We start from the raw sequence: 72089 nt of genomic DNA, 5'->3' as shown, positions 1-72089 counted from the left end.
GCCCGTAAGGGCGAAATTTTTGCAATTTCCAAGAAAATGTGGAAATTTTCCTCCAAAATTGACCAATTTTACTCCATAATTGCCCAATTTTTTTGCCAATTTTACCAAAAAATTGGCCTTTTATTACAATTTCCTACCCTTACAGTGCAGTTCTGTGAAGTTTTGTAATTTCCTACCCTTACAGTGCACTAACTGAACTATGAAAAACCGACCCTTAAGGGCCGAACGTCTGGTAAGTCATTTACCTTAAGTGCCCCCCCGGGCTTAGCTCAAACTAATAGATTTCTCTTTTTGCTCCTCTACTTATGACCTTTTTTACACACTTTTACACTTACCTCATCCAAGTTGGATACAAGATTTATTTCGTTATATATTGAAGACTTGACATCTAGAGCCTCTTTATAATCAACAGGTTTGAATTTAGGCGAAATCTCTGATCGCATGGAATTGTATGAAGCCAATAAATTCTTTATTTCTTTGCACACTTTATTGATTTGTTTGCTCAACCTCGTTGCTATAGCTGAACCATCTAAAAGTAGAAAAACGGATTTTTATTGCACTTCATTACAACCAAATCGACACATCACACTTCACTTTATCATTTGAATTGAAAGTTCCTCATACACTACAACGTTTAAAGTATCAACGCGCCTAATTTGTAATTTTCTATGGTAACTCGAGATTTTTGAATAGAATGTTAATAGGTGTCACTAAAAACACTTACCTGCATATCGTTTCTTTAGAGTTAGCAACATTAGTCTTTCGGAGCACCTGCTGTACAGTGTGGATGCTGTTTCGTTCGACTTTTCTTGCAAAAAAGACAGATGTTGATTGCGAAATTGGCTCTCTGTGGTTTTCCATCTTTTAGCTATTTTATGAACCTTTTCAAACGATGTTAAGCTTCGCTCGAGTCTGAAAAGTAGAAGTGCAACATTTTACGTTAGAGGTCAAAAACTTTCTTTAAAAGCATCAGGGTCAGAAAGAAGACATAATTTGCTTCTATAATATACAGTTCCACAGTATGTGAAAGATTTTGAAGGATTAAAAAAATTTTCAATGATAAATAAAATGAAAGAATACATTTTATTATGATTTGTCTTAACCATTTACCTTTTAGCTTTACGTTGGTGCATTGCAGCGTCACATACTTTTTCGCTCATTAGAACTAAAGCAGACTCTTTGTAGAAATCTTTAAGTTTGAGGTAATAGGAGTGCTTCCAATCTGCAGGTGCTGAAGAAAACGGAAATTGAATGAATAAGAATTGAAGAGTAGTTTTCATGTTTCCGTTTAAGTAAGAATGATGGAAACACAGTGCAGTGCATCCTTTTTCATTAACCAGGTCCGACATGTTTTTTCAGAAACTAACAGAACTAATAAAACTAAGTCAACCTTTTAAATGGGATAAACTTTCACAAGGACTTTCGCGGATTTCGAATTTTAGTCATTAAATTACGGATTGGATGCTAGTAAAGATTTTGATAGTTACTTGACATTGCTGATTTATTTTTCTACTTCGCGGAAAACAGTCTTCCCAGATTTCCTTTAAGACCTAATTCGCGGACGATACTCAAACCCTCAAAAATCAAATTTCCACGAAAATTCCATAAGCTAAATTACAGAGGCGTCATTGTCTGTTGTGTTTGTTTTTGCTTTTTGTTATTGTCTTTGTTTTTGTTTTTGTCATTGTCTTTGTTTGTGTCACTGTCTTTTTGAGCTGTTAATTCGTCATGTCAAGTCTCCTTGATAGTTTAGTCAAATAGTCCCTGTAACTGAAGAGGAACAAAAAGATTACATACAAAATCTTTGAAAACTCTTTTTAATGAGACACCCAAAACATTTTTTATCTGTTGATAATTTTTCGAAGAACCACATTACCCCCCCCCTATTATTCACTCCCTTACATATACTGTTGACCTTTCGACAGTGGCGATAAAACCTAATGTAGATAGAAATTAATCAGCTGCGATGTGTGTGTCATCAAATATTGATTGTAGTAGCAGTAGTAGTAGTAGTAGTACATAGTAGGAACAGTGTAGTTACCTGCTTCTAGAGCTTTTCCGTTCTTGCTTACGATATTGTCTTCCTCTATTTTCCACGTTTTGATAATTTCCTCATTCACAACAACTAGAAACACAGAAAAAAGTCATAATCAGAAATAAGCAAAAAATAAAAGGCTTTACGATAATATAACCAAAAAGACATTGCAGTTATAGCTGTTTTTACAAAGATCTAGTACGATTAATAGAAGAAGCAAACGTTTTAATTCAAAACATTTATTTACCAGGTAGTTTTGAGCATATCGATTCAATCTCTGTGTTGCAAGAATTTACAGTTTCGGTTGCTTTGTGATGTAAAAACACAAGGTATTTTCCTGAAAGAACATAGTTTTATGTAAAAAAGTAGGTGATTCAAATTGATAATCGGGTCACGATAACAACTGGGCTACAAAGATTTTAGGATATAGAATTGATTTCAGTAAAGTACTTAGATTATTAAACTACTCCACAAATGAGCCTTAACAATATTTTTTATATTATAGAAGAAAACTTCCGTAAAATTGAGACGAAAAGAGACAGAAATCGAACAAATAGAATACTTGGATAACTTTTCCCCTATTTGTGTTAACATTTTAGGCCTTTTATCAGGAATTTTAGCCATAGTGGCTTTATTTGAGTACCGCTAAAATCATTATGTTTGAACATGTTTGAAAATACAAGTTAAGGCTGTACAATACTTTGGTATGGAAATGTTTCATTTTTGTTGATGATTTTCAAATAACACAACTTTGGTGGCAACACCAAAAATCATGTCGTATTGAAAACCCAAAATAACAGAAGCTAAGGTTTTAGAAAGTAACAAATACCGATGTTTCCCATTTTTTTAGAGCCAAAATGCATCAGTGCATCACTTAGCAAATCTGTGCGGTGGGCAGGGGTCATTTCCTTTGTTATTTTTGAAAATGATCGAAGGTAAGACCATAATCTCTCCATTAGTTCTCCATCCATCAGTCCGAATGTATCCAATCTCCTTATTGAATTTTTCACCTTATAATTAAGAAAAAGAATATGAAACGTATGAGTTGGGAACAATGACCTGATAATCGATTAATGGAGTAAATAAAAGAACTGGTAGATTTTAAATCACATTGTAGCTCTTTCTCAGTCACTTCAAGAAAGCCCATCTGTCATTCTAGATGCTGGGATATATTTTTAAAAAGTCTCAAAGTAAAGTGTTTTACATAATGTATTCATACAGACTTCTCCTTTCTCAAAGAACCTTATTTTTATAAGCTTTATAAAAAGCTTGAGGTATCTGTAAAAACGTGGGATATTTCTTTCAAAAAGCAAAGATTTGAAAGAAATGGGTGAGAGTCCACTTGTGACAAAGTCCAAAGTAAATTGAAAAAGGCCAAACTGAAAAAACTAAACTGTTTGAAATCATATAAAATCATTAGCATATTAATAACCTGGCAGTCTCCTTTATGACCATAAGAATGGAAAACTGGGATACCAAACTTGAAGTGTTGATACTTGTTAAATGTTTTCTTTTTCTAAAAATATAGTAAATAAAAAAAGTAGTGTAAAGTCTGTCTCGAAATAATGGAGATGGAATAATGCAGCTGGAGACAAAAATGGCTGTAACTTTTGATAGAGTTCGAATCAAGTTGCGATTAAGTGCTTGTTAAAATGATATTCGTGAGTGGAATATTATCAAGTAAAAAAATTGAGAAAAAAAAGGAAAAGGAAAATGAAAAATGAAGAAGAAAAAAATCAACTTTTTGTAGAAATGTGGTATAATTACCATTTTCACAGGAGTGATTCTTCAATCATAGATCATCATCACTGTCAAAAAAAAATTCAAAAATATTCATTCAATCAAAAGATATCAAAGAAAGTTTATTGCTGGTTGACTCTATAAAATAGTAAAAACTGGTAAAAAACGACAAAAAAACAGCCTTTTGTCGATCAACCAGTAATAAACTTTGTTTGATATTTTTTGATTGAATGAATACTTTTATAAAATTTTTTCACATTGATGATGATCTAAGATTGAAGAGTCACTCCTGTGAAAATGGTAAATATACCACATTTCTACAAAAAGTTGATTTTTTTCTTCTTCATTTTTCATTTTCATTTTCCTTTTTTTTCTCAATTTTTCTACTTGATAATATCCCACTCACGAATATCTTTTTAACGAGCACAAAATCGCAACTTGATTCGAATTCTATCAAAAGTTACAGCCATTTTTTTCTCCAGCTGCAAATTATTTCGAGACAGACTTTAGTGTCATTTCAGTACACAGTATCAATGCCTCTTGAAGGTTCTCCTTTTTTATCAACATTTTAAAAAAAGAACTGAATGGCTTTGATGGGATATTTTAGCTGTAGTACAGCAGCATACTACTCTAATAATATTATGTAAAGTAAAACCTGCAAATGGGACTTCAAAACGCAAGCAATGTCATATATAATGTGAATGTTTAAGTTCTTGTTTTCGGTTTCCTTCAGTATGCGTTCAAGTAAAAGTACAGCATAGCCAAGTCTGAAAACACAAAAGTGCAATTTTTTTCTCAATATAACAACGTACAACAACCCTATTTGAAGGGGGTTTCACAATTGACGAAGGAGCTAGATGGCAGAAGGTGCGCAAGTCGGAATTCGGGAATTTGCATAGTATCAAAATTTCTGAAATCTTCGACAAAAACAATGCATTTCAACGAAATTTCTGGTAAGAGAATCTTGGTTTCCGTTTTAGATGGTATGGCAGAAATTGGGAAAGAATCTGACGGAAAAGTAATGTATCTAATATCATGTACTTTCAGGAAAATTATATTTCAAAGATTTTAACTAACCACTGTTTGTCAGGCTGTTGTAAATAGATATTACCTTTCACCATGTTGCATGTTCAAAAAAAGTTTTGGGAATTCGTGCCGGCATGACATTCCAAATATTCCTGTGACACTGAGCTTCTTTGTCTTCCGCTTGGATCTTAAGTTGTTTCCAGCTTGAAAGTTACTACAATCCTAAGATTTAAAAAGAATGATTATGACATCTGCAGACGCATTAAATTAAATTAAATATTATATACTCCAGGGTATACAATTCATGTTTTAAGCTGCTGTCTATTGTTACAAATTTCCCTCTAAAAATTCAAAATTCTTTGTCCTCCTTTTGAAAATCTACCCCTCCTTTTATAAGATTTTTTCCCTATTCCCTATATTATTTTCCCCGATTTTTTGGAGGCTCTACCCCTACCTTTGTAAAGGAGGGGTTCACAGTATGTTGTTGTGAAAATTTGGCATCCTGTAATAAGATTTTAATCAGTAAAACTATTTTGAGAAATTCTGTTCATTTATCTTATTTTTATTATAATTTGTGTCAATCTATATACCTTTGTTTTCAACGAGTCATCATAACTTTCCATAAATGCTTTGACATCTTGATCCAAAATGAACAAGTTTTCAGACCGAATGGCAAGTCGTTTTGATTTTGATGCAGAAGCTTTAAGCACAAGGCCAAAATTGGCATCAAGGCAATAAAAGACACAACCATTATCCTAAAAATAACAAAAACATTGCAATTAGCTTGAACCTGAATTTTCACACTGCATCACTTCTAAGCCAATTAAAAGTATATATAAATTAAAATACCATCTACGGATTAGTTTTGTTCTTTGCTAAGTCTGAAACCTATTATTGACTTATTACCTTTGGACAGGATGCACACTTTCCTAAGCCATCATAATTTCCACATATTGTTTTCAGACTGGTTAGTTGCCGACGGAAATGTCTAAATTGGTCCAATGAATCAGTTTGCGACATGCGGTTTAGGTGCCTCCTCTGAAAAAGTCAATTGTATGTGGTATGTTAATTTGTTTTAACTGTCTAGAAGAGAGTCTACACCCTTTTCCATTTTTGTGCCAATCACAAATGCATACAAGCTTTAGTTTAAAATATTTTCACCAAGAAATGTAAAAAAGAGGGCTTTTTTTCTAAAACAAATATGAAAAAGAATTTACCAGATCAGAGTCTACCACACCACTTTTCCATGATAGGCCATCACAAAAAGATGTAAAAGATATTTTCCCTTCTAATTGCAATGATACAAACAGATGCAGCAAATTTATTGATAAAACTGTGTTTGGCTTCAAGGGTGTCACTGGCCATAAATCAAGGTGTATCAATGTATTGAACTCTTCTTGACATTTGCAAAAATATATAACACATTGGTAACTGGAACCTAGAGTACAATATTATGATAAAATATGCATAAAATATGGACAGTTTTCTGAAACATTAAAGAGAAAAAACAAATTGTTTTGGAGATAACTTCAAGCTTCAGAAAGTATAAAGCCCTAAAATTTGAATTTTGAAAAGACAAACCACTTTTTGGAAACTTTTTTACTTTTTTAATAAGCTCAATCTTCCCATGAGTGACTATTAGGACAAAAAATAACAAATCTAACAATCAACATATTCACACAATGAAGTCTTTTGGCTTTTTATCTACTCTTCTGTGCTTAACCCCAATTTTAAGACTCTGAATGCCAATTTAGACCAGACCAGTAGTAAAGCAAACGTTCAATAAATGTCATGCTTCAGTTTATTTAACAATATATATATTAACAATAATTTCAAAAAATCAATTTAATTATTTCAGTTACCCGTTGTAGCCATACGTTCAAAATGGAAACTTTGACCCCCATCATTTTAATAGTAACCCCCCTTTAAAAAATTTCATGAAAACCACCCACATAGCATTTTATTCCACAATTAGTAAGTAAGACAACACAACACAATATGTAAGGCAAATCCAAAATGTTGGCATCCCCTAATGAAAAGGCATGCTCATAAAAATCTATAAACCTGTTTCTGAGATGACAGTCAATATTCTTGAATAAGCTGATAAGCACTTTCGTGTATGCTCGCTTTGCAAAATGGACTTGACCTGAAATGACTCAATACTTCCATCAACCTAGAAAGTAAAATGAGCATGTATAAACTTTCTGTATTTGAAGTGAATAGAAAAATGGATAATTGAGACAAAAGCTTTACTTCCCTGTATAAAAAGCTTAGTAAAATAGAATAATTAGTTCAGAAATCAACAAAAATAAAAAGAGTGCTGTTACCTTCACCTCGACCAAGGAATGAAATAGAGTGTTCTGGTGAACTTTATTTGCACAATCGTGACAATAAAACGAGAGAGGTCCACATGATTTACACCATATAAAGCTTGAACTGAATTCTCCATTGCAAAAGCAGCAATATGTTGGGAGAGTGTCAAACTTCATTGAATAAAGGGAGCAATAGTCAATGTTATGCTTCTCCCAACATTTAAATTCTTTTTCTTTGCTCACACCATAACACTGCCTCTTAGTCTTAGGTATGATCAATTCCTCGTCAAAATTGTGGAAATTTCCAACTTCAATTTCTTCATCAGTATTAATAACATCAGGTGGCAATTTAGAAGTATCATTAGGCTTTTGGTGGGAGGAACGTTCTGGTGGACCTGTCAATTTGGTCTTTGTTTTCCCACATCCAATCCATTTTGATTTAATTTTTGATGCATTTCTTTTTCTTGAAAATTGCATACCTTTAAAACAATAACAATCTATATTATATTCATCAATTTAGACTTCAAACAAACTTTTTTGCTAATAATTTTCAAGTACACAGCAATCATTTTTGTGCATTTTTGTTTGTAAATTCAAATCATTCTATTTGGCATGTACAATTTCATTCATTGAGGGAGCAGATTTCTCTTTGAGGAAGAACACAAATTTTTAAAAAATAAAACCTATAATTATGGTTATTAAAAAAAATTGATTCCCATAGGAATTATTTCAATTATTTCAATTTTCAAGTTTATTGAAAATCTCTGATTCATGAGCATGCGCACTAGGCATTTAGTGACACAATAGAAATTTTCATGAAACTCATCTACTCATTTAATTTAACATTCAGCCTTTTCTTATTTTGGGAGGTAAACAATGCCATTGTTCTAACCTTCTAGAATGAGCTTTCGGGGACTGGCTAGGATCTATCAAGCCACTTTTTTTAGAGTTCAGTGTTTGTCTACCTCCTGATTCACCCCTGATTTTATACTTTCTGATAAAGTGTATTCAATGCAGTTCAATGTGCTCATTTGAGCTCATCTTAACAGGCAATTTCAAACAAAATGTAAACAAAATGATGAATGATGATGTATGTGTCATTAGAAATCTGCTGTGTTACATTATGTTTTGTAGAGATCCTACTACCATCTTGATTGATGTTTACAACACCAAGGTTTTTTAAGTTGATTTCAATGGTTACGAAAGAATTTCTATGAAGTAAACAAGAACAAAGCTGTGGTGTAGATGTCAATCAAAACAAAATGGTAGGACCCTGCCTAAAGGACTACCGTGAGATCGAGTAAACTTGCATCAATGGAGGGAAATTTGTGTAGCCATCAAATGCCTGACCAACCAAAACAGCAAAAATTTGAAACAAATTTTAGAAGTGTCCACCTGTCTGTCAGCGCACTCGACAGTCCAGTGTTTTTGTCTGGTGTCAAAAAGTATCTTTCCCTTATATACACCAGACGTGTCGGTGGGTGCTCAAGACCAGACGATCTCAATCGAACGGAATCGACGATGAAACCAATCGAACCGAATCGAACGCAATCAAATGATTGAAATTCGATTGTCGAACGCAACCGAATCTCAATCGACATCAAAATTCTGGGTAATATTTGATTGGTTCGATTGTTGTTTGACTGCATTCGATTATATCGTTCGATTGCATTTAACGTAAAGCAAAGAAGAGTGTTTGACGCCCTTTGATGTCCTGTCCGGATCAGCTACCTTAAGAGTTGTATTACGGAACTTAACTGTAAAATCTGTGGCACAGTAAGGCAGACTTCTGTAATCCTAACCTCTGAACCTCGATTGACATTATCCAGTTAGTGCCTTGACCAGACGATCTCAATCGAACGGAATCGACGATCGAACATCAATCGAACGCAATAGACCTTTTTTTCGACATATTATTCAACATGGCTGTCTCTTTAAAAAAAGGTCTATTGAACATCAATCGAATCTGAAATCTATCTATATTTTACGTATCAAAAGGTTCTAAGACCCATTATCCATACATAGTGGTAATATTCGATTGAGAATCAATTGCTTTCGACAATCGAATTTCAATCGGTTGATTGCGTTCGATTTGGTTTGATTGGTTCGATCGTCGATTCCTCATTCCATTCGATTGAGATCGTCTACGTCTGGTCAAGGCACTAACTTGATACTGTCAATCGAGGTTATACTTTCATAAGCAAGGGGTGACTTTCATCAACGCTAGACAGCAAATTTTTCTGGTATGGCAATTTTGTATATGAAAAGAAAACAACATATTACTTAACTTACAACTTAATTTACATTCTATCTACAATCTACATTCAATAAAAAGTTACAGACCAGCACACTGAACACATTGAACTTTGGACTTTCATAAGTCCGGTGTTGGGGCTGTGCAGTGGTAAAAAGTATTCTGACACACCCGACATCCACTTATTGTGTCCGGTGCGCCGGGCTGCAGAGCAGGGTCGTACTGTGCATGCAGTGCAATGCCGTGCTGCAGCTCCTTAATCTACCATTATAGAATCTCTTGCGGGTAAATAAAACAGCGTCGTTGGATATTAAAAATCATGCAAGATCATATAATTTCATTCAAGATGTTCGCTCGGTGGTGTAATCTTAAATTAATCCAATGATTATTCAATGTGAATGTGATATATTAAAAAACATGATTAACACAGTACAGCATAAATAGTGAGAACAGAAGATATCATCTTCCAAAAGTCCAAACAAAAGGGGTCACGTTCGTCACGTTGCTTCCATCATCCATCCAAATCCAAGCGAATATTTTTACCGCCATTAACGCTACAGCTACTGCTACCATTTTGAATATGGTTAAAGCGTTTTACGCGCATGCTCATTGCGTTGAAAAGAGTAACTGATGCCTATCAGTCGCGCTATGCTCTAGCGCACGAGAACAGCGAATCAACTTGATAAGCATCAGTCTGATTTGAGCGCATCGTATTGATGCGTATCAGTTACTACTTCCATTGACGGGTGAATACTCCATGTACATGATCAAAGTTGTCAGATTTAAATCATAAATGATCACATGAAATATTTATGGTGTAAATACAAAAAAATGTACCTGAAAATAGGATTTGACTTGATTCATGCTTAGGTGGCCAAGTCCTGGTAACATAACAGCCCAATCGTACAGGTCAGGATTATTCTCTATGATTCGACTAGCCAAACAATAGGGTGGTCCATCGCATCCAAGGTATCTATCTATCTATATATTTCATACTAAAAGGTCCTAGGACCCATTATCCGTACATTTGTTTGTTAAAAAAATGAAAAATGAATAAATAAATAAATGAAATGTTAAGAGCAATAAAATATTTTGGAATTTTAATTAATGCTTGAGATAACGAGAAAAGAATGAATAGTATAATTGGAAAACCAAGCATGCAGCCCTGTGTGCTGTGATAGTATGTCCATTCTCGATCACGACCTATTTGTAGATAATCTTGAAGGGTGTTAAGAACTGGTTCACCCACTTTTTGAGGGACTTTGTTTACGTTTGATTTCCCACCTAGATGAATGTATATTTCACCAGAAGAGGTAGTTTGTTTTCTTTCTTGAATTTCTTTCTCAACCTTCTTAACTTGTGAACTACATTCATCACATACTCTTTTTCTATTGAAGAACATTTTCTCACAATCCTAAAAAGATAATAAATACCTTAAGGGAAGAAATTTTCGCGGCAATTTAATTTCGCGGATGGCTGAAAAAGTTTATTTCGCGGGAATTTAATTTCGCGGTCAATAAAATTTAAGAAATTTCGCGGGAACTTAATTTCGCGGTTCATAAGATTTCCAATACAATTTCTTTAATTTTCCTATGGGTTTTAACAATTTTCAGAATAAATGTAGAATTTATTAAATTTCGCGGATTGACAATTTTGTAAAATTTCGCGGGAACTTAATTTGGCGGTTTTAGCCAAAAACCGCGAAAACCGCGAAACTTTCTCCCCGCGAAAATTTCTTCCCTTAAGGTAGTTGCTTTTTTATTTTCAAGAAGAAAATAGGAAAATTTATTATGTTCATTATCTCTATTTCATGATCTCTTTTTCATGATCCTAATTATCAATCTTTTAAATCAATAATATTAGCAAAAAAATGTGATTGGAATTCTTTTGTCCTTTTTAAACTTATAATTAAAAAATGTAAAATTAATGAAGTGTGTTTATAAGGCATACAAGTAAAACAAAACTTAAACCGAATAAGCTCTTCTTCTTGATCTTGACATTCAAAATACAAAAAAGAGAGAGATGGTAAATTCCTGAATATTTCGACTTCTTTAACGAGTCACTGTCAACAGTAAAATGATCATCATTTTAAATACTAGGAAACATGTTCAAAACATACAAGAGTAATTGGTAAATACAAACCTCATTAACACATTTTCTGTTTTGTAATTTAATCAATTCCTCAATCCTGCTCTCAACATTTTGCTGAGATTTGAAAATATTGATCATGGTTGATAGGTATTGTAGACGACATCGACGAAATACTTTTTCGGAATCTTCAATGATTTCTTCCATTTTCTTTTGTTCACCTTCTTTGGCCATTTTAGGCCATTTGATTGGCTTCAACTCTTCTCTCAATTGCAAGCCTTTGTCAGGAAGACTCAGGTGCAAAGTGGATGTGACAATGTCTGCAGATCCAGTTTTGTCTTTTGATACTTTGTAGCTTTTTTTCTGATATTCCCAAGATTATCAAAAAAATGTTTCTAAATCTCCTTTAGGGCAATCAACGGGTATTTTCCCATTATTGGTGAACCAATTATTGTATAAGGTGACACTTCCAGCTGGAGCAGATTTCCCATTAATTTTAGTTACTGTCTTGGAACCAGAAATGGCTGATTGAACCAAGTTACTAGAAAATGAAATGGGCATAACCCATTTGAGATTTAAGAGTCCATAAAAACTCTCAAGAAGACATGCAAACCTTGATTCTCCTGTATTGTTCATGTTCTCCTATGTTTTGTTGACCGATCCCTCAATGAAAGCTTTCAAAAGTGAACTTCTTGATTTCACATAGGGGTCAATTTCAATATGTGTAAGTTTATCAACTGATTTGAACAATTGTGAAATATTATTTCCGTCTTCATCAAGGTTTTGGTTGACGACTTTCGAGCCAATGGTTTTTAATAAATCGCACCAAACATGATCTGAAACACATCCCAATTCTTTGTTCGAGGATTTTAAAGACAAAATAACTTCTTTCAGTGTAGCTTCTAACGTCTTATGTCCATCCTCTTCTTCTGGTATATCATCTTCTCCTCCAACTGCACCTTCATAACTACAACTTCTTTCATCAGCAGCACCGCCATCTTCCAATCTTTTCAACTCTCCTCCATTTCTTATGCATATATCACAAACAAAATCTCCTCTTTCTGGGATAAGTATATGTAATCACATGATAACGAGTGCAATTTGAGAATAATTGCACGAGTGAGTTTTTCGTTATTAATTTTCCGAGTCCGAAAGGACGAAGAAAATTCGAAACAACAAAATCACGAGTGTAATTTTCGAATTGTACGAGTTATTATGTGATTACGAGCTAATCGCCCAATTTTATTCACTACTTTTTTTCCCTGTCAGGAAAGTAAATTACACTGGAAGTTTAACATTTTACTCTTCTCTTTATGTTTTTCTTTTATTGTTTGCTTAAAGATTTTATTTCTCACAAAATGAATTTCGAATGCAATTAAAACGTTCGATAAAAAAATGTAAGAAAAACATTAAATCAATTTTGTAAACATTGGCGCGTCATTGAAGAGTGTGATTAACGATTAATTGCTCTCTACAGGATACAATTAACGATTAATTGCTCTCTTTGAAAGCGCGCCAAAGAGGAAAAAATAACTCATCGTGCGATTAGTCCTTTAACTCGTAAATACTGTAGATAATCAACTTTAAATTTCTTCGAGGTACTTATTCTAAATACAGTAAAACTCTCTTTGGCTGTCCAGGAATGGTGCAGCTTGCACAAGCATTCGCGCGCCATTTTGAATGTTTGTTATTATCCGTAAGGCCCCGTTTACACATAAAGTACTTTTTCAATCGGCATATAGAAAGGGCTTTTACGCGTAATTCATACGCGTTATGCCCGCGTTTTCCCGCGGGAGAAGTGAAGGTTTTTCTAGGAATTATAGCTCGGTCCCCCGAGCAAATCAAGAGCTCAATCTTTCTTTCCCACCTAAATGGAATGGTAAGAATCTTATGAAGTACTTTCTAACGTGCGATTTTTTCTATTTTTGGAGAAAATCTAGGTATTTGCTTCATATTCCTAATTAGGAATTTTTTTTCTTCCTAATTAGGTATCAGATTCCTAATAAGGAATACTCGTAAAATTAAGAAAAATTTTCCTAATTTGGCTAAAGGTACTAACTGATCGACCTTGGAAATCAAAAATTCTTCCCAATCACCGACAAATTCTGCTATTTAGGAACCTTCATCTCAAGAAATTGTATAGATGAATTTGATGTTAACCATAGAATTCGTAAAGCAGGTAATGCTTTTGGTTCTTTGAGAAAATCGCTCTTCTCAAACCGCTCGATATCGTACCAGGCAAAGAGTTCTGCCTATCAATCGCCCATCCTTCCGATACTTCTAAACGGTGCTGAAACCTGGTGTCTCACAGAGAAGCTTTTTAGATCCCTAAGAAACTTTCACCACATTTGCATCAGAGCCATGTGTCGAGTAAACCGTACACAAGTATTTACCCACAGGATTAGCACCGAAAGCCTCCTACAACGTCTATCTCTCAAAAATATTGATCATTATGTCACCTCTCGCCAGCTTGCTTGGCTTGGGCATGTTGCGCGAATGCCTTTTAACAGACTGCCACGCAAGCTTCTCTCGTCTTGGGTTAATAATCGTCGTCCAAAAGGAGCCCCGGAATTTACATATGGCCGAGGCATTTATAAAGCTCCAAGAAAAGTTAATGTTAATATTGTTGATTGGTATGATATGGCACTGGATAGAATTGTCTGGAATGGTGTGCTAAATGGTGTAATTGGTGTATGATATGTTTAATATTTGAAATTGAAATTTCTTTTTAGCTACTATTTTATTTTACCAACATTTTTTAGCGTAGTGATTTCCTAGAATATTCTAATATTTTTAGTTTATTTTCTAGGCCAGTTCCCCTGATGGGATGGTTCATCTCTCTCTCTCTGATGAATTTCTGTACCCAACTGTATAACTCAATTCGATTGTATTCTTTGAGAGTTTTTTTGGTATTTTAAGCTGATTCTGATTCGTTGAATTGTTCCAAATATTATCTTGATGGAAATATTGATTCTTCAAACAAATTGCAATATGAGTTTGGTGGGTACATATAATTCGATTCCCAAATTTTTCCTTTTCATCACTTTCTTTTTCTTATTTTAAATGTAAATTAACTGATATTGACCATTACAATATATTTTCAATGTGAAAATTTTGTTCTTTTAATAATTCATTATTAAAGGTGACTGAATGTTTAAAATTGGTTTTACCAGGATTGAATCTCATGTGAAATTAAGAAATATTTACGGTGAATTTGTGAAATCATTTATAATCTCATCCCCTAAAACGTTAGATAAATTTGAAGCTACTCGAGTGAAACAATGAGCCGGAAAATGCGGGTCAGCAAAATAGACCGAATTTCGAGATTTTAACGAAAGTGATTTTCGAGGTGTATTTTTGAGTTACTTACCAATGTGAAGATAGTGAAATAAGTTTTTTTATAAAATACAACCTTCATTCTCTCTTTTAAAAGAAAAATCAAGTCTCTAGATGCCTTTTTGCGCTCAGAATTTGACTTCAAAGTTTGGTCCTAAAATTGCAGTTTTTCTAAAAGTGCAACGCTGTCAATGACTCTTCTGACCTAAATCCTTCTGAATTTTGTAGGCCTATTTAGGGGGAATCGAACCAAGGGTCGGGGCTAATTTCTAAAGCCTTTGAAAAAATACTAATTCATTTTGAATGTCAGAAAAAACAGATCTTTCAACTTTATCAGGCCACTGCGGCTCTTCAGAGCCTCAGAAAAAAAGCCCCGACCCATCATTAGGTCTGCAATTTTATCTCCTTTTTGAAAAGTACAAAGTTGCTATCCTCCTGAGGTCCAACCTTTTGCACTTTGTAATATACTGCTACTTCGTACCTTTTCTTTAAAAATTAGCAAAAACCCCCCGGAAATTCATCAAAAAACAATTTACAGACCAGACGAAAATTTTCTCGCCAAAATAATTTTGACGAAATATTTTTTGGAGGCGAGAGTCAGTCGGCAACGCAAAAATTTTATTATACGCTACCAATTTTTGATACGCTTTTCAATATTGATACGGCTTTGTACTTTTTTCGGCACCGGATCGAAAAGAAAGCCGTGGTAGAGGACGATGAAAACCGTATTCATATTAGCAGTAAAGTACCCTAATGGAAAATTTCAATGGCAATCAAGATTCTGGTCTACAGTGAACATTTCATTTTGACAGGATATTATTATGATTGATTTATAGCTGCTTTTGATTGTTAATTTACTTGAAAACATCTCTTTCTCTTCGTCTCCATTATATAATTGGAACATGTCTTGATTCCTGCGAAGAATTCACCTGGTAAGTTGAGAGTGAAACTATACTGGCTTTCCTCTCTAAAATGTGATCTTTTTTTATTCTTTCACTTATTGCCCTTCCAATTTAAAAACATTAAACTTCACCTTAATGCTCCAAAATGAAGAGGGGGTGAATGGGCTGCTCCAGTTTTAGTTCATTTTAGTCCCTTTATGTGAACGACATATAGACGGACTGACGGAATTTCCTTACTTAACTTTAGGCGGTCATCGAAAAAATGCTCTGATCTGTACGCGTCACACAACGGGTGTTGTCAAAAAAATTCCCGGTTTTTTTTAATCACGTCAGTAATTCGAGGGCGGGGGTAACGCGAACAAAACAATTATGGATGGCCGCCAGCAGAGTGATTGAGAAAAAAGCTATATACTTTAAATAAAAGAACAAATTATTTTTCCCGAATTTTTTTCCGCGTCTCCGCCTCGGAAAATCAGCAAATAATATGATGCGGGTGGATGACGCGAATAGAACAATTTTTCGATGGCCGCCTTACTTAGCCAGGCAGTTAGCAAAAAGTTTGCGTCATTCGTAAAAAAATGTTTGGTTGCCGTCACCCGATCGACGATGATTCTACTGAAAAATCAGAAAACATTTTTCCTGACCAGCTGAAACCCACCATCACCCCTCTGTTTTCTTTTTCAAGAGAAAAGCAAACACTTTCTCGCCAAAAAAAAAAAAAAAAAACTTTTTAATTCCATTGTTCCCGATTTCGAACTCTGATTTTCCATTGATAGGGAGGACGTTCGTCAGAAATTTTTGCGCAGATACAATTAGAAAATCAAAATATCACATTCAATCCATCATAACTTACCTTTTACAATCCCAAACTTGTTCACGTTCGAATCATAAACATCAAAACAAACCTGCAGAACTTTTGTGAAGTGAAAAAGAGGCTAAAGGGGGTAATGAAACACCCGTCCTTTTTAAAAGAAAATTCCACCGTCTCAGACTTTTTTGCTCAATAAACATATTTACCCGACCAACCCACCCACTTTTTGATGGATGGAATGATGGGAACCAAGGATTTTTTTACGAACAGCCTTGGGAATAATCAAGGACACTTGTATAGCGTAGCTGGACTGAGTACAACGGCTATTTCTCTTTCTCTTTTTAACACATGTCTGTCGGAGCGAATCTGCAAACCCTGCTCAGCGGTTGAGAATATTATTTTCAAATTAATTGCAAAAAATTAGTATTGCAAAGTTTATTAGTTTTCATAAGGGACTTTTTTGCAAGGTTTTATATTTGACTTTATCTTGAATGAAGATTTTTAAAATAAAATATAAGTTTGATTGATTTATAAGCCAATAACCTTGAAAAAAGGGTCCTTCGAAAAAGTTAAATTGTAAATTACGTAAATTATTTCAAGGTGTAACAAATATTTTAAACAACTCTTAGAAGGTTGAAGTTGAAAATGACGAAGAAAAAATGAGTAAAAAATAGCCTAAACTTTCACCAAAGTACCCAAATCTTATAATCGCTATAGCAAGATGTCGAACAAGGAACGGAATACATCATACTACAGCTGCTAAAAGAAAAATCTAAACATCATTCACGAGAAAGAAAAGTTTCTCTTTTTTAATGATTTGATTGTATAAAGGTGTGATAAAACTCATTATAAAGTAATTGTTCGATTGTTATTTTCTTGTTATTGCAATCATGTCAAAGAAATTTCATAAAATATTTTTTAGCAACAAACTTTCCGTGCAAAATCCATCTGTCTGACGATGGTTTTTCATTTTTAAGTACTTTTATTAAAAAGTATTTCTGATTGGTTGAAAAAACATGAGGAACGACCTCTTATTGGTCAAAGAAAGACGATATCTATTATTACGACGACACACATGGTTCAAAGAAAATAAATTTGTGCTCAGTCCAGCTACGCTATACAAGTGTCCTTGGAAAAATTGAGGAATTCCTGTTGCAAAATCTAAAAAAATCGCTAAATTATTAACCAATACTTAGGTATGGCCACTAAATCGGGGGAAATTTATGAAATCCGATACCTTTTGCCAAAACGTTGGCTGCAATTCAGTAAGAAATGTATTTTTGTGAATTTATCCACTAAAGGGGATTTTCTTTCCAATGGCCTTATCATTCACAAACTTGTTGTGTGTGCATGTTATTGGATAATAAAGAAGTGAATTTTAGGTATATAGTGGCTAAAATTTACGTAGGCATTTGTGTCAGCAATAGCCGAATGCCGACGCGAGTTAGAATGGCTGATCACACTCCAAAAACCTTAATTTTAGTAATTTAGGTGTGTGATAAGCAGTGTCAAACGTATTGCCCTCGCAATACTTTTTGACATGACATTGGTCAATATTTTCTGCCTTTGCCCTCATAAATAGTTAGTAAGTAAAGGGTTAGTAATAGCAGACAATTTGAGTGTAAATTATGAGAAAGTAATATTGACTAAATTCTTAATCATTTGTACACTAAATGTAGTTTAAATATTGAGAGTATTGCAAAGTAGACATAACTTGTTTTAAGTTAGTTAGTTTCAAGCTTATTGTTTCTAAAATATTGTATAAGTAATTACATCGATAATCATACTCTCAATCAGATGACTATCACATTTAAATCAATTAATTTGCAACATAATTAACCCTTTTCATTCTATATTTCAGCCCAATAACTAAAAAATCTAATGGATTGCATTAAAAATAAAACTACCTAAATAAATTACCTTAACCTACACTAAACTAACTTAAAAACTAAACTTAAACTAACCTAAATTTAATTACCTTAATTATATCAAGTTATTCTCTGGGACAAATTAGATTAGCCTTACACGGTGCAAGAATTTCGCTCAAAATCTCCGGTACTACAACGGTAGTAAAAATCTTTACGGTAACGGTAACAATGGATTTCCCGCTTCAGTTCTCTTGTATTTTTATTTTTGTTTGCCGTGAAAGTTTGATTTTTGAAAAGTTTTCACATGCAGAGCAATTTGTGGTTTGTAAAATTAGGGGGGACACCTTCCGAAAAACTGAAGCAGGGGGTTCATTAATTTTCCTGGAAAATGGGGGGGGGGTTAAGAGAATTTTAGAAAATTTAGTGTGAAAAGCTTGGGGGATGCCAGAAGGGGGGGGGATCAGACCCCTTTCTGCACTATGGCCACTTTAGTCTTAGTGTCTTGAAAGTTTCCCATGAATTTCTAGATTTAGAGAAGATAAAATACTCTTAACAACTTCTCATAATAAAATGATAAATTTCTTAAAGTGAACGATGAGACAGATCTGTATTTGATATTTTCTAATAAATTTCCTAATTAATTTTCATCTATAGACCTTAAAAATAGTATAGAAATGAATAATAACAACCACAGAAACCAGAAGATGGTAATTTGTGCATTTTGTGGTGAATTATTTCCAAAGGAAGAACATGCTTTGCATATAATGAAACATAAACCCAAAGATGATGGTACAGCAGGATGCCATATATGCGAGAAGAGTTTCCGTGGTAACTATGAACTGAATGTGCATGTAAGAGTTGTTCACGATGGTGATTTATTTAAATGTGAAGATTGTTCCAAAGAGTTTCAAGAGTAAAAATGGACTCACTTACCACAAGAAAGTTGTTCACAAAATCGGATTACTAGAGAAATGTACTGAATGTAAACTTTCATATCCAAGCAGGCAAAAGTTGATACTTATAAGTCTCTTATAATAGATGGTGCTAATCGATTGCAATCAATTAACTAAATATAATATTGTAATATTGATAATCGATACAATTGATTTTTTGATTAATTAATTATCTGTCGATTGTTATTCGGTTGCAAATTGATACTTTAATGGGATAAAATTTCGCGGATGAGGCTATCCGCAAAATTTCAGCATTTCGCGGGGGCTAACTTTCGCGGATGAGTCATTTTCAAATATTTTTCGGGAATTTATTTTCGCGGATGACTGAATTTTAAATCTACAATTCTAGTCTATTCTCACCCCAAAGACATTCTACCAGATTTTTTCTTTCACAGCTATATTCAGTTACACAGTCTTGGGGCTCTCAAGTCAACCAAATAAATATGAAAATATTGTGCATACTCCACCTCCAGAGCACAGAAGGTTCCCTTCTTATTCTAATTTTCAATTTTTTCACATAGACTCGACATATTCTCACTTTTAACTCTCTTGGCCTTGGGACTTTTCCAAAAGCCGATTAAAATAAAATATTTTTACATGCTCCACAAAATACTTCATTTACAAAATATCCACATTGATGTAACTCTGAAACATATTATATTCAACAAACTTCGAAACCTCAAAAACTCCAAAACTTTACATAATTTCGAACACTTTGAGGGTCCATCAATTTCATCCACTGATATTTTACAAATTACATAGCTGTTTTAGGATAACGATCGCAAATGTCCCGAAATATCACACCAACTTTATCCTACCGAGAGTAATCCTGGTTGGATACTGGATGATGTGATATTTTATAAAAGAAGAAGTTGTAAAAGACATTGGTCTGGAAGTTACAAAAGTTCTAGGAAAAACAGACTCTCTAAATCCAGTTGAAATTTTGAGAGCTCTACAAAAACAACTTATAAGAGGAAGAGCTTTAGAAATTCCTTCAGCTGACACTGCCATTCTAGGTTCTTTATTGGAAAAGGAAGACACAAACAAATTTCTTTGTCTGGAAGTGCAGTTTTATGGTGAGGTAAGGTTCATTTTTAAATTTCCTCAACATTCAATACCTAAAGAGTAACGGTACATGGTACTGATTATTTCACCACGATGGTTAGAAGAACTTTTATTCTTTATGTAGGGGTCCAAATTGGGTCCACCATAATTGTGCAACGTGAAAATTTTGGCAATTTTAAGGGTAGAAACTGCCATTTTAACCTACATTTTGATATAATTTAACCCGGGGGAGTGCAATAAAAATTTGATTACTGCAGTGACGTAGGAAAAAATCATGTACTGAAACCATGTACTGAAAAAAATCATGTACTGAAATCATGCCACCGGGGCACTGAGACAGGGGTGTCTCTAAGGGTTACAAAAACAAAAAGTCAAAATCAGTCTCTCTTTCTAAGGGTCGGTTCAAACTCGGGTCAAAGAAGAGTGAAAAGTCAAAAAAGTGGGAAAATTTGAGAAAATTTGAGAAATTCATTTAAAAATCGAATTTCTTTGGCCCATTATAGAATTTTTTTGTGAAAAAGTCTCTCTAAGGGTTGGGTTTGTCTACACTGAGTCTCTCTAAGGGTAAGGGTCCAGAGGTCTGGCACGCACATACCCGACACCCATCAATCCTAGTACCCCCCCCCCGGAGAATTTAAGAGATGAATTCAATAGAAAAATCCTTAACTTATTAACCAAACATTATTTTGCAAAAAAGTGAGGGGGCTACAAACACTTTTTTACTAATTTCCTGGTTCTTATTTTTAGCTTGCGGAAGATTTTGGAGGATCGCGAAAAGAATTTTTCAACCTTATCATGAAAGCCATCAAGCAGAATTACTTCACTGATGACGGTCTAAGAGAACAAACGGACTTCTATTTGATTGGCGTTATTTTTGGTACGTTACTATATACCAGCTTTTTTTGTTGTTTTTCTATCCCAAGCATAGTGTAATCTGATGTTGTTATTAAAATCGAAGGAGAGTGAGGGACTTAAGAGGGGAGAGTACCTTAAAAGGATAACTTTGTGCGTAAACTTTTAATGAATAATTATCCTTTAAGGTGATTAACTTTCACGATTTTGGTGAATTTGGGCCATTTTCGTGAATTTAAATCCCCGCAAAATCTTTGATTTCATGCTATTTGCTCTAATCCCCTATGTTAATGAAGAATTCATTCATATAAAAAGCGCCAAATTAGCGAAATTATACCCTTAATGGAGTTGGGACAATTCAGGCTGGCGGTCAATCAGGAATATCTTGAAACTTTGATAATAAATAATATTTCACTATTCTTTAATAAATCAGCACTCAGCATCCTTCAAAACGGTGATATTCCCAGCTTCATCAACGAGGACGGCTTAAAAGAAATTTTTACCTCCCCAAACCCAAAAGAAGGATACAAGGATATTAGAAAAGCATTTGAAGGATATTAGAAAAGCATTTGAAGAGTTCGGTTTGTTACAGGTTAGTGATTTCAAACTCTTTCATTTTAAACCATTGTGTCACCTTGATTGAAAAGTTATCTTGGTATACATTTCTCACAAATCCACAGGAGTAGGCCAATTAGAGTTTCCAGGCCAGGGGCCAGTATAACTTATATATATATATAGAATCACATTGAAGACACTCAAAAAATTACTAAATGAGGTGTATCGAAAACAAGATTGAGGAATTAAAAATTTCAAAATGGACTTTACAGCTGTCATGAGACCCCCCTATTAATTTATTAATTTTTGACAACGTTTCGGAAGTACCAAAGCAAAGTCTCTTATTTTGCTGTGAAAAGCCTGTTTTTAGCCTATTTTTGACCTATTTCAGTGTTTTCAAGAGTTGACATTCCAGCCCCCCCCGTCTTTTTCGACACCCCCCCTGTTTATTAAAGATTTTCGATATAAGGTTTACCGAGATATCAATTTTAAAAGGGTAAAACGATGTATGATTGAATTACATTGATTGATGATCAATACTTTTTGTAATCTTATGACGTCCTTAAACCTTCCAAAAAATTCCCTCTTTAAGATTGCATGAGCCCGTCCAGTGTTTCTGCATATATTTCGATCGAATACGGGCTTCTTAACACACAAGAAGCTTATCAATCTTCTAAAACCAGATTTTGCCAAGGCTGGACAAAATAAAAGATTGTTTCAGGACTCTGTGTATTCCAAATTCGTGAAGTACACTCGGGAAGTTGCCAGTAATTTTTTTTACACATCGCTACTTGTGAATGCTGACATACAACTTTTACTTGATACTTGCTAGACTTAATTTTATGAGTTAATAACATTTACACACGGGGCTCCCGTTCACTCACGAAATATGCAGTTTCAGAACTAAATTTTATGGGGGGTTGAGGATATATTGTCTATGGGTAACGTGAAATTGTTCATGTCTGAGGCGGGCAAATTGATGCTTGTCTAGGGGTCGGAAATCTTTGGGGTAAATTCTGAGAGGAGGCTTATTCTCCAATTCCTGCATACTTTTATTTCTGGAACAGCCTAATTAATGACCAACAGGTATTAATTTTAGGTCCTGAAAATTCACATTAAAGAATATCACCGATTTTTAAAACTGCATTGTAGAAACTACCTTAAGTGGATTAATTTTCGCGGTTTTCGTGATTTTTGGCTACCTTAAAGGAAGAAATTTTGGCGGAAAAAAATTTGGCGGAAATCCGCCAAATTAAGTTCCCACCAAAATTTCTTTTTTCCGCCATCCGCCAAATCAAATTCCCGCCAAATTAAACTTTTTGAAAATACGATCTCTTTAAAGGTGTTTTTGCTATTTTTTTCGCTGTTTTGACGCCATTTTAAGGTTAAAATTTTCAGCGACCGCCAAATTAAATTCCCACCAAATTAAGTTTTTTTGTCCATCCGGCAAATTAAATTCCCTCTGAAAAACTTTTTTGGCCATCCGCCAAATTAGATTCCCGCCAAAATTTCTTCCTTTAAGGTATTTTCCCGAAATTTAATCCTCCCACAATATTTTATTTCATGCTTTTGGTCAAATCCCCCAGGAAAAATAAATTCAAAAACAGGAATTTGCAAAATTAAATAATTAAATTCTCGATTCGCAAAATTAGGTCCATGCGAGAATAGACCTTTCCCGGCACCCTCAAAAAAATTACTTTCTGTAAACTGTAAATTTTGAACATGTTGTTTGTTTTAGTCTGAAAAAACATCCCTGAATATTTCAAGAGATTTCATCAACTAGATCAAAAGATATTTCACTTTCGTTTTCTATCAAGCGCCTCTTATTTTTGTAGATACCGTTAATCATGTTTTCATGAAAACACGTATTTTTAAACCTCTTTTATTAAAGAACGAGAAATTCTTTTGATTTGAAACTTTCACAAGTTACTCACTTTTGTATAAGCTACATGTTAAAGAAAAAATATTTGTGAATTTCACAATTTGAATTTTGAAATGACGTCATATTTTGATTACGTCATAGGTTTCGGAAAAGTCTATTAATCCACTTAACGTAGGTTAAAAATTGTTTCGTGCATCTTTCTCATATGTATAATAGGATGATTAAACTTAGTTTTAAACATTTTTTTGTAAGGTGGTAGGCGACGGGAAGGCAAAATCTCTCTTGGTCACATTTTGAAATTCACAACAGGAGCTGAGAACGAACCGATACTTGGCTTCTCAATCTGGCCGAGTATTATACTCCCTGACGTGGGTGACAACGGAAGCTACCTTCCCACGACCAGTACGTGTATCTTAATTTGCCAATTTCTAACCATCAGATAAAATTGCCAAACGAAGAAGATCTTTTTGGCTTTTATGATTATGCATTCAGTAATGAATATTTTGGTCAAAAGTGATCTGTTATACGAGCTTATTGATAGTTTTGTACGATGGCCATACTTTTCTTCTCAACTTTCTCTGTACTTTTCTTCCCAAAAAAACAAAATATAGTTGAGAAGTTGAGAAGAAAAGTATACCTCAGGGCGATCGTAGTTTGCTTTTGTTTACTTTACTTGTTTTACCATATTGATTTTTCGGGCATTATTATATCCCTTTTACCGAAATTCTTTATAGTTTTATGCTTTGTAGATATGCATTTTAAAGGTCTAAGTTTAACCTAGAAACTACTACCTTGTTACACTATTACTCATGTTATTAACGCGAATGGGCTTGCTTCGCATTACTTAAAACCCGCGTTACATAAATACCTGCGTACATTTATCCACATTAATTAGTGATCGTGTAAAAAAAGCTCCGTTTATTTCATCCCGACTTAATTTTACAAAATGACAATGCAATGACTCAGGTAGAATGTAATGCTTCTTTAAAAACAATCTTTCGCTCTTAATTACAAAACTTATGGAAAATATCTGAGGACCTCTGAAATTTTTGACTTTTAATAAAATCTTATAAAGCAAAACTGTGCCAATTTTCACATCTATAGACCCTCTAGTTCGGGATTTATGACTTTATTGTCAAAAGAGGTCAAAAATCCCTACTAAAATCCCGTAAAACCTCAATTTCTTAAAATGACCATAACTTTTGATAGAGCCATTGAATTTACTTCAAATTTTGACAGCTATTAGATATCAAAAACAAGTTTAAAAAATCATTTATGACGTCATCGTGTTTTGAAATATTAATTCACATTCAGCATAGCTTTTACGAGCCAGATTTAATTTTCCGTCTAAATATTCCGTCTAAATGTTTTCAGGCAAATATATGAAAGACTGACCTTATAGCTTTCTGAAAATCAAAACAGAATGGAAAAATCTTTATTGGTTCGGTCTGCTGAATGACATTTTAGTGAGATATACTTTCTCACAGTTCAGCGGCAGGTGTAAATCTTTTGATGACGTCATCACTTTTTGGATGACGTCATCGGGTTAATTATTTTTCCAAATAGTTCTAATAGTAATAGGGAACCTTAGTGCAAAGTTTCATGATCATACCTCTTCTAGATCAAAAATTATCGAGGGTGGTGTAAACCCCCCCCCCCCTGAGCCTGTCAAATTCAAAAAAGCCTGACATTAATAGGGATAGAATGACTAGTTATTTTTGGTGCTATAGTATAGTACGTATTTATCGTATTTATTGTAAATTTATTTTTATCTGTTAAAAAAGACAAACAATTTCAAACAAGCAAAATACTGTTGTATCTCTCAAAACAATAAGCGAATTAATTTTTGCAAGATTAAATTTTGCGATGTCGCAATTTTATGCCTCTTCGTGAAATATTAAAGGTGGTTCCCCACCAAAAACTTAAATTGCTCAATAGTTGTCCAAATAAAATGATTTTTGGTCATATTGAAGATTCGATGAAAAATGGGTATTTTAAAAAATATAATCAATTTCGTTAATTATTCAGAATTACGCATAATTAATTAGATATTTTAAGGGGCTCACTTTGCAGTAAATAACGGATGAAGAACGTTGGATCGATTTCAAAATTTGCAGATACATTTTACATATTTTTTTTCATGTTCCTTATACATTTCAAGCTTTTTGGAAACCTATTCGCCGAGATATGCAATCTTAAGTACAAAGTTATTAATTTTGCCAAATGTGCGAAAAATTTCCTGACAGTGACGTCAAATTTTATTCTATAGTAACATAATTTATAGGGAACATGCGTAACTTCAAAATAAACAAACCCGGAATTTTTCAATTCAATAGTAAAAACGACTCCCGAATCATTTACTGCGGCGTTTCAAAATATTTCATTGAGAAAATCACGCTTAAGGTTTTGTTTTCTTTGCTATTTGACCCAGAAAAGGGCAAAAAGGCTCAAAATAATTCACTTTACAGCTATATTCTGGTACCTGGCTATGCCTGGAGTGCTCAAAAGCTACCTTATTGGCGCGAAAATTAATACCGAGATTATGCGCAGTCAGCGAGTGCGCAAAAATTAATACCAAAAATTAATTTTTTTGGAAAGAAAGTGGCATTTATCTTTAAAAAAATTGCTTCATTTAACTTGTATGTCTAGAAAAAAGATATATAGGAGGCCTTTGTGCGCGAAAATTAATACCGATTGGCTGTGCTTTGAGAGATAGCAGCAGCATGAATGATGGACAAAATGGAAGTAGTGACGCAGACGCAGAAAACAGTGATAATCCTGATAACGATGCGTTATTAATAGGATGATGAAATGATTGTACAACCAACAATTAATGCTTATGATGATAACAACAAGTAAGAATATTTTTCATATTTCTTTTACTAAATTTACACTTTTTAGACTTTTTTTAAACTTTTTTACTGACCAGGTCCAGATTACTGTTGCTAACTCCAGAAATTTTTTTACGACCGACTCACTTTTTAGACCCAACGAGGACGCGAAACGAAGATATTTGTGATTGCCGCCTAAGAAACATGCTGAGGCTGAGAATGAGAAAGTAACATTTTTTACCTTGTTTCTTTTAAGAACCTTCAAATCAAAACAAATGTTTTTTTTCTTTGCATGAAAAATAGGCTGATTATGTCAAAAAGTTTAGAAACATGTAAGAAACAATAAAGGCTCAAAAGGCCGATTTCTTAAGAACATTGAGGCTGCTTGGTAAAGCTAGTTTCTTAAAAAAAACACATGTATGTTTCATTGGTTCGATTGATTGTCAATTACATTCGATTGATTGTCAATTACATTCAATTAATATTCGATTTCGTTTCATTACGATAACGTTCGATGAGTTTGATTGCAATTAAATTAAATTGGATCACCCCGTTAGAGCTTTTTAGCGTGGTCGGCCGAGCGCTAAAGTATCGTACAAAAGCGAATAAAATCTAAATCAATCGAACGTAATCAAAAATAATCAAATACAATCGAACATAATCGAAGCAATCGAACGGCAAATCCTAGGTAATATGCGATTGCGATTCGATCGCGTTCAATTGATTCGGCTTTCGATTCGTTCGATTGACACCGTCTGGCTATCCCCAAAAAATTTCGGGACATCCTGCTGTAGAGATATGAAAAATATGAAGGTCAGAACCACTGATAGACAAAAGATTGCTTAGTAACGAAAATTATAAACCTAAAAACATTCGAAAGAGTGTCAGTAAAAGGAATGTTTTTTTGCTCAATGTATTTTCATTTTTTCAAAACCTTTTTGGACCTACCTCTGGGTTCCCTGGTGGAGGTCCTTTAAATTAACCCATGTTCGTCCGTTTGTTCGTTCGTCTGTTACCAGCTTTTCTCGGGATTGGCTCATTACTTTTTTCTGTTTTTTGGCACAATGATGCAAAATGATGATTCCTAAAAAGTGACGGAGCCAGATTTTTGAAAAAATATGCCGGAAAAACGTGTTTTTCGGCATTTTTACGAGATTTTATCATTAGTTTTTTCTGATTTTTTGCTCAAAGGTGCGAATTAACAATGCCCGAAACATGGTCGAGAGAGAAAAAAAGCTGAAAACATGCCGGAAATTGCCGTTTTTCTGGATTTTCATTTGACTTTTTCTCTATAATTGTTTGTTTTTTCATTCAAAAACATTATTAATAGCAATGCCTGTGGGCATCAAGCATGTTTCAATTTTCAATAAAATTTATTTTTGAAGCCGGAGCTATTTTAAAATCGCCGGAACAACCTATTTTTGCCAGAAAGACAGTATTTCTTGAATTTCTCAAGCTGTACTTTATATCAATTTTTTTATAAAATTTTGCACACTGATGCATGAGAATACCTAAAATGTGATGGAGACCGATTTTTGAAAAACATTTTTTTCCGGGCCGAGAGCCCGATTTTTGAGAAAAAAATTTTTCCGGTTGAAAATGCCAGAAATCGCCGTTTTTGCAGATTTTCATTAGATTTTTCCTTGTATTTCTATCTTTTTTACACAAAAACATTATTGATACAATGCTCACCATCAAGCATGATTCAATTGTCATTAAAACTGATTTTTGCGAAAAGAACTTTCTATTTGTTTTTTTTCGTACAACCCTTCCCTCTCCCCACATCAACAATTAATGATGAATTTATTGCGTTATGCATTTTCGCTAAACCCTATAATTTCTGACTGATTTTTTTCATTTTTCTCCTCGCATTGCTATCTAACTTTCATCATCAGGTAGGTCCATTCAGCATTAAGCTTGTTCTTATCTTGTTGCACTTGTTGGCCCAGCGCAAGCGAACGGGCCTTTCAAGAGCGCTGTGGTGTGTGTTTGTTACCATTTGTTTACTAGACGGGATTTCAAAATATACTTCGCACATTTTACAGGCTAGCTAGTTAAAATCTTCGCTTAGCGGATAAGAACTAGTATTTTCGTGCGCACCTTCGTACGTTCTATCTTTTTAACTTCTTGCTTCTGAAATTTGGTTGGGAGAAATTGAATTTTGATCTTTGTAAAGTATACTCAAACGTTGGTCAAAATCTCTCTACTGTACTATGATATTTTCATGTGAAGTTCTGTGTGGTTTAGCCACCTCACAAATCTTGGTTGTTGGAACTTTAAAAAAGAAAAAAAGAAAAGAAGAAGCTCTCAGGAAAAACCTAACATATTTTGACAACTGTGACATTACAAAAGGTAAATTTAAAACTTAATTTTTACTTACTGGTAACTTTGTAAAAGTATAACTGCTTTGGTGTGGCAAGGAAACAATTTTTACCTAGATACACTGCCACCAAGTTTTCAGAGCATGTCATGGCTGCCCCCAAGGAAAAATTATAACATTAAAATCCTGCCCCTAAAATCTGTGAACCCACTCAAAAAAGCTTAAAAAGCCCGAAAAAGTGACAAAATAGGCCAATTTTCAGTGATGTTGCCCTTGAGACTTTAACAGTCGAGTACTATTGCAAATTAGGAGAAATGCGGGTATTTCGCTTAAATAGGATGAATTATCCTAAATAAGATAAAATCGATAGCTTAGTTAGGAGAAATAGAAGAAAAAGTTGATTTTCTGAACAAATTCAGAGATCCGCGTCTTTATTACTCTCTAAATCAATTGTGCTTATACAGAAGATCATTTTAAACCAAAAGTTAGCTTCTTATCAGCGCGGAGTGAAAAAATATAAGCATTTATCCTATTTTGGATAAAATGTACTAAATAAGAGAAATAGTATTTTTGTTTACTCTCTTTCCCGTAATAAAAGAGATAAAAAATTAAAAAGGTTTGAGTGGACGAAAAGTGTCGAAAGCGTTCAATCGTGTCTGTTACAATTACTGTTTAATACATCTTAATTTCTATATCTTCAAAACATGAGTCAAGTTTTTACTAAAAGAATTAGATGTTTAACATCTGAAGTGTTTCAAGAAGCCGATTTGGAAGATATTGTTCAGCACAACCGATTCAGGTTCAACAATAATCTCCGTAAAAAGCCCTTTTTAGGGTTTTATTCTACAGTCAATGGGTATCATCGCTTTCACGTGAGACCCTACTCATGCAGGATGACTTGTATGAGAGAACCAGAAAACAATTATGACCCAAAGGCGATCAAAATCCTGAAAGAAGATGGTACATGTGTTGGAAGGATGCCAGCGACATGCTGCCGCATTGTATCCAAGTACATCGATCTTGGCCATATAATTAAAACCAGTGTTTACTGGAAAAATGATAAATGGCAACATGGACCCTCCATTGATTTTGGTGATGGCCCTAAACTCGTTTCTTTTTATGCTTTCGAGTTCGAATCCGTCCAGAAGAGAAACGAACTCGCAGAAGAACTGATGAATAAATTAATTGCCGTTGAAGAAGCTCACGTCCCTTGAACAGTATAGCGTATATTATTGATGTTTTGTTTTGCACTTAGAATTATACGAAGTAATATAACACTTTGATTATTTTAGGAGAATCCATGTAAAAATTTATCTCCATCTAGTATGCAATGTATAGTCTGCGAGTAATAAACAATTTTTTCTTGACTACAAGATTTCTCTTAGTCCTATTTTTTTTCTTCTACATCTCCAGCTGAAACTTTGCTCGTTTGGAGGACAGGATATGACTTTTCTCGGACTATTTGCAAGCGTTTTACAGTGTACCCTTTCGAATTCGAATTCTCATCAACAGAATATCCATTTTTTTCGAATTACAAAGACTGATAATAAGAAGTTCGAATCAGGGAGAGTTTACGCAATTCTTTACAAAAAAGAAGTATAAAATATCAGTTACTTAATTTCAACTTCTCTTCTACAGAAAAAAGTAAAAAAAACAACATAGAAATAGAATGGAACAAGAAACATTAGAAGAAATCGAAGAAACACCTTTTGTTTATGATGAAAATCTCAAAAAGTATCTAATTCGCGACTCTAATAAGAAACACTCTACGAAAGAAGAAACCCTGGCCAATGGTAAAAAAAACAAGAAGAAGGGCTGAAGGATATATAACAAATCCGTCTAAGCGATCAGATGCCAGACATAAAAGGAAAAACGGTATTGATTTGTTTATGTAATACAATTTTTCATTTATTTACTCCGTTCTCCATAAACAAATTGACAATTGCCTATATACTGTATGAATCTAGCGACAATAGAACTTAAAATAGTTTTTAAAATGATAAAATATCCTGAGGTGGGTACTAGGGCAAAATGTAAATATATTGTGGTACACATTTTTTTTAATAAGCAACCGAGTTGCTGAGGGCTCAGGCCTCAAAATTGCCCAAAAAATAAGCAACTTGCTTAGCAATCCTGAGGCCTCAAATTCAAATTAGCAACTTTTTTCCTCGACAATAAAAAATATCTTTGACACAACTTTAAAAGAAAGCCTTGAAAATCTTTGAAAAATACCTCTACTGCCCATTCAAAATTGAAGAATTGTTGAAAAATGCAAAACTGTGCTTTTCAACCATTTTAAGCTTGAAAATTTTTAAGCAACCTTACAAGCAACTTTGGGCCTGGACTTCGAAAAATCCTTAGCAACTCTAGGCCTGACCCGAAAAATGGAGTTGCTTATAAAAAGAAAAAGTGTAGATCTTGATAGTTCTAGAAGTATAAAACAGCAAGATTTTATTTATTTTTTCTTAGGACTTCTTCTCTCAGCGTATCAATATACGTTGGTCACTGGTGGGAGAGTGTATATTGAATTTGAATACGAAGATGGCAGGAAAAAAAGCAAAGTTACAGAAAGATACAGCTCATCATTGGGTATGATGCACGATAAGAGAATGAAAGAAACCAATGAACAACTTCAGTCTTCCTCATCTACCATCACATCACCAAGGTCACTTGGCTCGCCTATGTCTCTGGGCTCTCCACTTTTTCTAGGTTCATCTCCTGAATCGACAGATCTACTTGACTTTTGTTCTCAAGTTACACCAGTACACGGAGAACAACCTACCCAAACAAGTACACCAAAGTCCATATTCGTTCAAACAAATGCATCAAATGCGATCGTTCGAACAAATGCACCAACGTCAACCATACAAACAAATACACCAAAGTCCATAATCGTTCGAACAAATGCACCAAATCCAATCGTTCGAACAAATGCACCAACGTCAACCATACAAACAAATACACCAAAGTCCATAGTCGTTCGAACAAATGCACCAAATCCGATCGTTCGAGCAAATTCATCAAAAAGAGTAGATAGCTTCAATAGTCATGATTAGCTGATATTGTAATTGCGAATCCAAACACGAAATATTTCTGTTAGACAGCCCTTCAAGAAAAGAGACCAGAAAGGTATCGTAGTGTTCAACATCGTTTTTTGGAAGTATTGATTGAAGATAGTTCACATTTGTGTACTTTTGGGATAGGCTTTCTCCAGTTTGTTGAATCCTTGGATTTAACACAATCTTCCCCAATGTTCTGAAACATTTTTTCCAAATTGATTCCTCAACAGTGTCAATATCCTTGGAAAATTCTGTTAGGGCTGAATTGAATGATGTAACAGCACTACTAAGCGATTTTGGTTCAGGGAGCCTGTCACTAGGTGAAATAATACGTTTTGTCTTTGCAATACATGCCTGACATAGAAATTGTTCTCTTTCACCAAGAAAAAGGTGGTCTCTGAGGAACTCGACAACTTCCACGTATACTTTTGACCGTACAATGTGCAGGACACTTTCATCTGGTGTGAAATCCTTCCAAATCTCGTGGAATAGGCAGCAACAATAAAATTTACTTTTCTTCGCCTCCTCAGTCACTGATTGTTCATCCGCCATGTTTAAAATTTCAATTTTGTATTTCCGTGAAAGTTTATGCCGAGTCAGCAGAATTTCGGAATCAATTTCGCTTAGCTCAGCGGAATTCCAAGTATTTTTCTGAACTACGCATGCGTACTACTTAAAAGTTGAATAACTTCTGAACGCACGCTGACTGGTGGATCAGACTTCACAAGCATACTATGCTGGCTCCAAATTTCTTAAATTTATGCAAAACTTGACGCGGATCTCTGAATTTGTTCAGAAAATCAACTTTTTCTTCTATTTCTCCTAACTAAGCTATCGATTTTATCTTATTTAGGATAATTCATCCTATTTAAGCGAAATACCTGCATTTCTCCTAATTTGCAATAGTACTCGACTGTTTAAAATTATCAAACCCAGGGGATGTCACGGAACGTTCCGGTGGAAGAATTCTCCGGATCGAGCTGCACCGGAACGTTCACGGTGCTTGGTGCATGATTTCCGCGATATAAATCCGATAGCGCTCGCTGTGCTAATCATGTAAAAAGTAACTATACGCACACGCGAATAATCCAAACGATGTTCCCATGTGTGATGCGGTCGTGGCTTCTTCATAACCTCGAAAGTCACATCTTGACTTGTTTCGTATTTTCCAGTCTCTGATTTGATATTTTTCTGATGTTCTGGTACTTTGTGAGTTATTTTCTATGTTTTTCAACTTGTTGAATGCTTGTTGAATGACTTACCGAAAGATCGCCACCGGTGGGATTCGAACCCACTAAATGCAAAGTTCTGTTGATCAGAAACCCAATGCCTTATCCACTGCGCCACGGAGTTTCTCACGGCTATTTATATTGTATAAACCACAGACCATATTATATTAAGCAGTCTAATCGACACCCGAATACGAAAAGGTTGCTATGGCAGAATTGGGGTACAAATGAACGTGGGGGTTGGAAATTTAATAATTTTTCAAAAATGTATAGTCCGTGGGGGTTGGAAAATTTTTGAAAAATTAATAAGCGTGGGGGCACGTTTATTAGGCACCTGAGAGTACACAGGTTCATGGTTGATCAAGACAAGAGCTGGTGTTTATTGTTTCTCACTCATTGTTTTTTCAGATTTGCAACCTATCAAACGTGGTACTTTCTACAAAGAAATCGATCCCTTCAACTATCTTGATTCCAGGTGAGTAGCAATGAGAAATACCTTACATCAGATGATCGGCCGCAGCGACACAAGCTGAGTTTTTTCTTTACAACTGTTTACCTAGCCTGGGAATCCAAGCTCATAATTTTAGAAAAAACAAAAAATACCTCACCTCAAAAAGTTCTAAAATTATAGAGCTTGGTGCAGGTAGATTAGTCTGACACAGAATGTTATAAACAGTCTGTGTTGACAGACTTTCTGAACTTTGGAAACCCAGGCAAACACACATAATCAACTTACCATAAAAACTCTTTCACAAGCTCTAAAGACTTTCAAAACTACTAAAAACCACATCAAAACATCAACCACATGTATTTATACTTCCAGTCAACAGCCATTTTGTTTCTAAATGAATGTATGTTTTCATTTTCATTTGTTTTCCTTTTTTCTGCAGAGTCAGCTTTTTCCATAAATTATGCGCGCGCATCGAAATTATCAAAATGCGCGCGAAAGTACTGCTAAGTAATACGCCAAAAGCTGGCCAATCAGGCCGAACCTGCATTGCAGGGAAAAATCTCCCTGCAGGCGAGTTACCTGCACCAAGCGTTAAACCAGCAGCAAAAATATCATAAACTAGACTGTGAAAAAAGTTTAACGCTTGGATTCCCAGGCTACTGTTTACCTTATACAAGTGTCCGTGCGGCAAACTTAAAAGTACATATGCGTTCGTTAGGTTTTGAATTCGAGACCTGATGATGTATCTCCATTTTCTAGTTTGCCGTGCAGACACTTATATAGCTAACAGCCATACAGAAAAATACTCAGCATGCGTCACTGCGGCCGATCAGCTGATGTAAGGTATTTTTCATTATGTAATTTCTGCTGGACTACATTATTATTCAACAGAACGTCCTTTTTGAAAAAATATCTATTTTGTGACTATGTTTTAATAATAGCAGAGTCTGTTTCCAATGCCCATAATAGTGACTTAAGATTTAATCAATCTTTTGCTCAAATACACAATACTATCAATTTTTTCGTGAAATACTGCCATACTGTTAGAAAAAAGCTTGGCCCTGGTACTAGCTCTTGGAGATCCCTTTTGAAATTTGGTATACCTTTGCATTATGTGATTATGTTAAAAGTCGCAAAGTTTCATGAGATTTAAAAAAAATCTAAGGGAATTATAAGCAAAAAACTGACAGGGTGATGTAAACCCCCCCTCCGATATAAATACTAAATTTTATTCAATTTATTACTCTTCCTTTATTTTTAGGATTCGACAACTAACGTGTTGGTATCACCTAACGTTTCGGTATCATCTACGATTAAGCCCTCGTCGTGGATTGTTTACCACCTATTCATTCAGCCAAAGCCATAGCCAAAGCCAAAGCCTTTTACTGTCTAATTTATTTAATTCATAATTTATTATAATTGTTTGGATATAAATTGAAATCTCTACGAAATTTCTGTTGCATTTTACATCCCTAATACACCGTTTAATAAGATGATATCTATCGAAGCTTATCGGATTTCGATCGGCAACTTTGATTCTACCAGGCAATTTAACCTTCGTTCTATATATAGAAAATTAAGTAACGGCTCCCCAAATAGTAATGAAATTTCCCCATTTCTAAAACCCCTCCCATTTTTAGCAGTTATTTTATTCTCTTCCATTATACTAGTTCAGTCGGGTGATATAGAAACTAATCCAGGCCCTGTTACGATTCACAAAGTAGTTAAAGCATCCACTCACCAAGGTAATGCAGCAGTTTTCGGTCGTACAGCGGGTTCCCAGTGTATGTTCATGTCCCTATCGGCGATAGTCTATTCGCGTGTAAAAGCAATACATTATTGGACCCAAAATGATTTAGATGTAATTCTAAAGATAGGCAACGACCTTTACGGCAGTTTTGGATATGTAGATGACTTTTTGTATGTTACTGACCTGCCTTCACAAATTGTACTTGAAAATAACGTTATTGACTTTGAAAAAACACAACCAATTACGTCCATATTGTCGGCAGAAAGTCTCAATTTCATAGATATACCAGCCGGTTATAATAGCGGAATATTTTTAGGAGGGTCTAGCGGTACAGCATTCGTGTTTCACAATAATTCATACTACCTATTTGATTCACACAGCCGTGACATGGAAGGTATGTTTGACGGTGTCACGGGAACGTCGGTTTTGTTAGTATTCAGGTCTAAATTTGAAATTGAACGCTATTTGAAATCTTTTCATCTTACTCAATTTTCAAAGGAGAGTGTTGGCATGGAAGTGCAATATATAAAAGTTTCTCTTACAGGCGAGTCTTTCCAAAACCTGAAAACCCATTTTCGCACTTTAGTGGGAGCGTTTAAGAAACGCATATCTACTGCAGAGGAAAAGTGGAGAAGAGCTGCATTGAATAAGAAAAGTCATGTCGACACGAGAAATAACACAAATGCCTCTCCTGAGAAAGTTAAAGAAAATGAAAAAAATCGTACTAAGACGGCCAAATTTCGTGCTAATTTCACTCCCGAAAAAAGAACTGCACTAAATGAAAGAAGCCGTGTCACTATGAGAAATTTGCGTGCAAACGCCACTCCTGAAAAAAGGACTGAAATAAACAAAAAGAGGTCTGAATTGAGAGCAACAAGAAAAAAAGATAGTAGAACAGCTAGAATAGAGGGATTTAAAATTGAAATACGACAAGGACCGTTTTACATTTGCGTGATATGTAACAGGCTTCTTTACAAAGTATCAGTAATCTTATTTGATGAAAATAGGTATGGTAATGTCAATCAAGAGGTATTTTTTATCGCGTTTTAAGTTTTGATAACAAGGAGTACATATGTAACACTTGCCATAAATAATTACTTAAAAACAAAATTCCCTGCCAAGCTGTTGCAAATGACTTACAAATCATAAATTTACCAGAGAGATTTTCAGATATCAGAGAGCTAGAAAAGGTGATTATTGCTAAGCGACTACTATTCAAAAGGATAACAATTATGAGCAAAGGTCAAGCCCCTAAAATGAAAGGCGCTATATGTAACGTACCAATAAAAGCCGATGATATTTGCAACATACTGCCTCGCGGAATGGACAACAATGGTGTAGTTCGAGTGGCCTTAAAAAAGAAAATGACATTCAAGTCAAATGTTTACTTCGAACCCGTTAGACCACTCTATATAAGAGAGATCCTGACTTATCTCAAGGAAAATAATGCTTTATATGCCGACATCGAAATAAATATAGACTCTATACCTAGATTCTGGATAGATTCTATCAATAACGAAGATGGAAATGAACAAAGTAATGATATTCATTTTGTCAATGAGAGTGAAATTCAGCAAATTGCAACAGATGGTGACACTGAATGCAATGAAGTTGACGAAGAACAGGAAGATGATAACCCATTGGACAATTTCCGAATTCCCGCTTCTGAAACAGTGTTCGTACCAGAGTTGCCGCACCAGATTGTTGACGACTCGAATGTCACTGTAGCTCCAGGGGAAAACAAGGAACCGTTGCCCATAATTTGTGATAAAGATTGCGAAATACTTGCCCACCCTCATTTGTTTCCTACCGGTAAATTTGGATATACGCACGAAAGGGAAGAAAAATTAACACCTTGCAGATATTTTAATCAGAGATTACTAAACTATTCTCAAAAGTTTTCATCTGATAGTGATTACATCTTTTATGCACAATCTTTAATGCAACACTTGAATTTGAACAGTAGCATTAATACAGCACTGAAAAAGATTCAAACAGAAGGATTGACAGCTGGCCGTTTATCACAAAATTTTAAAGAAACAATAACTAATTTAATTGCTAACGATAATGCGTATAGTTTTATGAATAATTTGAAAGGTACTCCGGCATACTGGAAAAGATTCCTCTATGAAGTTCTCGCAATGGTAAAACAACTAGGATTGCCAACATTTTTTATGACGTTGTCTTGCGCCGACTTAAAATGGCCAGAATTAGTTGAAATTATTCAAAAAATAAAAGGAGTGGACATGAACGAAGATCAAATAAGTAATTTGAGCTATATGGAAAGAACAGAAATACTGCAATCCAATCCTGTTGTATTAGCAAGACACTTTCAATATCGTCTAGAATGTTTCTTTAAACATATCATTGCCAAAGGAGCACTTGGAGGAAAACTAAAACATCACGCTTCAAGGATAGAATTCCAGGCTCGAGGTAGTGCTCATTTTCACTGTCTTCTTTGGATCGAAAATGCTCCCATTTTAACATACCAGACTATCAATGAATATGTAAAATTTATTGATGGAGTTATTAAATGTGACCTGCCAGAGGATAAGAATAGCAAACTCTATGAATTAGTCATAACATATCAAACACATCGTCATACAAAGTCGTGTCAGAAATATAAAAATCAAACTTGCAGATACCATTTCGGTAGATTTTTCACTGAAAGAACGATAGTTGCCTTGCCCTTAGAGGAAAATTTACCAAATAGAGATGAAATCTTGAATACGAGAAAAAGTATTCTTGCCCCAGTGAAAGAATACATTGATAAAAATTTTGATCCAAGGCATAATAATGTACTTGATCCATCAAAAGATAATTATAAAGAACCAAAATCTATTGACGAAATTCTCAGAGAATTAGGAATTTCAAAAGAGAGTTATTACGAGCAACTTGCAATTTCAACAGACAGAAGTTTCCAAATACATTTTAAACGCTCACCAGCAGCATGTTTTATAAACAACTATTTCGAAGAAGGGTTGCTTGCATGGGAAGCAAATATAGATATCCAGCCCGTCCTGGATTATCACCGAGCAGTGTCCTACATGTGTGCTTACATTTCGAAATCCGAAGACGAATCAACAGAAGCAATGAAGCAAGCAGCAAAAGTAGCTCTAGAAACAAACGTATCTTTAAGAGAAAAAATGAAAGCCATTTCAAGAGCATATCGAACGCATAGGGAAATGTCAATCCAAGAAGCTGTTTCTATTATCCTTCCAGAGATTTGGTTACGAAAAACATCTCCAGCTGTTATTTTTGCGAACAGTAATCTACCCGACAACCGGTATCGTGTTTGCAAAACCCAAGAAGAAATTTCAATTATGGATGAGAACGACACAAATGTTTTCAAGAGAAATATGTTGGATCGATATTTGGATAGGCCGAATGCAAGTTTTAAGAACGGCAGATATAGTGCAATGGATCGGTTATGTTATGCACAATTTTTAGCAAATTACTCTTTAGACTCAAAAAACAAAGAAGAAGAAAATGATTATCAACCAGAAATTTTGGAAGAGTTAGATGCATCTGAAGTAGCGGACTTGAGCTTACCAAAATCAGTTCCACTAATGTCAAGTAAGGAGCAGTTGAAATTGCGAAAAACTAGGTGCGTTTTGAGATACCATGTACCAAGTAGAGAGAAAAAGCCAGAGCACTATGCACATCATTTGCTATTCATGTTCTACCCATTCAGAAATGAAGAAGAACTAAAAGCTATCCCCTCTGGAACATACAGATTATCATCACCCGAGGTTTTAGAGATCATTAATAGAAATAAAGCCATTTTTGAACCTTTTGCCGATGTCGTAGATGAAGCCATGATGAACTTCAACGAAAATGCCAGAGGGTATGACATTTACGGTGAACAAGAAAACGATATGGTTAGAGAAGAAGAAAATAATGAAAATGGCGAGGGATCAGACGAAGAAGAAGGAAATGAAAACAATTACCGTGGGGGCACTTCCTTACAAACAATCGAGCCGTTGATATCAGATGACGAATTAAGTTTGAGAATTCGATCACTCAATGTGAAGCAGAGAGAAATTTTTGACTTTATTGTACAATGGAGCAGAAAATTATCCCAAAATTTGAGAACTAATAGAGTTCAAAGACAGACACCTTTTCATATATTTTTGACAGGTAGCGCGGGTTGCGGAAAATCATACACTCTAAATACCATCAAGTTTTATCTCCAGAAGGCTTTGACGTACGGAACCAGCTCCGACTGGTGTAGCAGCAGTTAATGTATCTGGTTCAACCCTAAATTCGGTTTTTAGTATCCCACCTAATCACGAATACTCTAAACATATCCCCCGACTCCATGATCAACCTAGGTCAAATCTCAGGGAACGGCTATCAGAATTGAAAGTTATAATCATTGATGAAATCTCAATGGTCTCAAAATATCGTTTACTCCATATTCATCAACGACTTTGTGATATCTTTGGCTGCGGTGAAGATATCCCATTTGCAGGTATTTCAATCATAGCCTGTGGGGATTTCTATCAATTGCCTCCGATTAAAGGTGGTACAATATTTTCCCGATTTTCAGAGGATTTGCTGAACATTGATCTTTGCTGGAGGAACTTCAAAATTGTTGAGCTTACTGAGGTGATGAGACAAAGGGGCGATCAAAGGTTCATTGATATTTTAAACAATATCAGAATAGGGGTCATCCGAGACAATGACATGGAAGTTCTTGCTCAGAGAACCATCACTGAAGACCACCCTAATTATCCAAAGGAAGCAATTCATTTATGGGCTGAAAATAAGCCAGTACATGCTCATAACAAAAAGAAACTAGATGAGCTTCCTGGTGAAGAGTTCGAAGTAGTTTCATCAGAAAAGTTTCCAAGAAATATAAGCAATGCCGATATAAATGACGTGTACAAAAGGGGGCAAATGCAAACAGGAGGCTTAGCGAACAAATTTATTTTCAAATATGGCGCTAGAGTTATGCTAACATCAAATATCGATGTCGAAGATAAACTTTGCAATGGTCAGATTGGAGTAGTCGAACATATAAAGTTTGACGATCGTGGAAACGTAAAATGCATATACTTGAAAATGGAAAGTGACGAGATTGGTTTGAAAGCGAAAGGTAATGATAACTATGGTCGATCTAATAAACTTGTTCCTATAGAAAAAATAGAAAAAGAGTTTGGTGTTAGGACTACTAGACCTTTTCCCACTGTAAAACGCATCCAGTTTCCACTAATGCTTTCATGGGCATGCACCGTTCATAAAGTACAAGGAAAAACATTTTCTCAAATCGTTTTTGATGTTACTTTACACGGGCAAAGAAGTTTTAAGCCAGGTCAAGTTTATGTTGCTTTGAGTCGTGTTACTTCATTGCAAGGTCTGTATTTGATGGGTAATTTTAATAAAAAAATCATAAAATGTGACGAGAAGGCCTCCGAGGAATACAACTACTTGAGAGAAAACCTATCATTTCAAACTGAAAATAGCGATGAAACAAATGCAAATGACATCATTATAACTCTCCTAAATGTTCGATCTTTGAGAAAACATTCTATAGATATAAGAGCTGACAAAATACTCACAGAGAGTTGTTTAATTTGTATGACAGAATTTCAACTAGCGGACCACTCTCACTGTAATGAAATAGAAAATGTACTGGAAATGTTTTCCCTAAATTATAATAATGAAACAAATCACCCTTATTCTAAAACAGCTATTGCTTATAAAGAACAAATAGAAATATTGGAAACTTATAATATACCTGGAGCGTCACGATTTACGATCAAGCATTGTAGAATAAATTTTCCTTTGAAAATTATTCTTCTATACCGCCAACAGAATCTTAACAATGAAAACTTTTTATATATAATCCACCACTTACAAGGAACTGTCGACAAAGCTTATATCATCCTTGGAGACTTTAACAAGAACTTTTTTACTGAAGAAAGTAACTTCCTGAAAACTTACTTACTACAAGATTATGAAATGATTGTTCATGAAGGAACGCACATTTCTGGTTCGTTAATTGATCATGTTTATGTTCATAATGACTTTAAGACATCATTCAATATTAGTACTAATATTCACAGTATATATTATTCAGATCACGATGCAATAAAAATCAAAATCTCTATCTAACATTAATAAAAGAAGAAGGCATTCATGATCGCGAAAAAAAGTAAAAATCCATTATCATATTCATATCAACAAAAACGATCATATTCCCAACCTTACAGAGCTTTAGTGCGTCAGTTGATGAAAACAACGCGCTATTCCCGACGATTGACTACCCGCGTCGCCTCCTCCATCCCATATGTTCTCTAGCGTGGGCGGTCGCCAATAATACGCCATCGAAATATTAGAGGGCGTAGGGATAATAGATGAAGAGGGAAGGCGCGAGCATTGAGTTTCAAGCCCGAAGGGCTAGAGGCGAATCTACAACCATTCTCAGGCAAGAAAAATTGAAGCCTCTTATTTCCCATCCAAAACGCGCATAGAACGCGCCATAATCATGACAACGGATTGTATCTAGTGGTTCTTTTGTTTCGGAGGACTACATTTTTTGAAACCTAGCGATAGATTTTAGTTTCAATCCGGCGTTTGTGTAAAAAATACGCGTCATCCAGAAGAGTCGCCTCTAGCCCCTTCGGGCTAGAAGAACTCAATGGGCGCGAGCAAGGAAAAATATAACAGAGAGCAAGACCGCGACGTAAAGAAACATGTGCGCAGTGGAAAAAAACCTGGAGTAAAATCTTAATATGCCATTTGCCTATGTCACATGCTCAAATTTGCTTCTATTGACCAATCAGTTTGCGTAATTAATTTTTGTCCAATCAAAATACATCTATGGCAGCATGAAGCTTGAAAACCATGCATGAGCTCTCTCTTTGCGGATCAACCTCAGACAAGGAAAGATTACACGAGATCTAATTGACTTTAATTACATTTGCAAACCACAAAATTGAATGATCACAATGCCAAAGAAAATCAAACCTCAATCACCAAAAGCAGCAGCTCAAGGTAAGCAATTAATCCGTCTAATGTATTGGGGTTTAAAAGATGAGTTTACTTCGATATTTTTTTAAAGATATGTTATCTGAAGGAGGATAACACAACTCATGGGCAGAAATTAAAACTGAAAATTATGGTATATTCAGAATTCAGATTGAAATTTAAATATGTAACACCCTTGTGGCCCTGTTTCAGATCACTTTTAAGAAATTTCTCTACCATAGATTTCCTCTGTATCCTTTGGCAAGAGTTTAGCACACTTTCAGCAACCTTTGTTGTTTGTTGTCTGTGTATCTGACAGGTAATCTGCACTTACCCAGACTTACCCACACTACCTCTAGACCAAAGTGGTCACATAATAATGCTCAATTTTACAGTGAGAAACTCATTAAATCACTTTCTCAATTTAGAACTGGATTCTGGATCCCAAGCAACACTTACTCCAACGAAAGGTAGGTAAACATTACATGATTCATATTCTTACAATGAGCATCTTTGATAACCAGTAAATTTTACACCGATATAACAATATCAGAATCAATAGAATAGCTTAATATCAAAATATTTTCCTAACCGTATCCTCCTTCAATTAAATGGTTTCCAAGTGGCATCATTAAGAAATATTGAGCAACAGGTGTGAATGGAATGGCTAAGAGGGATGTTTGAAAGAATAGAACCTCTTATGGGACCTCAAAGACCTGTAAAATCAATCAGTTATTTTAACTCTTCAAAAGGATCTCTAATATAGAAAATTTCAACTTTTTATGGCCCAGATGAAGAGAAGAGCAAAATTTAAAGTAAATTGATCAAGATAATTATAGTGTCTTGAGTTTAAATTTTTTTTTACAGTTGACACACTAATTTGAGGTTCCACTATCCAATATCCGTTTTATTCGATAAAGTATTCCTTAACAAGAAACTCCTAAACAACGCTCTATTATACGATAAGCTCCCTTATGCGATTAAAATCCAATCCCCCTTGAAGATAGATTAGATAGCGTCAACTGTTATTTGAGTTTTGAAGTTTGGCATTCACATACTTCAACTCTCAAACCTAGTAACCTCTGGAGCATCTGGCAGTTGACAGGCTATAAACTGTAATTACTTTCTTATTTTCAGAAAATGAAGCTAAACCAGACAATCAAGTAGCAGGTAAAAATTTTAAGTAATTGTCCTGGTCAGTTGACAAATGCCTGACAAGAAAAAAAGTCATCGCATAGCTTCTAAATTCATCTCAAACCAGTCCCTCCCACTCAATACAATTAATAATTTTTTCCAACCGATTGATTGGCTATCGATTGGTTCTGATAATTGATAGACAATCGATTATCAAGATTATGAGGGAGGCTTTTTTACCTATTGATTTATCTATTGGTCATTTATTGGCTTGTAAATGATTGATTAATTATCAAGTGACTTTTGAATGACTTTTTGGCTATGGTTACTGTAAAACAGATAAACAATCGGTTAAGTCAGGTTTCCAAAGAAGGCTCAAAAACCAATAAATATCTAATCCATCAATTGGAAAAAGTCATTGGTTGTACCAATAGGAGAGACTGGTCTTAAGAAATTTAAAATATGAATTCTCACTTATATTGCTGATTGGGGTGATAAATAAAACAATCTTATAACTAAAATGACTTTTATTTGCATCGGAATATCGGAATACTTCAAGTCAATATTTGAGAAATATCTTTTTATAATCGCACCTCTTTTATTTATTAAATCAGGCTGCTCACGAGATAAAGATTCAATCCCAACAACACCTAAAATACAGAAACTGAATTCTGAAGGTAAACCAGACCATATTTTGTGCCCAAAGTTTTGGTCATTAGATAAGCAACCACAGGTCTTGAAAAATAACAAATAATTCTACGTACAGTTGAACTTTCAGATCATCCAGCTGCAAGATTTTAACATGCACCTGCATCTTTTAACATTCTGACAGATATCTTGTGGCATGCTAATGTTTCAGGTTTTTAAATTCAAATTTATTGAACTACAGTAAGGACGGAGGGTTACTTGGTATATATCGAACCATTGAATTGTAGTCAACTTTTCTTGCTCTTTTATTTTAGATGAAGAATATCATGGGTACGTTATCAAGCTTTTCTTTCAACTTGACTACATCACCATCAAGGGTGAGGTACTTCAATGCTCTTCTTGATGATGGTGATTCAGAACGCTCTTTGGTTTGCTACAAGCCGGAACTACACCAAACGTTCCAGTCAGCCAAGTTGCAAGATATGCCCGTAAAATTAGTGAATTTCCAACCAATGCATGATGATGTCAGGGATGTTACAACCTTCAAACTTGGGCAACAGTCTGCCGTCGAGATGTCAACACGGAAATTGTCTTTCGATCTTGTGAAAAGCAAAGTTCAAGCTCAATTGAGTCAAATTGAACAAAAACCTGAAGATGCCATAGTGAATGTACAATGTTATGTTTCTGTAATCCACCAAGCTGAAGAGGTTAGTGAGTGAAAATTGCATTACAGGCTTGGACAGAATTTAAAAGTTAAACCCTATATCTACTAGGGAGGCCTTTTATGTTTTTGGGATATACTTTTGTTCACAGCTCCTTCAATAAATTTTTTTCTGAAACTTCTTGACTTTTCCTAAAATTTATAGTAGTTGTGAAATTTGTCTCAAAATGATCAAATTGTCAGAATTGACGATATTGTCACTTTGTCATCCCATCCAAGAGTACTCAATTTTGGATAAGTACCCCCTGAGCCACAGGCCAACATGTTTGAAATTATGTTTGAATGTTTTCAATCTTGCTCCTTTAGAAAGAGACACGCTTTGGGAGTAGACTTAAGCTGACTACTTACATACACAATGACTCAGTATCCGATCAGATGCGGCTGATATTATGGGGAAACTATGCCAATCGCATCCGCACCAGTGGTTCTTATAAGTTTAAAGAACTCCGCGTCAAGACTTACAATGGGAAGTATTTAACTTCGACGGCTCACACAGAAATTTCAACAGCTGATGCGATATTTCATCCAGTCAATGAAAAGGAAAACCACAACCAAGTTGAAACAATACAATTTCCAATCTTAACCATTGCAACATTGGATGTCAACCATCGGTGTGCTATTTGCAACAGGAATGTTATCGTGAAAGGTAAATTAGGTGTTTGTAGCATTTGTGGTAAAGGGCGGCTTGGACCCAAATTCTTTTATGCAAAGGTAACCCTCATGAAGAAAGATGATGTAGTTATATCACTAGACATGCCACATGATGTGGTTCAATCGTTTATAAAACTTTCAAATGCAGATGTTGAAGACATGGATGACATAGAAGACAAATTGTTGGGAAGTGGCAGTGACTTCATTATGGAATATAATTCTGGAACTAACACTGTCACAAGCATATCCAGACAATGAAGGATCTTAGACTGAAAGACTTCATCTTTAATGTTTGTATAATTAGGCTAGCTGACATGATGTTTACAATTTAGTCTTTCATATTATACTTGATTAAAATGACAAAAGAGGTATTTATCTTTGAAGACTTAATCTCCACAATGATACAAGCCTTTTCATAAACAAACACAATTTCACCTGGCAAAAGTGACAATCTATTTTAATTTGTTTTTGTTTTTGGTCTTTTTTTACAAAATTGATAACATTTATTTTATTTTTTTTGCTCACTTGTAAATAACATTTGTAGGAGTAATTCTTTTGTTTGCAGGTTTCATTTATTGACTATTTTTACTATAGGAGCTTTTGTTATTTTCACAGCAAAAACCAGAGTTAATATTTTTGTATCTTAAAAAAGGAGACATGGAATTGCAAAGTTAATTTTCCCATAGTTTGAAACATGGAAAATGACTCTGGAATTCTAGTTCTCGTTTGACAGATTTATATTGAAGTTTAGAACATATCTTATTTTCGTGTAAAAAAGTACATTCTATAAAGATTTATCTAGGAAACGTATTTATATTCTATAAAAGATTTATATTAGTGATTTTAACAGTTTTTATTTAATAGGAAAATGTATTTCCTTAACTTTTGTTTTTACTTGTTGAAGGTTAGACTTTACACTCTGATCCTGATTTTAAAGGCAACTCAAATTTATGATTTTATTTTTTATTAGACATGAAGATATCTTTTTACATTTTCATGAAGCATTCAAATTGTGTCATCTAATCTTTATTATTATTATACACCCGTAGGCAAAAGCAGCCATAACTTTTTTTTGAAATTTGATTTTTGTCACTTATTCTGTTGTTCTTAAGTAAAGAGAAACAATAAAATAGTTCGATTTCCAATTCCGTGAACAATTTAATGATTTAAATCATTAAAAAATAAAAAAACATTCGAATGTTCGATTTATAAGAATTGTTTTGTTTGACTTTTCTACAAGATAGAAAACCTTGCCTCGATATCACCGTAATTAACGTTAACTACCTTGGAATTCTATATCACTAAATTTAAAAAGTACCCGCACTCAATTTCACTGAGACCGATTTCTTGAACAACCCTGAAAATACTTTAATTAAATAGAAGAGTGTTCATCCAAGATCTCAAAGGTTTCACTTTGTAAATTATAATGTTCAAATAGAAGTTATTTGTTGTTTTAAAAGCCCGAAAAACTATAGAATCACTACCCCCAGGCAAGAAAAAGTGATGAGAGCGGAAAACCTTCAAGGGACCTCAAATTTTCATCGGAAACGGCAGCTTATAGAAAGTCGAATATTCCCACCCAGAAGTTTATCCTCTAGCCCCGTCGGGGCGTTAAACTCGAAGGGGAAAAAACAATAGACAAGGGTCTACTCCTGTCAGAACTTTGCTTTTTGGTAATTTTGACCTGAATTCCTAAATTTCTGAAAAACTGCTCGAGGTTTACAGAGAGTTAATCCATTGATCAGTATACTATGATGTGAGATGAGAATAGAGCCATCCTAAGGAAGTCTAACTTTGGGTCAAAGAAAAAGGCTAAAGATTAGGAACATTTGAAGTTGGTCGAAATACCTAATGCCAAAAATGCTAAAAAAGTTTTAAATAATGGTCCGAAAACCGCCACTTTGTTGTTGACCTATGGTTAAGGAGTGTGAGATAACAAACAAAGTAAAACAGTAAAGTACACAGGTTCGTTTATGTAGCAGATGAAATATATATTGGAACTGTTCGCATTAATGTTCGTAAATTGACGTTTGAACGTAATCGCATAGTTGTTTGGACGTGATTGTAACATTTGATCTATTCGTTTGTGTGCTCGTTTGCATACGTCATATGATGTTGAACGTCTCGACAGCGGTACATGAATAAAAATATAAAAATTGTAAAAGTTGATGTCCAGAGGCCTTGTAGAGAACCCAAGCCCCACCCAAGCTGAGCATTTATCACACTGGCCCAGTCTTTTTCGCCCGTTGTACCGACAAAAAGCCCGTTCGATTAAAAGGGCGAGAAAAAGAAAAATAATTTTCGCTCTATCTTCCAATGCGCAAAAATACGCAAGACTTCTATACAGTCGTGAATTTTGTTATCGAAAAAGGCTCCGACAGACTACTCTAAGAGAAAAGTCTTATGTCCGAAATAAAAAAAAAACACCAACGAGTGCAAACAATTAGAGCACTTTATTCTTTGAAGTGCAAAATTAACAGCAATCTCTGATGCTGGGCCTTCATGCCGCCAGGCTGCTTGTTTTTATTACATCAGCATCATCAGACCTTTCAATCAAAACAAAACCTTTAAGCCTGAAAACCTTTCCGAGATTTTAATAAACTTCAACTTTAAACTTTGTTTTTGTATTATTTTTTTAAGAAACTTCGTGATTATGAAGAATCTACTTCAGACTTTGACTCTCGCATCCCAAATGAAAGCATCTATCAACCTGACTGAAAAATTGCTGGTTTATGTTGGTGGTCTAGTGAACAAGTTTGCTGATGTTGAAGATGGATGGCCAAAGACAACAGCAACATCAATCTTGAAGCAAACTGGTTTATATGCTGAACCCCTCCACCATAAAATTTGCTTCAATAGTGACCATCCAGCCCATTATTACGTTCTTGCTCCATATTGTGACATACTACCAACAATTAATAGATATTACCTGCCGATCAAGGATAAAATAAGACGCTGGTTTATATCAGAAACCGTAACAACAAAGATGTTTGGACATTGGAAGAATAAACACAAGTGGCTTGGAAAACAAGGTGTAACATATCCTTTGAACGAGTTGTGGGATGGCTATCGCTTCAAAGAATTGCAATGGTTTTGGGACCAAGATAGCAGCTGGCCTATTCCACAGAAGTGTTGTAACTGTGGTATTTACATTAATTTGATGGACCTCCAGATTACTAGCAATGAAATGAGGGAAATCCAGTGCTTTCATTGTAACATCAAACAAGTTGTGCAACCAAAAATTGTTTCGGTTGACCCCAGAAATATTGGCTTAATCGGACATTGGGATGCATGGACTCCAAGAATTGGAAGAGGAGCATCGCGTTCAACAGGTAGGCAGAAAAGCTTTATTTTTTTCTAAAAGCTTATTTGATTTACTTTATCTCTCATGTATCTTCATTCCCTAAAAGATCAATTACAATTCCTGGTAATAAGATCTCACGAGTGAAGATTTTGGTAATCAAGGAGGACCTTTATATATATTTGTAATCTTGTTAGCAAGTTGAAGGAGCAATGGGCTTTTCCAGGAAAAAATTGAATATGGGGGTGGAGGATATAAAATCTTTTAGTGATTTAACCTCCGGACAAAGTGACTTTTGGCCCCCGGACAACAGGTTTTACCTACGGGTGAAAAAGCATCAGTTGTCCCCCCCTAGATAACCCAAATTACCCCCAGACAAGGCGAATTTTGATGATTTTTCGCAACCCCCCCCCGAACAATATATCCTCCACCCCGTTGTACAGATATGCTCTGGAAGAGCCCAATGGCTGAGTTGTCAAGGCGCCAGTGCCTGAAACCATCTGTGAAACTTTTGCATCCAGAAAAGCTTTCAATTTTTGGCGTTTTTTGGAAGTTTGTCAGAAGGTTGGGATTCATGAATCATCAGTATTTTCAATTTTTTATCTTTTAAGGTTCTATTGAGCTCAACATTGCAACTATGGAGAAAGTCGATCGTTGCCGTAATGAACATGTATATACATCTACTTTTGTTCCAGAGCGGGACCTTTCAAACCGAACACCAACAGCATTGGATCCTTTTTTAGAGCCGATTGTGTCTGAACTTGAGGAACTGTTTGTTGAAGGTAAATATTTCTCTCAGAACCATATTTCTACGTTGAGCTCTTCCGAATACATACGTATTATTTTTTTCAATGACTTTTGCCCTTGCTGATGAACCGTTGTGTTCTATTTAGTTGTTTTCCTCATTAAAATTTTCATCCCACTATATTCCAAAATTTTTGGGTCCCCTTATTGTTTTTCGTCAGCTATTTGCTGGTTTTGTGGCTCGATTGTTAATGAAAACGCATTTTGTCAAGAATCTTCTTGAAAATATGCTCGGGTAAGTTATGGCATGTCTTAAAATTACCATAATTTTTAGAATTACCATAATTTTTAGATCGCATTAGCCGACAGAAAACGACCAAGTAAATGACTGAACATGAAGGCTTCTATGATGTAGTTTCTAGCCTGATGTATAACCTAATTGTTTTTTCGCTGATTTTCGCGAAAAACCGCAAAAACTGATTATGACGTCATAATCGATGACGTCATAAAAACTAAAAATTGAATTTCTCAAAGATGGTTTATCCAATTGTCTTCAAACTTTCAGCAAAGATGTATCTCGCTTAAGTCGATCATTTGAAAAAGAGAATTTTTCGAAATTTTGATTACATCAGCAGAAATTAGTAAAAAACGAAAAATCCTATTTTTTGCTGCCGTAATCAAAATTTTGAAAAAATCGTTTTTCTAAATGATCGACTCTAGTGAGATACATCATTGGTGAAAGTTTGAAGACGATTGAATAAACAATCCTTGAGAAATTCAATTTTCAAATTTTATGACGTAATTGATTATGACGTCATAATCAGTTTTTGCGGTTTTTCGTGAAAATCAGCGAAAAACAATTAGGTTGGAAACTTCATGGCTACTATAGCCTTCAAATTCAGTCATTTGTTTGGTCATTTTCTGTCGACTAATGCGATCTAAAAATTATGGTAATTTTCAGTTTTTGAGACATGCCATAACTTACCCGAGTGATGCTATATTAAATTTGAAATTTTATTTTATCACGTATTGGGGAATATTTAAATTCAACAGTACGCTGAATTTTTTTTGCGAAATTTATAAATTTTGTGGATTATTGCTAAATCCACAAAATTTGTTTCCTTTAAATTAGTCATCATTATTTTCATCTATGTTTTCTGGTACTGGGTTTCCTTTCATTGTTAAAAAAATGTTTCTATCTTTTAAAAGGTATGGGAGTTGATTACCCGATAGACGTAGGCGAAATCAAAGCTGGTACATTCACTATTCGTTGCATACTCGTTTGTTGGACTGGTGACTATCCCGCACAATGCCAAATTGGAAAACTCTCCAACAAAGGAACTTATGGTTGTCGGGTAGATGAATGTAAAGGTAATTTTCAAAATATTGATAATGTGAATTTTTATGGTCGAGTGGATTGTTTGATATCTGGAAAGACCAAGTGTGCCAATAAAAACTAGCTTAAAATTAGGATTCTGACTCCACTCTTACTAAACAGTCAACTCTTTTTTTTACAGTGTAAACAATTAACATATTTAAAAACTTTCTTTAAATCTGCTTTAAATGTGCATTAATTCTTTATTTGCGACCCCACTTTTTAACTATTGCTTGAATTAACTTGTATTGTGGAAGATTTTTCCAAGCTTTTGAAAAGACCCAAAAAGAAGAAAAAGGACGACGATAAGGCTCCTCTGCCCTGAGAGAAATTTGCACTGTCGAGGAGACTGATGGTAAAAGACACTTTAAGTAAACATGGTCATCAGCTGCTGACTGACAAAAAATTTCTTTCTTTATGATATAATTTCTTGTTTTGCTTGTTTTAGGGGTTTCGGTTGATAGTAGTAGCACTAAATACTACACCGATAACAGGCATCATTTTACAAACCCTCGGCCAAAAAGAAATTTCGATGCTGATTACGAGACAATGAAAGAAATAGAAGAACTTCCAAACCCAGCAGCCAAACTTCGTCGTGCCAAAGAAACTGGCTTAACTGGACTCAGTGTTTTAACTAGCTTGAATTTTCTCTACGGCTTCGACGTGTAGATATGGTCCACGATGTAATGCATCTCGTATGCTTAAATCTGGTTCGGAAACTTTTCAAACGCTATTTCAACGACGAAAACTTTGATTTGAATTACTTTGAAGAAAAGCTGAAGGATTTTCCTTTTACATCAGGTATTTAAGGGTGCAAACATTTCTTTCATTTTTGGTACCTTAACTATCCTGCTTCTAGTCTAGAGACAGTTTTTGGGTTAACGACTTTTCATTTTGGTACATTGGGCTCTTCCAGAACAAATCCGTTCATGGAGGGTGGAGGATGAATTGTCCAGGGGTATTGAAAAAGTTCCAAAAAATTGCAATGTCCAGGGGGTAAATTGCAATGTCCAGGGGTAATTTTTTGTGTCCACGGGGTTGATTTGATGTTTGCCCAGGGGTATAACCCGTGTCCAGGGGGTTAAAAATCAAAATGTCCAGGGGTAATTCATGAAAAAAATAATATATCCTCCACCCCCCATGAACGGATTTTTTCTGGAAGAGCCCATTTTACGTTTTATTTACACATACAGGTAGCTTTATTTAAAAATTGTCTATTGTTACAGATTATTATAATTTTTTATAAACTCATTCTGTAGGAATTCTTATGGTACCCTTATGTTTTGGCCGATTTAACCTAATATTCTTATAAAACGTAATTCATTTTTTATGTTTACTTACAGAAATGCTTGATGGCCACTATTCGAAAAACCTTGCCAGGTTCAACTCTTGGACCGCTGAGGAATGGCAAAAATTTGCCTTCCCAGTTGCCGAAATGCTATTCAAAGACCAACTGAACAATGATGAATACCATTTGACATTTCTGACAGCGAGAATCGTTGAACTGTTGTTCCATCACCGATCAGGGTTAGGGGAAGCTGAGATGGAAACCCTCAAGAAGATATGTTGGCGGCGTCTTGTCCTTTTGGAGGTAATTGTGGGTGAGAAGGAGTGCGTTATAACCGCCCACAACTCTATCCTGAGACATGAAGACATGGAGAGGTTTAGTCATTGTGACAATCTTTGGTGTTTCAACAATGAAAGAGTGGTGAAAAGGTATGTCTTATGCATGCGATGTCTGTCTGTCAGTACTACATACAAAACAGACGTTGACAACGGTGTAAGTTAAGATTTGTAAAATCCTAACTCTTCCCTTTTTCTGCACGCAAACATAGACATATCTCTTACTTCCAGTCCCACATGCACGAGAAGACCATTAAAGATTTTGTTACTGGTAAGCACATTTGTTTTATCTTCCTATAATAACGAATAACGGAAAGCTTTTTGGATTTTATAGGTTGTGTCCAGCGTTGAAGCTGCTAAGAATTTCCCCTTCACAGATGAAATCACACGCGTCTTCATTGGTGCAACTTCCCTGACCAATGTTCGAATAGCCGATGAAGGGGTTCGTGAAAAGATGGCTTCATTGGATCGAGGAAACGTGGAATTCTTTCAAAGTTATAGAGCGTGTTATTTAGAACAACAACATTCGATCCTCAAAATTGGGTCATATGTTTTGGTGCAATCTGGTGACATTGGAAAAATTGTTGAATTTATATTTGTTCAAAACGATAATGGATCATTTAAATTTGTTTGAGTTGAGTTGTTCAGCCTTCAACAATATGTCAACCCACATGACATCCCTACACTAAGACCCACTGGAACCACTGCTGTTGTTGAAGTTGAATGTGTCAAAAGAAAGGTCATCGTCTACTTAAACGAGGAGACATTGTTATGTCGAGATTTTGACAGACCTAATTTTAACTTTGATTTTGATGTAATGTCTTAGCTCGATATTTTAAATAAAATTTGTATTTTGCGGAACTAGGCTCGTGCTTTTTTTATAAGAATAGTGTTTTTCGGCTACGGGTGAGCATAATTCTTATCTTTCTATTGTTCTAAACAATAGACCAATTGTTCTAACACCTAGTTAGTGAGAGCCACTACGTTCTGAAAGCATCCTTCGTGTGCACAGAGTTGTTAAAAGCAAAGTAACTCTTTTAAATGATCAATTAGGTCCATAAGATCACAAAAACGAGTGGTGAGAAAAGTTTTTAACCATTTTGCTGGTCCCCATGTGACCAAGGATTCCAAAAAGTATCACAACATATACCTTAAAATCAATATTTGAGAAGCTATAAAGGAAAATAGCTTAGAAAATGACGTCATCGATGACGTCATCGACAATAAAAAAATCGTCAAAATCAAAAAAATTTTGTTTTGTTTGAAAGAGGACCATCTAGTGAACAAAAAATATTACTACAAAGAAATCTGAATTTCTCCTTATAAGCCCCTGTCAGCAAATTAGTAATTCATTAAATTTGCCTGGGAAAGGTTAGTTCCGGGCACGCCTAGGAATCTTTAAAAAGCTTGAGAGTCAAGTCAAACGCATTTCACAGAATAGTTTCCTATCAAGTGAAATTCAAGGTTTTCTGTAGTAATAATTTTTGTTCCAAAGCAGGTCCTCTTTCAAATGAAACAAAAATTTTTCGATTTCGACGATTTTGTAATTGCCGATGCAGGCCGATGACGTCATCGATGACGTCATTTTTTGAGCTATTTTCCTTTATAGCTTCTCAAATATTGATTTTCAGGTATATGTTGTGATATTTTTCGGAATCCTTGGATAAATATCTTTCATTTGAGCCATATATTCATTTTCAAGCCCCAGCTAAAGTGATGACGTCACATGGAGACTAGCAAAATGGTCAAAAAATTTTCTCACCGCTCGTTTTTGTGATCTTATGGACCTAATTGATCATTTAAAAAAGTTAGTTTGCTTTTAACAAGTTTGTGCACACGAAGAACATTGTAGCTCTCACTAAGTTCTTACACCCTGGTATTCTTATAGAAGTTATTCTCATAAAAAACGTGAATTTGTTTAACTGTTTTATTTTCTTATATGAAAGCTCCCAAAGTTGCTTATATAATATATTTTCTTGATTTCTCGTTGAAGAGAGACATTGGAGATGAAACAAGTTTCCATTCTAAATATTTGAATTTTTACCTTTTTACTTTTCGAAGTATATTTATTGTATATTTCAAAGTATCTTCATACTATGTCTCTTTTTTTGATAAATATTGATTCCGATTTACCTTTCTCAATAATTTGGCGACACATTTCAACAATTGTTTTACTTTTTTTGCGTGTGATATTGCTCTTGTTGTAAAGTGCATGAAGGTTTGGATCTTGCCAATCCTTTCGTTTCGAAAGCTCTTGATTCCAAGCCACATGCTAATCCTTTCGTTAATGAGCAATATTACAGAATATAATAGAAAAAAAACAAAAAATTTTCTCAACTTGAAGATCACGTTGTAGATCCAAGTTCATTGTCAGCAACAAAGCCGAGTTCAGTTAAATTAGGGTCATGGGATACAGTAAAATAACAAGTTTGTAAGCAAGTTTCTAACTTCACTTGTCCTCGGTTGGGATAAAGGAGCGGTTGACCTTGATTAAGCTCTTGTCGGTGTATTGCAAATGACGCGGAGCTAATGTTCATCGACGCATATCTTTGTTACCGATGAAATGCCTCTCACATGATCCTAATGTTGTGTAACACAGTCTTGAGTTACCATAACGCCTTTTTCGGCTCTAAATTCATATAATTTCATACAGTCATCGTGCTGGGTATCATTCAAAACATAAAATTCAAAGTCTGACAAATGTTTCGCTAAATGCCAAGGAACGTATTTCAAATCCTTATTTGTCGTTAGCAAAGGTACCTTATAATACAATCATTTGTGATGTTGTTTTGAGGGGCGTTGTAATCTATTTAGACTACCTTTGCCCATTGTGGATTTAGTTTAAACATCTTAGTTCCTGCATTCAGCTTACTGAGGATTAAGGGATTTATGCCTAAAAAGAAGAGATTATGCCTAAAAAAAAGAAGAATTAGTAGAAAGCAACAAGGTGCTAAGCATGTATAAAAAAGATTATATCCAAAAGTATTAAATAGGTATATAACAATTGAATGTTTTATAATAAAAGTGGATTTCAGAAGGTCGTGAAGAGAGCTTGGATATAAAAATAAATAATTTAAAATAAAAGATTATTGGCTATTATAAAAAGATAACATAAGGGTTAAAAAGAATATGGTTTGTATTACTAAAACGTAATATATGTGTTCGGTGCGTGTGTAGTGGGATATGAGCCTAAAGGCTCTGTCCCAACTGTTTAAAAAATACCTTATAATACAATTACAATATCGTGTTATTGTTATATAATAAAGTCATTTTCAATTTTCAGAAAGATTGTATTCGTGATATTCATGATGTGATGTTTATACGGAAGCACCCAAAAGACCAGGGTTTTGCCACTAATTTTGAATTTTGAGTGCTGCCGTATACTGTAGTTATAAAACATAACCTCATAAATATCATGAATTGTGTAATTAACAGTTGTGTAAATATCCCCCTTCCAACAACCAACCAACCAAAACTAGCTCAAAATTTATTAAGCGTGGAGAACTGTGTTTCACACGCGTGTGGTCTTTATACAATTCAATTTTTACTTATTACATGCATATTTTTCGGAAGGATCTCGTACTATAATTTTCTTGTCAACATGAGAAAAGACATTCGTTAATAACACGCGTGTGTTTTTTAGATATTAAAAATGAATTTGACTTAGTCGTCGTGTGATTTTGGAAAAAACACGCGTGTGTTAATCTGCTTGTTACTTGGAGAAAAGACATTTGTTATTTTCGAAAACACACACGTGTTCTTCATTTTGAGGTTAAATGAATTTGCTCTAAAAAAAATCACAAACTAAAAATTTTAAAAATCACACGCCGACAGAAAATTTCTGTGCAGTAATGTTGGTTTTCACACGCGTGTGATTTGATGATTTTTTTCCTATGAATGAATGCTGCAGAAGATAAAAGTTTTTTTTCTTAAGCATTTTTACTTTATAAGAAACAAACCACGCACCCACATTCCCACGGTCTGTAATATTTTAAAAGAATTACTCTTAGGTGCCAAAGGGACGGCCCCCTCCACTTGTTAATTTTTCGATTTTTTCCGACCCCTCCCGGACCTTATTAGGACCCCCCCTCCGTTTATTACTTTTTGAAAAAATTCCCAGCTACCAAAAGGAAAGTTCCTTGTTTTAGTCTAAAAAGCCTAAATTTAGTCTATTTGGACCCTTTTTACTAGGGTTTTTTAAGGTCCATTTTCCAACCTCCCCCCGGTAATTAGGTCCCCACCGGTAATTAAGTCCCCACCGGTAATTAAGTCCCCCCCATTTATTTAACTTGAAGGGGGCGTACGGTATTTCGGAATAATTGCGGAAATCGACCCTTTTTTCTTTGGAATTTCGGAAATCAGGCAACATTCCTTCGATATTTCGGAATTCTGAAGTTGTTTCGGAAATCGGAGATCCATGAACTTTTGCTTCGAAATTTCGGTGTTATAAAGTTTTTATCCCGCTTTTTCGGAATTGATACATGAAAAATCAAATTTGATGAATAATTAGTCAAAAAGAGGAAAAATACCCCAAAAAACCGGTATCGGAATTGCAAGTATTTTTTAACGGAATTCCGGAAATTTTGGCAAAATCATTCAGTATTTAAGAAATCGCAAACCTCGTACGCCCCCCTTATTACTTCAGAGCGAAACTGTTGGCCTTTCAGCGAACGATCCAAAAGGAAGATGGCGTGAAGGTGGTGGGGTTCATGTCCCCGTAAAAGTATCAATGGTTTTTGCTCAAGCGATCAGTGATATAAAGAAGACATTGACAGATGCAAATATTTCATTCGAAGTACATAACTTGTAACAGCTTTTTGTAATAATTTGCAAACTCATTATATACTTTTCTTATAAAATGAACAAATAACATTGACAAATTGTTTAACTTTTTGAGTGAAATTCTTCGGTTTAATCGAAAGAAGTGCAGAGGGGGAGCAACCTCGTACCCAGTGTATCATAGGCTTTCTAACACTTTCTGATAGCATCAGTCAACGAGATTAGACTTAATTCACACGAAAATTTCTAAATCTCTCTATGACGCAATACATGTTTTTTTTTTATAAGCAAGTGTATGCCCCTTGGTCAGGCTCGTCTATGCTTAAGTTCTCAAAGCATCCAGGCATAGTTTATGCTTATTATATGCTTAAGAATCATGCTTATTATTCACCCCGAGCCAAGCTTTTAATGAAATTTCAGAAATTTTGTAAAAATTTGTTCAGATTTTGGGAGCAGTGGAATGTCTTATTTTTTACTTGACCTCTACCAAACCTATTTTAAACAGATAAAAATGACCACTTGAAAAATATTTTAGGCTGACATATATGCTCATGTTATGTTTAGGAATTCAGCAAATCTGAGCCTTCATATGCTTATAAGCGTTATGCTTATAAAAAAAAACATGTATAATGTATATTTTCTCCAGAATATGTCTTTAATGGCTTAGCAAGGGCCCGTCCAAATAATACGTACGCACTAAAATGTCAAAAATCGAATACCCCATCTCTCCCTGTACGCAAGCGTACGCAAATATTGCTACACCCCCTACTGGTAAGTTACATACTCGTTTCAGTTTATTCAATTTCTGTCCGCGAAAGGTTTTACGCCTAAATTATCAAATTCCGGTTAAAAATGGTATAATTTATTAATATTTTTCTCTCTCTAACATAATCTGTTAGTTCTAGCAATATAAATAATACAATATATAAAAATGCACGATATTCACACAAAACTTGTTGAGCAACTTAAAAACCTGAACCATGAAAATGATGTAGTAATTGACTTTGTTGATGAAAAAACGGTAAAACTGAAATGCGTATGCATGCAAGGAAGCGACGAGATGCCCGTAAAAGGCTGGGTGAGCAAACTAAAGACCCATTCAAACCAGAGAAGACATCAAATAAAGTGTGGTTGGTACATCGATGAAAAAAAACATGATCCAGCCTGTGAACAAGGGTGGTTTTTTACGTAAACTTAGACCTCTCTTTTCCGTACGAGATCCCCATTAATTTACGGCATCATAAATTCACATAATGAAGTGGGGCAGAGCCTAACTGTGTCTATGAGTTTATTACTAGTTACAGTATTTGCGTGATGTTAAGTCTCTAATATTTTTTCCCGTTCTTTCAACTTTAAGTTGCACAGACATTCGCAGCTTCTTTTCCAATACAAAAAAACCCACGGCAAAGAACAAGACCACGACCAGAACCCCGGGGGGGGGGGTACTAGGGTTGGCGAATGAGGGGTATGTGCGGACGGGACTTCCAAAAACCGACCCTTAGAGAGACTGATTTTTGCTGAAAAGGTGACCCTTAGAGAGATTTTTTGGATTTTTTTTTTTCGATTTTTAAAAAGTCATACCCTTAGAGAGACTTTATTACAATTTTTTCTCTGGAATCAAAAAATTTCCTAAAAATGCTGAATTTTCCGACCCTTAGAGAGACTTTGAAAGGTGAAAAACCGACCCTTACCGTCCGCACATACCCATCATCCATTTTTGCCTAAGTGCCCCCCCCCCATCAAAGGTACTTTGTTTTAATTAAGGTTTCCTTAGTATAAAATTTAGATTTTAATTGAGGTTCCTAATAATCCAATCTTGGTGAATTGACCCATTCGTCAAAATTTCTTCCCGCCAAAATTTCTTCTCTTAAGGTACTCCCCTCAAGGAATTACCATTACGATATTTCATTCAAACTTACCTTAGATGGCTGCTGACAAAATTCGTGCGCATGAAATTAAAACTGGCAAGATACTAGGGAAATTATCTCATCAGCAAGCTATCGAGAAACGAAATAATGAGCATACTAATACAAAAAGGGATTTATGAAAACGCCAAGTTGGTAGTCGAGTTGGAAAGTTCGAGAAAGAAACAAAAGATAACTGAGCTGGTATGCGAAGTTACCAGAAAGGAATCTGTCAACACACTTCTTATGATCATAGGAGATTTGAAAGGACAACCATTTTCACCAGACGTGCGTCACATTGTTTCAATCTTGGAGATTGAGAAACAAACACGAACATCTAGTTTGGATGGATATCTTGCATACATGGCTGAACAAGCTGAAAGAAAGGTGGGCCAAATTTTCATTGCTTTGATATTTTAACCCCTTCTTTACCAGGGGTTTTGCACTTCTTTCAAAAAAAAATCACAATTTTTTTGCCGATGTCTCACGCATGCAAGCTTAGAAGGCGCCCAAAACCAGCCTATTTTCTTCAAAATTTTATGCTATGGACCAAATTTGGAGTTTTAAATATTAGTTTCCTTGGGTTAAGTGAGTTAAGTAAACTAAGTCGTAACAGCTGATATCGTATTCTATATATGTTTAAACCGGCTTCGTTTGATGTATAAATGACCCAATGGCATACTTGTAGATTTTACAGATACTATATTTTTACATGAAAGTTTATGATTACAAATTCCTCTAAAGTCTGTCCAGATATAATTGGCAGTGGAAACAAGAATGCCTGTAACTTTTGATAGTCAAATATAATTATGGAAATTTTTTTTGTTTGTTTTAGAGAATCAAAAGCGCTATATTTGAATGTATATTTGGTTGAAAAATTCGCGATTTTAAGCGGTTAAATTTGCGATTACAAAAATTGAGCTTTTTTTCTACATATGATATAACGTTCATTTTTACACCAGTGGTAGTTCAACCTTAGGTTAAGAAGTTTGTTAAATTTCAAGGCAAACAGAAAAGTCCTTCGGAAGATATGGGACACGAAATACCCCTTGGTAGCACTTTTCTGTGAGATATCAAATCTCCAACTTATTACTAAAAACGGGGGTAGTGATATGATTGATAAAACAGTTTTTCGATCATAACACATTTTACGATCTGTTTAATGACCTCATAGCCAAACTGTGTTTAGTGTTTTGGGAATTAGCAAAGTTCTTTAGACTTAAAAATAGCAAAGGTAATATAAGTTCATGCTTATCTTTTCAATAAAAACAATTATACTGTGATTTCACTTCGTTTCGAGATAATAAATGATACCAATAGCAATAATACCAATGCACCAACACTTAACATTTTCCAACTTTTAATTGCACTGTTCAAAAAAGATAACATAACCCCCGTTTTTAGTAATAAGTTGGAGATTTGATATTTCACAGAAAAGTGCTACCAAGGGGTATTTCGGGTCCCATATCTTCTGAAGGACTTTTCTGTTTGCCTTGAAATTTAACAAACTTCTTAACCTAAGGTTGAACTACCACTGGTGTAAAAATAAACGTTATAGCATAAGTAGAAAAAAAGCTCAATTTTTGCAATCGCAAATTTAACCGCTTAAAATCGCGAATTTTTCAACCCAAAAATACATTCAAATACAGCACCTTTGATTCTCTAAAACAAGCAAAAAAAATTTCTATAATTATATTTGACTATCAAAAGTTACAGGCATTCTTGTTTCCACTGCCAATTATATCTGGACAGACTTTAGTTCGTGATAGCTTATGTTTTAAATTTCAAGAATTATTGATCTTGTGAAAATTTGTAAATTTCGCAAGAAAAGAGAAAACCTCAAGTATGACAGGTTCTCACAGGTAACTTACTCTAATGAGATAAAATTTGCGGGGATTAAATTTCGCGGATTTCACGGATTTGGGTTTCATCTGCGAAATTAAGTCCCCTTAAAATTTTGCGGATGAGCTCAACCAAGAAATTAAATCCCCGCGAAATTTTATCTCATTAAAATAGTTTCGTGCTTGTTTTCTCAGGCCGCCCTTGAAAGATTCAAGATCAATCTTCTGCAAACAGTAAACGCCCAACATAAAACCATTGACGAGCAGTATCAAGACGAGACTACAAAGTTGGCAATTCAGTTATAAAAAATACGGCATGACGAAGACTGCGAAGGAATGTACCAGTTCTTATCGGACTTAGTCAGAAATCATAACAAACAAGGGAAAAGATGGACCAGCTCTACGACTACCCTTTTCGCTATGATCCTAGATTACGGTGGCAAACGTGCAGCATTAGAACTGTCACAATTTGTAGGCGGTCCATCTCTCAACTATGTACATAAAGGCGAGGAATGAGTACCCCATACCGACAGAATTATCGGAAGATATCTTCGCTAACGCACGAGAATTTTTCTACAGTCACGTACAATATACTGGACCACTTTTTTAGCTGTAGACGCCACCGTAATCGTACCTTCAATCAAAATAAGACGGGGTAAAGTATATGGTTATGCAACAAAAAATGAAATTTTGGTAAAAGCTGCTGAAAAAATCATTGAAATTGTTGAAGTGAAGTCCAGTGAGGATCTTATTGTAATACACTCTTCTCGAGATGCATAAATTTATTGTTGTCCTCGTTTTCGAACAGATTTCATTGCTTTGAAATTATACATTTAAATCAATTTAAATTCCCAAGAGGCAAACATTAACTCTAAAACAAAAGTACTTGAAATTGAAAATGTCTCATGAGGTGTAAACAACACAATTATCATTGTGAATATGTAATTTTATAGCAATGAAATCTGTTTGAAAACGAGGACAACAATAAATTTATGCATCTCGAGAAGAGTGTATTCATATTTACGGAAAACACCAGCTTATTGCGTTTTTAAGCTTGATGGAAGAAATAAATTAGAGTGTATGGGTTTTCCAAAAAAACGCCTCCAAAATCGAGACCCCCTCGGCACTTCGGAAACTTCAATAGTTTTAATTAAAAAACGCCATTTTTCTCTCAGAAAACTACCGGAACTTTTCTGGTGCTTTCCCTACCATGAGTTGGCTAAGATACGCGTGTCTGCAGTTACTTTTCACAGGATTAGCACAACGCCAAGCTATTTTCAGTCTCTATATAACTTAAATATCTTCTTAACTAGAAGAACTTTTGATTACATATACGTAATTATACGTAATACATTTTCCTTCAGAGTTGGAGTTATAGAGACACATAATGTACATTTTTTAACCATGATTGAGCTTGATCAGCTTCAAATGACTGCGATTGATTCAATCAACATTTTTATTTTCAGTATGCCTCTGAAACCCAAACCTGATTAATCAAATCGGCAATCAACAGAAGCCTTATTGCCTCAATCTTTAATTTGCCAAACTAAATCTAGTGAAATGTGATGCATTTGTTACCCTTTAAAGCTGACATTACCACCCTCAAATAAGCGCAGAATTGAAGAATTGATTCAACAATCCAAATCTTTGATTGACATTCCCTGGTAAGAAGTCTGAAGAAGTAGCTTTTTAGGTACTGTGACTTGGGGTAACTTCAGCATATATATGATTCAACTAGCGTACTACCTCTGAATATTGTCACTTACTGTCATGTCATCCTAGTAGTGTTTAGTCAATAAATAATTTTTTTAGTCAAATAATAATTTGAAAAATGAACTATCTATGCATCATAGCAATTTTTGTCCCTTTTGTGCTTTTGGCTGGATTTATTGGCTGGTCTTGCATCAAAGGGTAGGCCTAATGATACCTTATGGAGATCAATTTTTGCAGATATTTATGAGGTTTTTTCGGAAATTTAATCCTCCCAAAAATTAGTCTTAATTAAATTAAAGTTATTTAAAATTCATGAATGGATTTTTGAATTTGTATCATTTTAAAAGCACAAAAATTTCAAGTGTTTTTTTAACATCATGTTTTTTATGCCATAATCCTACCTACAATTGCTATCATCATAATTTTTAAACGTTTTCAGTCCAATAGATTTAGAGGAGGAGGAGGAAATTGGAGCAAAGACCCCACAGTAAGTGAAGATTCTGACTGCTCTTTTAACTTTTTGTTGTTATGAAATTACATTTTCTTTTAAAGTCTTTGGAGAAAGAGTTGCCAGAACAAGTTCCTGTTAAAGTTAATTAACATTTTGCTAAATTTTCTCGTTAAATAATACAAAAAAACAATAATCAGCCATTTCATTCTCCAAAAGTAATTTCTCATAAGAGCTTTCATTATTTACAAAATGTTATAGAAGGTATAAGCAATAGCTTCTTAAAGTCAATAATCATCATCTTTCTGATGACAGCTGTAGATTATTTAGGTTATTTTAGTAGAATAATAAATATTTGCTTTTTAATTCATTATTCAGATCAGTGGATCCAGTCCAGACCCAGTCAAGTTATGTTTAGATTGAGTCTAATTATGATAATATATTTTTTATGTTCCTTTGTTATCTATTTTTTATAATTTTTTTTATATTACTGTAAAAGAAGAAAAAAGTAAAAAGGTTATAAATTGGAGCTAATTTATTAGCTTAGGTTAATTATCGATCCCGCATCTCCCGCACTAGGCCTTTCAGGGGTTGCTCATCCCGCTTCTACAGGATATCTCTGCTGTCGGCTCTTTGCTGCCATTTTATCTATTTCGGTATTGGCTGCCGGCAATTTATCTAAAGCTAGTCCCGCCTGCTAGATCTCCTTAAATTGATCTCACTCCTATTTCCTACCTTTTCTACTGCCTGATCAGATTGAGAATGAATTTACCTCCCACCCACCCAACAGTTGCTTTTTTCTTATCCTCGTTGTTTGCTTTTACTTTTCTTTTCTATTTTTAGGAAACACCACCAGATGATGTCAACGCATGCTTGCAACCCTGCGGTCTTTCGGTCCTAGAGTTTTTCCTGGTGCCAGGTTTTTTAGCCCAAGGACCAACCATTTGGGATGTGCTGGGTACTTACTAATCGGTGGCTTCAATTCTGAATCTGCCCATTTTAACAAACTTTATTGCCGTAACCATTCACGTTGGCTTGGACGCTATCCACAGCTCTTTCAGTCAATTCTACACTGGCTTGGTCGCTACCAACTGTTTTATAAGATATTTCTACACTGGCTCGGACGCTATCCACAGTAAATTCATACCTCAGATAAATGCTCGGATGCGATCCGCACATACTCAAACACTCATACACTGGCTTGGACGATACCCACAGTAAATTCGTACTCAGATATATGCTCGGATGCGATCCGCACATTCTCAAACACTCACACACTGGCTCGGAAGCTATCCACAGTAATTTAGATCCCACACACTGGCTTGGACGCTATCCACAGTGATTTAGGTTACTCACACATAACTTATTTCTATTTAACATTGTATAGCAATTAGGGGTGTTGGCTTACCTTCGGTAACCATAGGGCCTCCTTCATTTCTAGTGCCTTGTCCTGGCTGCTGAGCCCGACAGTGGACATGCTTATTATCTCTTTAGAGGAAGGTACGCAGCACATCCCCAATGTGACCCCAATGCAATTACCTCGCGTTTTATTCTACCTTGATTACATTTACTTGATTACATTTACTTGATTACATTTACTTGATTAATAAACATTTCGACTCTATACATACTTTGTCTCTATTATTCTCTGATCCACTTCTTAGGCAAAACAGGATCGACATTTCGGACAATAGACTAAGTGATTGTAGCCTTCTCTCCAAATTCATTTCTAGGTTAGCTATTTCGGACAACATATTACACAAAACTCTCTGTTATTGCTTTTACATATATCACAACCTTCTCCACAGATCAGATAATTAACGTGTGTTGTGATGGAACCTCGTAATGAAAGGAAAGTTCTACTTATTGTTGTCTTTGATATTCAATTTAACAGTTATACCTCAAAAAATAATTTTGTTTTGTTCTGTCTCTTTCTTTACTGAACATGTTTTAGTCTTTGCTAACAGTAACCCAGGACATTATATCTTCTTGATTGATTGGATTGCTTCTTACTTTTTTTTCTCATTTAGAATATTTTAGAAAAAACTACAGTAAAATGAATAGATTGAGAACTAAGCCGTTGTCACCAAGTTTTTGTGGGACAGGTGTAGACCCTGATGGATTCCTACCTTGGCACATCTCAGAAACAATAGGTAAGGCACTTTTTCGTTTCTAAATATTAAATAAAGCATCTCCTCTGATGTTAGTGGAAAAATTCGAATTTAGCTGGAATTTTAATAAAGCTATGTGTTTGGAATTTAGCTGCACTTACTGAATGCTTCACTTCAGTTTTTGATTCTTTTTCTAGGTTATGGAATTGTCACATCACGGAATTTCCAAATCAAGGACTACCTTCTGGAATATATAGGTGAAAGAATCAGCACGTTTCAGAATTTTGAATAAAAAATATCATTTATAAACATCTTATTTTAAAATTTATTTTGAAAAGTTGGATGGAATCTATTAAACTATCATCTTGCGCCTAATAATGTTTAATTGTGAATTTATTAGTTTGAGTTTTTCTGTCTTTCCAAAGTGAAAAGTTATGCTTTTAGTAATTTCTATTTTTTCGGAATTTTTATTTAAGCTTGTTTGATTTTTATTAACAGGTGAAAGGATCTCTAAAGACGAGGCTTTAAAAAGGGAAAGCATGTACAAAGAGGAGGGGATTGGATGCTACCTTTTTGATGTTGACGGAATCAATAAGAAAATCTGGTAATCATAAAGTTTATTTTATAACAAATTCTCCTACCAAAAGGCTGAAAATTCATTGAATTGGCAAATTCTGTATTCTATGATGGCTAAAATTGTTTATTTACCAAGTTATAATTGAATGGGCTCTTTCAGAAATAAAGACCATTGATGGGAGGGTTGGAGAATATTACTTTTTAAATTCCCCTGGACATATCTGAAAGTCACAGGGTTTCCCTAGCCAGGAAGGCAATATTTCATATAACCGTTTCAAATTTGCAAGAAAAAGGTTTCGCTTCCTTGTAAGAACTGCGAAAAACCAATCTACTGTTGACTATTACATAAAAGTCGATAAATTAAAGAAAACTAGACCAGAATCGTATTGGAAAAACATGAAAGTACATAAGTCATCATTACATAAGCTTTTCATTATAAACGGGAAGACTTTAAAATCTGAAATTACTTCAGAATTCAGCCTGGAATAGACACTATTGACAATGCTGGAGGTAATGCTCACCTCGAAGACATTCTCAAAGAGCTGCCAACTGAGGAGAATGGCTTTTGTATCACACAATCAGAGGTAGAAAGTGCAACCAATTGCTTGAACAAAGAAAAATCACCCGACCCTTTCCACATACTCAGTGAACACTTTATCTACGCAATCAATAATGAATTCCTGCACTACATTACAAACCTTATCAACCGAATATTCCAAGAAAAACATGCACCAAAATCCCTAAGTCTGTCGGTCATTATCCCACTTGTCAAATCAAATAAAAAATCATTAAAGGACCCCAACAATTACCGAGGAATCAGCAGTATGCCAACCCTCAGTATGCCAACCCTTTCCAAATTGCTAGAAACCATCGTCCTGGAGAAATGCCCTGTCCTCAAAGCTTCACACTCTTCTCAGTTTGGATTTACCAATAAGTCATCCACAGTACACGCAGAACTCTTACTGCAGGAAACAATCAAATATTATAACTAAAACAGTTCACCCCTGTTCATCTGCAGTTTGGATGTCAGTAAGGCGTTCGAAGATCTTCTAGCAGAAATCGGCAATCACAAACATGGAACGTTCCTTACAGATGGAATTAATACGTCAGTTGTTGCCTTAGCTGATGATTTGATTCTATTGAGCCCTACCCTCCGTGGTTTACAAACGTTTGTTGATATCTGTGTTCGCTATGGCTATGACCACAACCTTAAATTCAACCATACAAAGACACAATATTTAATATCAGGCATCAGCCCCTTACCAGAACATACGATCATTCTTGATGGTGCACAAATCTCACCCCAGAGCAAGCTGAAACACTTGGGCTTTCTATGGCAAAAGTCAATAAATATTCTCCAACTGAACAGTCATATGGATTACCGTTCTGAACGATGTTCTGAACGACAGCACTCGTGGATATGCTATGTCAATAATGTCACTCACCAATCGCGATCGCACGCTTTCAATAGTGGACGAAATTAATTTTCGTTGACTGTATTCTGAATAGAAAGCGAAACCGTATTGTCACATGCTTTCTGCCAGAGTCGACAGAGCATTTGAAACTGAAAGAATGCATTGAAAACTGACACGAGCCAGACTGTAGGCTAAAATTCAGAACGATTTTGGAATCTGCTATACCTAGATAGATTTTGTTTTAACCCAAAATGTTTCGTCGATTTATACAGTTATCGTCATGCTTTTTCTTGTGGATTTTCCTATTGCGATGTGAGGCTTTATTCACATATGTTTTAGTCATTCAAGGCCTCATTTTTTGTTTGGTTAAACAATTCCTATTTATCTCAATTAGGTCGTGTCTTTTACTATCTTTAGCTCTACACGCCTACGCACACCAGAGATTTTCCATTAGGCCCGATTTTTAACTTTATTCTTGAACGGCCTCATGGGGCCACATGGTGATCCTAGGGGCAAGATTGCTGGCATACCTCCGGATAGGCCCCGTTGGTCAGCGCAATCTCTCCTCCAGGACAACTAGTAACCATATGAGTTCATTTTTACATTTTTAAGAAAAACGAAAACTTGTAGATATATCTAGAGGACAAATTTTTATTATTTATACCACATTGTTTTGGTGATTAAAGAGATTGAAACAAAAAAATAAAATGCGTCCCATATAAAATGTTCCTGTTCTACTACAATGAAAACTATAATCTTGTTTTTATAAAAACTGACATTTCTCTCAATTTTTTTCGTACAGCACCTGACCCCGAGAATGTAGTAAACCCCGAGAATGTAGGTTTCTCATTTTTTAGCATTGTAGCCCTAACGATAGTTCAACTTCATAAAAATTTGTTTCAGAGCATACTGTTACATCTTACTGATTATTTCTGGACAGAAAATTTTAACTTGAATTAATTTTTTTCAATGAAAATCTGAATGGAAGTTGATTGGATATTACCCGAACTGAGACATTTTTTAAATAAATCCTCTCTAAATCGAAATCTATTGGAATTAAGTTATGATAATAGGGTATTTTCTTAGTCCTAATGAACTAAGGAAATGGAGAAAATAGTCCATTTCAATATTTACTGTTCTGAGTTAGACATTTTGACGAAAATGTTTGAACGGTTAGTTGACCTACAATTTGGGGGCCTTTATAACCCGACATAAAAAGTCTGTCAAATTATATAAAACTTGTTTGTTGTACTTTTATAACATGAAAGTACTACCTGAGAGATGATTAATGTTGAAATTTTGAGCTTTTACGACGTGTCCCAGACCCGTTGGGGCCCCGGCCCAATCAGAAAATTTGCCTAAGTTTGGAGCAATAGAATTTCTATTCCAATTTGGACTTAAGTAGAAATTTTTGGACCCGTTGTGGGAAAAACATCCACCGGGGCTGTGAGGTAGGGGTGTTGTTACATTATTCACATATTTCAACACAAAATTTTCAACCTACAAAATAAAAACAACTTTCTTGTCTCTTCGTTTCGTCCTTCCTTTTACTTTTCCTCATTTGTAGTACGATGAAATTAATACATTTGTTAATTTTTTGTCAGCGTATATTTCTAAAGTATGAATTTCACTTAGAGAACAATAATTTCCGATGAATACCGAAATTCCATTCTCAACAACCGAATCTTTTCACCTACATTCTGGGGGTTAAAAAGTGAAAAATTCCAATTTTCAGAATAACAAAATGCTCTTTAGAATATTGTTTTCGCATAAAACATTTCTAAAATTTGCTGTTAGAATTAATCCAATTGAAAAAATATCAACATTTTACTATTACTAGATTTAAAGCCATAAAACCAAACCTACATTCTGGGGGCTATAACGAAAATGGGAGTCAACTTCAAGGACCAAAAAAATTGGTGTATCTATCAAAAGTAATGAAACTAACCCCTGGGAAAGGATTTTGGGAGTTCAAAATTTCGTTGAAAATATTTAATATCTTTTAAAATGCAAATCTATATCTTTCAGGTCTGATTCAAATTTCACCTACATTCTCGGGGTCGGGTGCTGTATATAGCAAAAACGTAATTTGCCATAATGCCAATCATTTTAGTTTTTAATAAGAATTATGTTACAAAGAAGGAAATAAAAGAACAAAAACGCGATACAAAAAACGTGATACAAAAAACGTAATATCTAATTTATCAAATACGATATAAGAATATAATTGTTCACAATAGAGAAATATGTAACACAATGCCAGATAAAAGAACTGATTACTTGAATATGTTTTATACAGTACAAGAAAACAACGACTTCTATGGTGGCAGAGAGCTGCCACCATTTTTTTCTTAAAATGAATTCTAAAATGAAATTTTTCTGATATCAAATTAAATTTTTGACTAGTTTTTTTACTTTTAAAATGAAATCAATTTTACTTTTAAAATGAAATCTTTTTTCTGGCCATAGCTCTAAACCACATGAAAGGTACTTTCCCATGTGTACTGGAATTTCCCGTTTACGCGCGCAACTAATAAGAGAATAAATAACTGCTATAAAAGATTATTACTCTGGCGCAGCAATGGCTACGAATACGAACGATTGGCTTTATGACAATAATCTTGAAAGCGATCTTAACACATATGTTAATCAAAAGCTCAAAAGAACAGAAATTTTAGACTTTCTTAAAAGAGATTTTCCACAATAGCCATGGAGCTTAAGAACTCTGGATCGACGGTTAAGGGCCTTTGGCATACGATATATTGACTCAGATGTTTCAATAGACGATGTTCGTGAAGTTGTTGGCTTGGAGCTTGCTGGCCCTGGAAGACAGTTAGGTTACAGAGCCATGCAGCTTAAAATTAGGCAAAACTATGATATGAAAGTATCTAGAGACCAGGTGCACGATGTAATGTACGAAGCCAATCCACAATTGTTGAGAGATAGACGTCCAGCATTCAAAAAGAAGAAAAAGAAAATCCCATTTGCAACGAAAGGCCCTAACTGGGTGCTATCAGTAGATGGTCATGATAAACTCATGGGTTATCAAAATTGGACTTTTCCTGTTGCCATTTACGGCTGTATTGACACAGCTAGCCGAAAAATACTATGGCTGAATGTATGGGTTACGAATTCTAAACCAGAGCTTAAATGGCAACAATTCATTCGTTCTTACGTGAAAAGCAAAATGACTTGGAAGAGCCAGGAGATTCGATAATATATGGTCCATCAACCAGCAATCAAGTAAGAATAGCCATGAGGCACATTTACACGTTTTTTATAAGCATCAGGTAATTTTTCATTTTTAATAAGCATGATTATAGAAAGTCCATTTTATTGAGCCTCAAATTTGCAAAAAAAATTGAGCGAATTGTAACTGTAAATTAAGCCTATGTTTATAATTTGACTAAAAAATTGTTTCCTCCTTTAGATCGAAAGATGGTGGAGGGAACTCCATGAAAGATTGGAAAAATATTTCAAAGATGGTCTTGTATCGTTAAAGGAAGAAAATCATTACGATCCATATAATTCTAAACACAGGTTATCTTGAATTTCTCAGTTTTAATTTGGAGTCTTATTATAAGGCGTTTCATTATCTTATAACAAAAGGCCCAAGGGCATGAAGGCCCAGAGCTAAAAATAAAAGGTTATAACGATAACACATCATGATTGTTTCTAGCCTACCCAACAAAAGGAGCAAAAAAAAACATGACGAAAGTCTGTTTTGTATTTTGTACTCTTCGTGCATAGAAACACACTTCTATTAGCCGAGGTGAAATAAGAAAGTGAAAATAAAAGAAAGGCTTCGTGACTATATAAAACCTACTAAGAACTAAGTAAAAAATGAATAAAAACTACCTATATGTAAAAAATAAAAGCTTTAAAACCAGGGTAAATGAGTCTGCGGAAAAAATTATTAACTTAAACCTTAACATTTTAGAAACATTTTGGCTTTTATCATGATACCTCTAATACAAAGTTGTTGGATGAATTTAAAGACGTAATATGGAACCCACACCGTATACGATTTCAAAAAGACACTGTAATGGCAGATGGCATACCAAATCATATTTACGACTTTCCTGAAAACTATGACCTCGAAAGATGCGGTAAGTTTTGGGTAAAAAACACTCTGGGGAAGCAGGGGAAAGGGGATGTTCAAAAGTGATACTCTTGGGCCCGCTAATAAGATCATAAACAAAAGATTTACAAAAAAAATAAAGCAACAATGTTAAAATATTAGTTTAAAGCAAAGGAATCTGTATTTAAAAAAATCCTTTTGTCTTAGGTTTCGACGTACAATTAGAAGACCTACAAGAGGCTGCAAGATTGTCTGGCGTTTTAGATGTACCAAACGATTTTCTTTCACAAAATGATCGGCGATTATGTGAAACAATTTTAAGCGATCCTGAGAAAGTAACACCAGAAGATTTCGTTCAAAGTTATCTTAACCTGAGATATTCAATCAATTTCGAACAGACGGAGGACAACACTTATGGTTCCAACAATGAATAGTATGTGTATATATTGGACATAAATGTAAAATATTTTCAAAAACTACTGTAAACTTTAAATGTTTTTATTTTATATCTTGAAGTTCAATAAGTTTACAATATCTATTGCATTCGTGAGATGACAAAAAGTTCTTGATTGCTCCATCAGTTAGATTACCCATTGTGAACTTAAGAGCACCATCTGAAACTGCCGTATCAGAAGTAGCAATTTCTGGGTCATATAAAACATAGTCTGACCCCTGAATATCAAAAAGGATAAATTTTCCTTCTGATTTCTCATACGTGAAGTGCGCCAGA

At 34.8% G+C, this 72089-nt stretch overlaps 1 protein-coding gene, 1 long non-coding RNA gene and 1 pseudogene across 3 annotated transcripts in view; 2 read left to right on the top strand and 1 right to left on the bottom strand.

The window, feature by feature from the left end:
• LOC136804862 (uncharacterized) overlaps positions 1–7601 on the bottom strand; it is an 8541-nt gene extending 940 nt beyond the window's left edge. Inside the window, exons 1-14 of the mRNA XM_067061377.1 lie at positions 7129–7601; positions 6866–6974; positions 6019–6239; positions 5708–5839; positions 5392–5556; positions 4887–5023; positions 4431–4542; positions 3468–3551; positions 2865–3045; positions 2283–2372; positions 2042–2125; positions 1111–1231; positions 725–912; positions 336–529 (exon numbers count right to left, since the gene is read on the bottom strand). Of these exons, the coding sequence (XP_066917478.1) occupies positions 336–529; positions 725–912; positions 1111–1231; positions 2042–2125; positions 2283–2372; positions 2865–3045; positions 3468–3551; positions 4431–4542; positions 4887–5023; positions 5392–5556; positions 5708–5839; positions 6019–6239; positions 6866–6974; positions 7129–7590 (2280 nt within the window). The 5' untranslated portion in view covers positions 7591–7601. The remainder of the gene's footprint in view (positions 1–335; positions 530–724; positions 913–1110; positions 1232–2041; positions 2126–2282; positions 2373–2864; positions 3046–3467; positions 3552–4430; positions 4543–4886; positions 5024–5391; positions 5557–5707; positions 5840–6018; positions 6240–6865; positions 6975–7128) is intronic.
• Positions 7602–28801: 21200 nt separating this feature from the next.
• On the top strand, positions 28802–35086 carry LOC136804861 (uncharacterized). 2 transcript variants are annotated; one of them, XR_010846305.1, is made up of 3 exons: positions 28802–28862; positions 33527–33593; positions 34831–35086. It is a non-coding gene; the product is annotated as an uncharacterized lncRNA (long non-coding RNA). The 2 variants fall into 2 exon arrangements; XR_010846306.1 differs by lacking the exon at positions 34831–35086 and adding an exon at positions 34329–34376.
• Positions 35087–69859: 34773 nt separating this feature from the next.
• LOC136804853 (uncharacterized) lies at positions 69860–71793 on the top strand (annotated as a pseudogene).
• The last annotated feature ends 296 nt before the right edge of the window (positions 71794–72089 follow it).

This window comes from Clytia hemisphaerica, unplaced genomic scaffold, assembly GCF_902728285.1.
Source record: "Clytia hemisphaerica strain Z4C2 unplaced genomic scaffold, Clytia hemisphaerica genome assembly, whole genome shotgun sequence".
Lineage (NCBI taxonomy): Eukaryota > Metazoa > Cnidaria > Hydrozoa > Leptothecata > Clytiidae > Clytia > Clytia hemisphaerica.
The sequence above is the reverse complement of the archived record's forward strand: the minus strand, read 5'-3'. Positions and strand labels throughout refer to the sequence as shown.